Source organism: Camellia sinensis, chromosome 8 (assembly GCF_055761805.1).
Source record: "Camellia sinensis isolate YWXY chromosome 8, ASM5576180v1, whole genome shotgun sequence".
Lineage (NCBI taxonomy): Eukaryota > Viridiplantae > Streptophyta > Magnoliopsida > Ericales > Theaceae > Camellia > Camellia sinensis.
The window spans coordinates 140,676,619-140,748,707 of NC_138968.1; the positions used below are offsets into that span (position 1 = coordinate 140,676,619).

Consider the following 72,089-nt stretch of genomic DNA (forward strand, 5'->3'; position numbering starts at 1 on the left):
CTGAGACCGTATGAAAAGAACTACCTGACCCATGACTTGGAACTTGCTGCAGTAGTGTTTGCACTGAAAATTTGGCGTTACTACCTTTATGGGGCGACATGTGAGGTGTATACAGACCACAAGAGTTTGAAATACTTCTTCACATAGAAAGAACTGAACATGAGACAACGGAGATGGTTAGAACTAATAAAAGACTATGACTTGTAAATTTTGTACCATCCAGGAAAAGCTAACACCGTTACCGATGCACTGAGTCAGAAATTGATTGGAAATTTAGCCTGTTTACTCACCAGACAGAAAAAATTGCTAGGTGACCTTGAAAAATTTGAAGTTGAGATTGTTTTGCGTGAACAAGGTGGAACCTTAGCTGCTATTTTTACTCAACCGGCACTTATCGAAGAGATTAAAGACAGCAACAGGATGACTTCTTGAAGAAGATCATCGATGAACGAGAATCTAAACCGAGGCCAGATTTCAAATTTGAGAACAATGTATTGAAATTTCAGGGAAGGTTGTGTGTACTGAGTGATTCTGAACTGAAAAGAAGAATTCTGCAAAAGGGCCACAATTCAAAACTGTCTATCCATCCAGGAAATACGAAAATGTACCAAGACTTGAAACTGATCTTCTGGTGGCTAGGAATGAAGAAAGAAATTGCTGACTTTGTGTCGAAATGTCTTCATTGCCAACAAGTTAAAACCGAACATCAACGACCCGCAAGCTTACTGCAACCCTTTCCGATACCGGAGTGGAAATGGGAACATATCACTATGGATTTCATTGTTGGTTTACCTCGCTTCAGTAAAGGTATGGACTCAATTTGGGTTATTGTCGATAGACTGACTAAATCTGCTCATTTCTTACCTGTTAAAATAATTTATAATGCGGACAATTTGGCCATAATTTATATTGATGAGATTGTTAGATTGCATGAAGTGCCTGTGTCCATTGTTTCTGATAGGGACTCGAAGTTTACATCGAGATTTTGGCAAAGCCTACAGACAGCATTGGGTACTGAACTGAGACTGAGTAGTGCATTCCATCCTCAAGCAAACGGCCAGTCAGAAAGAACCATCCAGACTCTGGAAGATTTACTGCGAATGTGTGTCCTTGATTTCCAAGGAAATTGGGAAAGCCATTTACCTCTAGCTGAATTTTCCTACAACAACAGTTTTCACTTGAGCATTGGTATGGCGCCTTTCGAGGCTTTATATGGCAGAAAATGTCGATCTCCGATTTGCTAGGCAGAAGTTAGAGATGGGCCTTTGCTTGGGCCCGAAATTGTACATGAAACCACTGAAAAAGTGAAACTGATTCAACAAAGATTGAAAACCGCACAAAGCCGACAGAAAAGTTATGCGGATGTCCGAAGGCGAGACAGAGAGTACGAAGTAGGTGATCATGTCTTTGTTAAAGTGACACCGATGAAAGGGCAGACCCGTTTTGGGATTAAAGGCAAGTTAGCGCCGAGATATGTCGGACCGTACGAGATTATTGAAAAGATTAATCCAGTGGCGTATAAGTAGCGCTTCCTCCTGAAGTGGAGCATATGCATAACGTGTTCCATATTTTAATGTTAAGGGATTATCTTCAGGATCCCTTCTATGTGATTGAACCTACCCGTGTAGTGCTAAGTGATGACTACACTTATGAAGAATGGCCTATTCAGATTGTAAACCGACGGATCAAGAAGTTGAGGAACAAAGAGATTCCATTAGTGAAAGTTGATTGGCAAAACCATGGTGGCGTATATGCCACTTGGGAAAGGAAAGACGATATGATCAAGAGATATCCTGAACTATTCCCTCTGGATCTGGTATTCTTGCAAAATGAAGGTAATTCAAGTTTGGAGGACCAAACTCTTTGTAAGGAGGAGAGACTGTGACAACCCTCACCATTGTTTACTGATAATATCACTAATTACTGCTAAACTGTGACTGAACATGATTAAGTAACTGATTCGACTGACATTCTGAACTGATTGATTGAGTGTATTAGTTTAAACGCATTCCTATCTATTTGACTGTTAATTGATCTGTTCATGTTTTATGTTTTAAACTGCAAATTGAAGGCCTTATCGGCTGCCGAATCTGAAATTGATTAGTATTTCATGTTAATTAGAATTTATGTGATTTTATGGTATGTTTAATTGAAATTTGATTTGGTATGATTAAATTGGATTAAATTATGTTAAATTACATCAATTTGAGTTATTTACCAAATTGCCATTAGTGGACAATGCTAGGCCATCTATTAGTCTTGATTTAGCTATGCTTGGCATCATTTTGTTCATCTTCTTGAGATCAAACCGACTAGAGAGAGAGATAGGAGATAGTTTGATTCAACAAGATATTGGCTTGGAATTTGGAAGAAATTGTAGAAGATTTGCAAAATTAGACTCTCATACTTTGAATTCAAGAAACAAGGTAGAGAATTCATCTTCTTATTCGCATATTTAAGTTGTATCTTGCATGTCTCATGGAAGTTTGGTGATTAGAGTCTAGAATTGGTTCAAAATGTTGAATTGAAGCTTAGATCATGCATGCATGTACATGTTCTAGCATTTTGAGGTTGTTTTCATGGAAATTGCTACATGCATGTCCATATCTTGATTATAGTTCATGAATTCATCATGTTTTTGGAAGGATTGAGTTATTTGACCATGTATTTGAAGCTTTGAATTTAATTGAATACATGCATGTTGTGTTTGAGCTTTGTTCTTGAAGTTATTTGAAAATGGAGTTCAATTGACTCATCCTTGGGCATTAATTTCTCAAATTGATCTCCAAAAAATGTTATACTATGAGTTTACAAGAGTTTTCCAGAAAATGGGCCCAAAAGGTTGAGATTTGAAGTGTTGAAAGCTTGGTTTAAGCTTGGGAGGCAAATTTAGAAATTCCAGATTTTGGCTTCTACGCTCGAGCGAAGGATTCCATGCTCGAGCGAGCCCCTGTGTATTCAGAGACCACTCAAGCGACGGAATGTTGGCTCGAGCGTGAATTGCAGGCTCTCAGGTTTTTGGTGCACATAGACGCACGCTCGAGCGAGAGAACCTACGCTCGAGCGAGGACTGTGTCTTACGCTCGAGCGAGCGTCGAGCGAGCATCGAGCGGGAATTTTCAACATCCAGCACTTTTTGCATTTTTACAGATCGCTCGAGCGAGGAAGTCCACGCTCGAGTGACCCCACTATTTTGACAAGCTCGCTTGAGCGAGATAACCTACGCTCGAGCGAGACCCCTGTTTTTAGCAAATTTTGAAAAGTGTTTTAAAGTGCATCTTTGCATCCTCATTCCATCCTAGGCATTCCTAGGCCTAGTTTAAGGCATCTTAATGAGGTTATTGATGTAGAACCACACCGAGTCGAGATAGGGATTAAGTTGTTGATTCCCAAGTGTATAACTTAGTGTGTGTTCATTCTATAACTGTAGGGTTGGCATCCGAGGATGCGCACTAGCCTATTTGTAGCCCAGTGCTCTGTGAGTAATAATGTTGTAAAGATATGTTCAATCACGAATATTTTTTGAATGATCTACTGTACTATTTTCTACAATGATACTGTTTAACTGAATGAATGATTCCTACTCATGAATTGTATTCGTGGTATCCATAGCAACTCACTGTTACTGTACTGCTACTGTCACAGAGATCTCTGTCGGTTCCCATGTTTGGAACCATTATGATGGCCATCAACTGACTGTTCAGTCTGTTAAGACCTACTGTACTGCTTTGCTATTGGATGTACCACTTATGACTGCTATGATCGAATAACTGATATACTGTTCAAATGTCTGTTTTAAATACTGAAAGGACATTCATTCCTAACCTCTTTACGCATATGTTATTCACTGGGCTTTAGCTCACTTCTCATATATATATGTAGGTGTTCAGGCACCGAACCGTTGCTAGGAGCGTCAGGCTAAGCTCTTGTTTTGTTAAGCCAACCTTTGTGCCTCACTTCGAGGTTCCAGATCTGTTCAAGCTAAGGCTGCTTTTGGGGTGTCTCAGTTTCACCCTTATGTCTCTGTTTTGTAATACTGTATAGACTTGTATTGTACTATCATGATAGGGATTTAGTCCCTAACCTGAATGTCTGTAAATAATGTATGTATCTACTGTCTTGCTTTTGAATGCGAATATGTTCAGAAAAGTCTTTTTGCATACAGACTGTCACAGCTCATTGGACATTTTTTATTACTGTTTTGGCTTCTGCCAGCCCCTGTACTCTGTATTACTGTCTTTACTATTAAGCAGGCCTTCGGTAATCACGGATTACTGGCCGGTTACGGTGCTAAACCCATAGGGGCGGGTTTGGGTCGTGACACTTAAGCCTTGGAATTTGTAGCCTTTGGACATTTATTTTATTATTGTTTTTCCTTATTCTAGTTGCCACACATGCTATGGATTCATCCTTTTAGAAGATTGAATATGTATTGCATATGAACACTTTTATAAACCTCTTACATGGATGGAATACAAATATAGAGATTTTGACCTCTTGAGTTGAGAATATTATGTTTGAACAAAACAAAAGGGTTTTATCTTTATGTCAATTATTTGGGGGCATTACAATTGAAAAGTCCTTTTACTTTTTTTTTCTTATCTGTTGAAATTCAAATCTTTGTTATTGAAACACACAAAGCCACTAATTGTTCAAATTTTGAGCAGATCTTTCCTATCTGTCAATTTTTTTTAATATGTTTCATCACCAACACCACCACCACCAACAACAATACCAATAATTACAAACCAAAAAAAAAAAGAAGAAGAAAAAGAAGAGAAATCTGTTGAAAATCTAGATCTCATCTCACCAACTACTAAAAAAAATGTATAAAATAAAATTGAATCACTCGGATCTAAGGGAAGATCTATATCTATAGACTAGAAATACTTACTCCATACAGATAGTATACCAAGATGAGTACTGGAGATTTTTACATAGAATCAAAGTGATTACCATTTATCTTCAGAGAGATTGTTCCAAGAACTTGAAAATGAAGTGTAACGCCCAAAAAAAAAAATATACAATGAATATAACAATAACCATGGCTCTTAAGAGATACCTGTATAATCCCCAACACTTTTCATTACATGATCCCATTGTTTATACAAAATAATCCTACATGCGGTTATACATTCAAGGAATTCTAGCACATGAATCTATAGCATGTAGAATATTCAATCAAAAATAAATAAATGCCCATGAGGGCTTACAAGTTCCAAGGCTTAAGCCCGGTTACACAAAAGATGGTTTTTTGGACCCACACATATATAGCCCTTGGCTTACAAAATATAATCACCACAAAATAGAGCCTCGTGCTCTCAATACATACATCCATGCCCTAGTTTGGCAAGTTCACCACATCTTTTCTTGCACCAAAATCCCATAGGGTGAGCAAAGCCTAGTAGAGAGTTCTTAACAGAGTATATACATTTTATACAAGTCCAAAGGAATGAAATGCATATGCCATGTTATGCTCCTTTGAAAGAAAATCACATTCTTCTCATCTTTTGAAAACCATCATGCTCAATGAGATTATGATATCTTCAACAAATTTAAAGTGTATCAATTTAATTCAAGGGGTGGTAAATACGACTCAGGTAATCCTTAGGTTGGTGTCTGCAAGTAGGCATAACTAGCACTGCTAAAACCCCACTTTATTGGTTGCTAATCGGAAGGGAAGTGGTACCTCCTCTGCGCGTGTTTTTGGTCTTTCACTCCGGACACTCAGGCCAACTTAACCAATTTCATCTACACCTCCTATTTGGACTGACCAATGTATTTATCTCAAAGCAATTCCATAAAAAGATTCATTCACAAACTTCTTTTCTCAATGCAAAATTTTCCAAACTCAAGTCAAAATGTGTAATAACCAATTGAATGAGTATGCAATGCAATAATTTTTTTAATGCCATATAACATCTCTTCATTTTCAAATATTTCAATGATAAGTCCATGACAATCAAAATTCCCATTTCTTCCTTTCAACACTATTTCACAAAATAGCCACATATTCAATGAATTTTATCAATTAAGAACAACATTTCCATACCTCATATTTTTCTCAACAATTTAGTCTTTTCAAGACTATATTACCGTCCATGCACAACAACCTCCAAAATCACTACTTCTCATATTCCATGAAACTCATCATTTACATATATGTATAAACAAGAAATTTTCCCATCTTTTATTCAATTTGGCACACAAAATATTGTATCAACAATGTCAACCAAGTGTTATCAATATTCTTTTAAAACCCCTAATTTCTAGGTTTTTCCTAACCACACTACACACACACAAACTTTTGAAAGAATTTCTTAAAAAAAATTTATCCTTAGCCAATGTAATCTAAAACCCTCAAGAAAATCATTTCAAGAGAACCAAGGAACAATCTCTTCCTAAACCACCCACATTGTTGAGCTAATCATCAAGTTTCAACATTAATGAGAGAATTTTCGAAAAATCAACACAGATCTTGCATATATATATATATATATATATATAACTCTAAGAAAGTCCTTACCTCAAGTTTTGAATAAGAAAATGAAATGAAACCTTAGAAATCAACGGTGCCAAAACCCAATCTCCACCACACACAATGTAGCCCTCGAGAAGTTCCTCAACTTTGATGAAGGAACTTGGGTTAAAAATGCAATGGATCTAAAGAGATCAAGAGTTTTAAGAGGTTTGGTATAGGAAATACAGAGAGAAGGTGGAGGAAATAATTTTTAGAGAGAGAGAGATGTGTAAAAAGTGATATACCCACAGTCCAAAAAGAGAGAAAAGCTGAATTTTTCGAACTCAGCGTTTCCCGCACGTGCGACACTCATCCCCGTGTGTACGGAGCGTGCCTCCCATACGTGCGGCACTCACCCTTGCATGTGCAGCGCTTCCCTCTCACCTTTTCCTTCACGTGCCTTTTATGCAGTAGGCAACCTAAGACTCCCCTGCTTCCCGCACGTGCGGCCTCATTCCCTGCACGTGCGGCCCCTCTTCCGTACGTGTGGCTTAGCCCTCAGCCTAGAAAAATTCTCAGCCCGATTCCTGACACTCTGGGCCCGACCTCACACCCTCCAAAACAAGTGAAAATTAACACCGGAATAAACAAGAACAATAATTTTTTAGAAAACTTCCAAACACAACAAACCCAAACGATTAACAAGGGTCCAAGTTAAACCCGACACTCTAATATGGCAAACCCAAAATTAAATGAAGAAGAACAAGGCGAATAATACACCCGGTCACCACGTGAAGAGAGAGAGAGAGAGAGAGAGAGAGAGAGAGAGAGAGATAAGTTGAAGAGTTGGAAATGGGAAGAGATAGATAGTACGTAAATCTAAAGAATACTTTAGGTCTAGGGTTCAGATTACTCAGATCGCGGCGGTTGAGATACTGAAGTTGAGAAGATGTGAAGGCGACAGCTCAAATCTTCCCTCTGTCATCATCGTTAGTGGACTAGGGTTCACAATGACGTAGTAATGGTGGGTGTTTGGGGGAGAAATGTGGTACGGTAGGTGTTTAGAGGAGAGAAAAAAGAAAGCTGGCGAAGGCGAAGATGGTGGTCAATTGGCGAAGAGCAAAGCAGGGAGAGAGAGAAAGAGATAGAGAAATGTAACAGCGGATAAAGTAGTTGTGGTCAGTCAGCAGCGAGAAGATGAAAGAGAGAAGGAGGAGAGAGAGTGAGAGAAAGAGACAAAGACAGAGAGAGAGAAAAAAAAAGGTTTCTCTTAGGGATGACCGTTTTAATCCGATCCGCAGGGGCCCGCCCATACCCGTCCAAATGAGACAGATTTTACCCGATCCGATACTTATGTAGAGTGGGGATGGATTATATTTTGGTCACCCGCAACGGGGGTGGGGTGGGGGCGGATATCGTCTCCCCCAATCCAAACCCGACCCGATATAATTAATAATATATATGTATATATATAATATAATTAGATATAAGAAAAGAATACTAAAAGTCTATGGCTCTGTTTAACTATAAATAAATAATAATTCTAAAAGTCGCACTATTTATATATATTGAAACAAGAGAAATTATTTAAGGTGTTAAGGATTTAAATGTTTCTTAATTTTTTTGGCTATTTAAAATGTGGTCGAGTATCTACTGGTATCTGGTATTCGCGAGGGCGGGGATGGGGTTGAAAATTTTCACCCATAGTGGGGTTGAGGCATGAACGGGGGTGGGGTTTTAAAGTGGAGGCGAGGGGAGGAGGGATGACAAACCCGCCCCGTGGCCATCCTTAGTTCCTTTTTACTCCATCGCACACCCTAGAAACGCCGCCAACATCATTGGTCGCGTCGCCGCTGTAGAGTCCTAATGCAACCAGAGTGGAGGAGCCATAGTGGGCAGCTTAGTTGCTGCCGTAGATTTCTACACGAATTCTAAAGAGAGTGATAAGTGAGTGAGGTGAATAGAGATAATAGAAAGAAACGAAAAGAGAGAAAGTGAGTGGTATGGATATGTTTGGACCGTATATACCATGGATATTTTGGTCATTTCGCAGAATGATGTCCTTAAGGACATACTATTTTAGCGCCTAGATCTTTACGTAAAGAAAATTGATAATTGGATTTATCGCTCAAGTGCCCTTTATTTAATTGTGAGTCAATTAATTTTTTTTAATTCTATTTTTAATTTTTTAATTTTTTTAATCATGTAAGAAATATTAACCTGCATGTTTTTAAATATGTATTGACTAGAAGTTTAATGACACAAAGATAAAAATAAAAATATGAGAATAATATATTATTAAGAAAAGATAAAATATTAATTTTTTTACATATGAATAAATAAGTAATGCAAATTATTGAGAAAAAAAGTTAATTTGTTTATTTTAACTTTTAAAAAAATTCATATAATAAATGCATTACTTAAAATAATAAATTTTAGATTATTTATATAGTGTGAAATAAGTCTTATATTAAAATATTAGCATACACTAATTTTAGAGAGATTATTTATTTTTAAGTATTTTATCAATAAAAATTAATTTTTTTTGCATTAAATGATTTAATAATGTCTTAACAATTTATATATTTTATTTAATATTGAATGAAATTTAAGAATTTTATTAACTAATGGTAAAATATGTATGAATTTTTGATAATATATATGCAAAACTTTAGGGGAAGTAAGTGAAATTTCTCGTTTGAATAGATAAAATAGTTAATGGGTAATTTCGTCATTTTTGGTATGATATCAGCATGACATCAGTAAATTATGTTAAATAATCTAACAGTGGGAAAATCTTGATAATAGTTTCAAAAGTAAGAGAGGTTAGTATAATTATTAAAACTACAAAAAAAAAATCTTGTAATTATCAAAAATCTCAGGGAGGTAAATGTAATTTACTTTAAAAACTAGTATCTCTCCCTTTCTCTCTAGGTTTATTTATTTATTATTATTATTTATAATGCGACATTTGCGTTACTTGGGTATGCGTGGTGCGGTTTAAGAGTAAAATTACAAATTGAGTGGTGGATTAACGGATTAGCAAATTGCGATTTGGACGGTTTTGTATGGATTGGCGGATTAAAGAATAGTGTAACCAATTATCAAACATTTGCATAATATATAATACTAATTTGTGTAATATTTTTCATATATATAATACAAACTAATTTTACATAATATGTTGGGTGAATTACACTAATAGTCCTTATAGTTTGGAGCTTGTATCATTTTGGTCACTGACCTTTCAATTGTAATACCTTTGATTTTGAATTTTGAATCTTGTTCCAAATAAGGACAATCGAAGACATAATTACTCCATTTGAAAGACAAAGTTGTCATACAACTTATTTTGTGTTGGTCAACTTATATGTTATTTGAAATATAATGCCTTTTTTTTAATGAATAATGTTGAAACTTTTTTGGTTATAAAATTCTGTTTGATTTGATTTTCATAATCTATTTTTAGAAAAATTTCTAAGAAACTAAAAATTAAATTCGTGAAAAAAAATAAATTAAAAACACATCATTTTTACATAAGTTTATCCTTTGAGAGGGTAGAAATAATTTTTTTGATATTTATTTTCTTTAATTAGTTTTTATTTTTTCAAAAGTGAAACATGGTGATAACTTTCATGTCATTAGTAAATCAACCCGTTAAATCAAAAAATTCAAAACTAAAAACATTTAATTAATTAAACATATCGATTATACATTAAAAGCCTAATAACCATTCATTACATGATAACCATCCAGAAATACCTGTTAACAACAAATATAACCATCTATTATATGATAACCTTCAAGAAAATATCAACAAAACAACCACCCATTACATGATCATCATCCAAATACAAACTAAAAATTAATTTGATAAAAAAAATTTAAAAAAATGTAAAAAATTTATTATTTTTATATAATTTTATCTTTGGTGAGTAGAAATAATTTTTAAAAATTTAAAAATAATTCTTTGACAATTATTTTTGTCAAACTAGTTTTATATTTTATCAAATTAATGACTTTGCCTTTGAAATGAAGCAATAATGTTTTCAATTGTCCTTATTTAAAACGAAATTCATTATTCAATGTCAAATGTATCACAATTGAAAGGTCAAAGACCAAAATAACATAAGTCCCAAACTACAGGGAATGTTATTGTAATTCGTCCTAATATGTTTCATGAAAAGTGTTTGGGTGTGTAAGGTGCATTGCGATTTTATGAGGTAACTTGCATATATTTTCGACAACTTACACAAGTGCATATGGTATGCACTTGCACATTTAAGAATTGTCCATGTTTCATACATATAACTACTAATTTGTAACAAATTTCGCATCTTAAATTTCTCTCATACTCATTTTTACTTTGATATTTCACTAGAGATTAAAAAATATATATATATATTAACTATATCGAAGCAGAATAATTTTGAAAATAGATTATAAATTTTAAAATTTAATCCATAATTAACAGATAGAGGGATACAAATTAATGTGAACCGATATAATTCTAATAGATTAAGTGATTATTTGCACAATCTTCCTTTTTTTGGTAAAGCATAATATGCCCACCATTTTATTGGACGAATTATACTAACAGTTCCTGTACTTTGAGATTTGTGTCACTTTGATCCTTAACTTTTCAATTGTAATATACTTGAATTTTGAATCTCGTTTCAAATAAGGACAATTGAAGACATTGTTGCTCCATTTCAAGGGCAAAGTTGTCAATTTGATAAAATGTAAACTAGTTTGATAAAAATAAATGTCAAATTTTTTTTAAAAAAAATTAAAAAGTATATCTACTCACCAAAGGTAAAGTTATATAAAAATGATAGATTTTTTATATTTTTATTTTTTTTACCAAATTAATTTTTAGTATGTGTTTAGATGATGATCATGTAATGTAAAGGATGTTTGTTTTAGTTGATATTTTTAGAAGAGTTATCATGTATTAGATAGTAGTATTTGTTATTAACAGATATTTTTAGATGGTTATCATGTAATGGATGGTTATTAAACTCATAATGTATAATCGATATGTTTAATATATAAAATAGTTTTAGTTTTGAATTTTTTAATTTAATGGATTAGTTTAATAATGATATCAAAAGTTGTCGCCATATTTGATTTTTGAAAAAATAAAAAGTAATTTAACAAAAATAAATATAAAAAAATTATTTCTACCCTCCCAAAAGGTAATATTATATAAAAATGATGTGTTTTTTTTTTTAATTTTTTTTCACCAATTTAATTTTTAGTTTCTTAGAAAAAAAAAATTGAAAATAGATTCTGAAAATCAAACCAAACAGAACTTTATAACCAAAGAAGTATCAACATTATTCATTAAAAAAAAAGTCATTATATTTCAAATAACATATAAGTTAAATTACATAAAATAAATTGTATGATGACTTTACCCTTTAAATAGAGTAACAATATTTTCAATTATCTTTATTTAAAATAAAATTCAAAATTTATGATCAAATATATCAAAATTAAAAAATTAAAGACTAAAATAATACAGACTCTAAATTATAACGACTATTAATATAATCCACCAAATTTTCTTTGCAACTTGCACGACTTTGTTATTCAAAGAAAGCAAGAGGTCACTCCAACTACTTTCCTATCCTATTTCCTTCCCGTGACGTTGTCATTCAAAGAAAGCTAGAGGTCACTGTGACTACTTTCCTATCCTATTTCCTTCCCGTGTGGAGTGCAAAACGTGCGGTGTCTTATTTTCTTGGTAGGGTATTATTCCTATACTTCTTTGCTCTTCTTGGTTACTGCAATTACGCGTTTCCTTTCTCAGAAGGAATGGGGCTTAAAAAGCTGCAGCAGTAAACAAAGCAAAAGCCTGTTCAAAAAAAAATAAAAATAAATAAACGGTGATGCTTCCGACTTCCAGTGGGGGTGACTCTAGTGGCACCCCAGTGACGTGGCGCGCTGCCATTGGCCAAAAATTAAAAAAAAAAAAAATTTAGCCAATAGGAAGAGACCCCTAGCACCCCACTGGGAGTTCTCATGCATTTTCCATAAATAAAACAAACCAAAAGCAAAAGCAAAAGCAAGGACAAAAAATTTCATCATGTCAGCAAATAATCAGCCAAACACAACCCAGGAATCAAGGTTGTTAGAATCAAAATTTTAGATGAGATCGTTGTGATTCATAAATCAAATCATAGAATGAATTGAAAGTCATCAAATTTTACTTTTAATGTAAAATAAAATTAAAAAAGTTATAAATTCGTATACCAAGTTAAGTGATCGAATTTCACATGACAAGATAAGCTTTATAGGACAAGATTAGACTTGAATCCGACCTATGCCCACCTCTACTCGATGATGTTCGATGGTAATGTCCTAGTGATTAAGGGTTAACCCTCAAGTAATTTGATAAAGGAAAAATGTTTAAGACATCTAATTTATCATTTCTAAAAATTATTTCTAATGATGTATCTAATTTTGATGTCACATCATTAAAGATTATTTAGCGATAATAAATTAGAGAATGTAGCAGTGTTGCTCGATAAACAAGATGTCGTATTCATATCAATTAATAACCTTGACTAGAGATGTGTGTCGGTTAGTTTGGTTAAAATTAATACTAAATTTATAATTAAATTTAATATTATTAAGTCTATTAATAATTTTTAATAATGTCATAAATATATTTTAATTAATAATTCTAATAATTTTATTGTTGCATAGGAGAGTTGTTATAAATTTTATTTTTTCTATTAATTCTGTGAAATAAAAAATTTTATTAATTAGGAAATTCGTATTTTGAATCAACCTTAGAAGTGTATTCGTAATTTATCATTAAATTTAGGAAAATGATATGGTGCGCACCCCTTTAGGGGTGCATACCATATGCACTCTACCATAACAGGTATAACTTTATCACAAAATTTCGTAACATTAATTACAAAATACGTAATATCGCTACACATTTGCGTAACAAAATGTCCACAATTTTGTGATTGGTGTTACAAAAGTTTGTAATTGGTTACGATATTCTCAATTACGCTGTGGCGAGGTTTTACGCCTTTTGTAGTTGATATCATAAAATTTTGTGAAAATTACACCTTTTGCAATAGAAGTGTATGTGTTATGCACCCCAAAAGGGATGCACACCATAGAAAAACCCTTAAATTTATCATGATCGGTTCATAATTTTCGAACATATATATTTGTCTCATTTTTCTCATTTAATTTTCATATTCAACAAAATCTTAGTGTTTGTTTAGTTTGATTTTTCAAAAATTATTTTTAGATGACTTTTTGTTATTTTTAATGAAATTTTTTAATATTTTCATCAAATTTTTATACTTTTTAAATACACTTAATCAAGATAAATCTAAAAAATAAAATAAATTAATTAAAATATTTAAAAAATCATTAAAAATAAATAAAAATTCAAATAAAAATCTGTGTGCTATATGTTTCCATTATCACTTCTTTGCTATTTCCATTATCATTTCTTGCCGACTGCAATACGGCTAAATTATTTCAATGTGAACTGGAACAGTTTTCAAAAGTTGCCAGATCTATTTCTTGCGTTATTTGCAAGCAATTTGTAAAAAGAAGACCATTTGCATGATAACTTCATCGAATTTCCCTGCTTTCAAATAAAGCAATTATTATAAAAATAAAAAACAAAAAATTTATTACTGTTACCTCTCTTAAGATTTCTCATAAATATAGATTATAGCCTTTTGTTTTTAGATATTACAATTATTCCTTTATCAATGTGCAACTAAAAATGTAAAATTACATATATCTATTTTATTATATAAGGTCTACACATGAATTTTTATACACTGTCACTCTTTTTCTTTTTCTTTTTCTTTTTTTAGTAATGCCCCCTCGTATTCAAAAACTATGAATTTTTATATACTGTCACTTTTTAAAAAAAAAAAAGTAATGTCCCTCGTATTAAAAAACTATCACATTCCAAAAACGTTTCATTAAACTCTCACATTTAGGTTGTGTTCAAAAATTTGAAAAAATATTTATGGATAGGAAATAACGAAAAAAAAATTTAAAAAAAAAAATAATTAGTTTTTCCTTTTCCTTTTCTTTTCTCTTCACAAATCATTATTTAAATCTTTCACGAGAAAGGTATAAAGAGATGAAGTATAAAAAGGAGTTTATCCCTTTCAGCGTATACCATAGTCAGCTGAACTCCAATAAATACAAACGAACAACTTTAGTTCATATAAAAATAAGGCTATGTTTGGTACTTAGATTTCAATAAAAATTTGAAAAGAAAAAGAGAAAAGTTGAGTAAATTGTGATAATATAATTATATTTCACCCACCTTTTTCTTTTTTCTTTTTAAATTTCTACACAAATTTATAATCCAAACACAACCTAAATATTGTTGCAACTAACAAAGTAATAATACATGTGAGATTTGATTATAACTAATGCAGAAGTGAAAATAAATTTGAAAGAACAAACAAGTCATATAATATATGCATATGGCTGTATTTTTTGTCACTCGCAAATAATAATCATATGGGGGTGTTTGTTTGGAGGGATTGAGCCATGAGATAGAATTTATATCTTGTGGATGGAATAGTCTGTTATTTGGTTCAAAAATTTTGTACCGGACTAATAGTCCTGACTATTAATCCCAAATATATGAGATTGTTCTATCCCATGAGGGGGTGGGACACAAATCCTAAAATAACTCATCCCATGGAATTAGGTAGTAAAATTACATTTTTGACCCTCTACTATTTAATATCTTTTTAAAAATAAAATTTATTTACTAAATTATTTATTTTAATAATTATTTATTAGAGCCATGTTGTTAGTTGGAATTATTTATTTTAATAATCATATGGTATTAATTATACTTAGTAAAGTAAAATAAAATTTAAAAATCTCAACTACAAATTAAAATAAATTTATGTAATTTTTATTAATATTCGATTTATTTAATTTTTTAAAAGTTCTAGTAAAAAAATTAAATAAAATTTATAATTCAGATTTAATATTCTCATTATTTGTAAACAATTCAAAAGAGTAAAATAGTTTTTTGAGCATTTATCATTCTCCATAATATCCTAAACAAACATAAGATTCAATAAAATAGTCCAATTCAAACACCAATTCAACCAAATAGTCTAAGAACAATATATCCTAGGACTAACAGTCCGATAGATTATAATCTCCCTTATCCAATTACTCTCATTGATGCAACAGCACAAGCCATACAGTAGGAAACTAGTTCTATAAATCATATTTTTTCTTGTTTATTAATTGAGGAAATTTCATTTTCCCCCCAAACTATACAGATCAATTTCATATCCAAACTTTTAATATTGTCAATTTGCCCCTTACCTATTTAAATCATCATCAATAGCCGCCTACTGTCACATTTAAACGGAAATTTTTTTAAAAAAAATTATATTTTGGCCCCAAATTACAAATTGTAGATTCAAACTCAACCATTCTCTTCTCATCTATCTCCCAAACAACCCTCTCTCCTCTATTAAACAAACAACCATCACCACCACCATCACCACAGCCACGCCAGTGTACCACCCCCGCCACCACCAACCATCCTACAAACTAAGAAAATTCATCAAAGAGAAGATATACTTCGATTTACAAACAATCATATTATGAAACCCACTTAAATTCAATAATCCAACCAAACTAATTCAATCATCGACGATAGCATCATTGTTATTGCAACACCGATGATATTGCATAATCATTGGGAGTTCCGGATGAAATTTGAGCTGAACCCATGTTCAAACCATGAAGAAGATTGAGCTCTGGATTGCATACATCATTGGAGTCCTTGCAAGAGAGCTCAAGATCAATCTTGGGATCGGTAATCCTCTCTAATTCTTGATCTTCTTGCTGTTCTTCTTCTTTCCTCTTGTGTGTCCTCCTTTAGGTTCTCCATTGAAGTAGCCTCTGGTAAGTTGATGAAGCTTGAAGCCTCAAAAAGACATGGTTTCTTTGTTAGTGGTTCCATTGGATATGATATTTTGTGACCAACCTCTATCGTATATGAAATTTGTGATGATCGCAAGTGATAAAATATTTGTTGATGGGAAGTAAATGATTTATGCTACGTAGAGAAGGATACTATTTAACAACATTTGAGAGAGAGAGAGAGAGAGAGAGAGAGGAGGTAGGTATTCAATTTGATTGGAACTCCACTATATATAAATATATCTAATCAACTAGTCTGATTGTGTATATAGTAGAATTAGTTTGTTTGGATTTATTGAATGTAAATTACTGAATTTCAGTATTATGTATGACTGTTTGTGAATCGAAATATATTTTCTTTGATAAATTTTCTTAGTTTTTAGGATGGTTGGTGGTAGCTAGGGCAGTACACCGACGTGACAATGGTGGAGGTGGTTGTTTGGTTGACACAGGAGAGAAGGTAGTTTGGGTGAGAGGAGAAGAGAATGGGTGAATTTGGATCTATAATTTAAAATTTAAAGCCAAAATGTAATTTTTTAACTTTTTATGTTTAAATGTGACGGTAGGGGGTAAACTGATAACGATTTAAATAGGTGAGAGGGTAAATTAACAATATAAAAAATTCAAGTGTGAAATTGATCAGATGAAGGAAAAATGAAATTTCCTGTAATTAATTTTATTGCACTTATACTAATAATAGTTACATAGTCGTGAGATCAAATATGAATTTTACATATATAGTACAAAACATCTAAACATTTATCATACATGTTTTCAGTAAAGAAATTTTGCATACATTAATGATATATAACAATGGACAATCAAGGGGTATCAGAATTTACTGCTCATTTTTCTTTGTTTGACACGGACTCTGGAAGTTTAAAGGTGGGAGGTTTATCAACACCCCTTCTCGAGTGCTCTCTCCATCTTCAAGATGCTGCAGCTGCTCTTCGTGCTCTCTCCTTCGCTTCCTCCTGTACAACCACTATTATATAAAGCTTTAGTTAAAATTTTAAACTAAAAAGTGTCGGCTACATTTTGAGACAATTTCTGCCGTGTATATGATTTATACTGATGCAGAAACCATTCAACCATTACAGAAGCCAACAAAGTAATGAGCCACCAAGGAGCGAAAATTTATATATATTCTACTGAATGTACTAGGGTAGCACGTATAAAATTTCAATTTTGTTTTAGTATTTGCAATGAACACTATAGATTCAAGTGCTTTGAGTTCTAGCCTCTTTGGATCTTTACAAATGCTAAAACTGGACAATACTATGTATGGCATCATACAAAATTTTCCAGTGCTTCTCCAAATAAATTAAGCAGCATGGACATGGGACACAGATTCTCAAAAAATTATAATACGGATGCGGCAAGACACTTATTTTTATTTACTATTTATATTAATAGACATTAAGAATACATAGATATGAAAGGCATCGATGCATATATGGATATATTTTATTTCGACAACAAATCAGCTTTCTAAAAAAAAAAAAAAAAAAAAAAACACAACCCTATAAGAGTGTTTGGCCTGGCCTGTCCATGAAGTGTCCTTAACACGTTCTACAAAAATAATAGTAATAATAATAATTTTAAAAATTGAACACCACAAGGCATGTCGAACACATGGACTCGTGTGTTCCCGCACAACATCCATCTTGGTGTGGTGCTTCTCAGCAAATATACCATACACTTGAAAGCATTAACCTTGTGTTCCTTGCTACTATATAGACTAAACTTGGCCAAATTCAGGTCTAAACCCTTTAAACCTCAGCTCCTACCTTTTCACTCAAAACACCCTAACAAGTAAACCCTTTCCCACGATTTTATAGGGGGGCTTTCATTAGGCTCCATCCTTCAACAAGTAGGGCTGCTTCCCAAAGTACACACAACGTTATTTTGGACAGCATTTTACCAAATGGAAAGAAATAATAAATTTCCGTGGAAAGGTCAATGCAAGTGTGCATATGCCGGATTATTTTACCACATTCTACAACTTTAGGAACAAACACATGCCAACAATGTATGTTCAATCGAGCTAAAGAATTCTTGGAAACATATGAGAGAAACAATAGAGCAGATATTTGCACTTGACAAAATATTTGTATCAGAATAATAGAAGTAGACTGCTTTCCATGATTTTAAACATCAAAATCAGCAATTTTCTTTATTGAATCCTTGTTACCTGTATTTTGATAGTCTCTGGGCTTACCCCAGAGGTTGCTCCAATATGATTCAGTTTGATCAGAACCTTTCTGCTTCATCATCCTCACTTTAGCTTTTGCCTGGACAAAATATATCTAAGCCGTTCGTCAAACCTAACACTGATTTGATTTATAATAACAAAATCAATGAACATAACAAATATACCTGCCCGGTGAAAACAAATATGAGCAGCATTAAAAGATGAAACTTGATGCAGACAATATCCAAGGTCAAAACATAAAGAAAATCATAGGTTTAATGTATATCTCCACTGGAATGCCATCATTCTCTTGCCATTCCATGTTTGTGGCTTATTTAGGAAACATTTGCTTCATTAATACAAATAATAATTGCCAGGTGAAATTGTAAGCAATGCAGTTTAAAAATGCATTGCTAATAATGAATAAATAAGATTACAAGAAACGCTTTTATAAAATCAAAAAAAGTATAGAGATGAAAAATATTGAGACACCAAATAATAGCTGAAATCCAATACAGAAGAACCCACAAAAACACACAAAGAAAATGCAGAAAAAGGAAAAAATATCAGAGTTCTTACCAACATTTTAGCTTGTCTCTTTTCCCATCGAGAGGTTGCCTGCCACATTGGAGTAATTTGATGAAAAATAATAATCAAATACATTAATACTGAAAAGATTAAAGTACGCTAGCAGTTTAATTATCTCTATCAGAGATCTTCCTAAGAGACAAGGTCTGCTGCTAGAAAACTTTTCAAGGTTTTCCATGATTTTGCCTATTGATGACAGCAATAAGTATTAAATGCGGCACCGCCATAAAATAACTACTGACTAAAGAGCTGCAAATATCAAACTATCCATTCCTTGTACCACAACCTCTTTGAAATGCCACCTGAAGAACTTCGTAACCGATTAAAGAACCAGCGTTTGTAAATAGATGAAGGAATTTGTGGGCATAATTTGACACTTTATTCAATAAAAGAAAGTTGCCAACAGGAAAATAATTAAATTCCATCCAATCCTATCAAAATCTCAAAAGGTGTTAATAACACAAGACATTGTGCCTGAATACCTGCAATCAAGTTCACTAAACCACACAAGGCACAAAAGCAGCATAAATATTTTAGGTTCTTTAAATAGATATCAACTTTGTTTTTACAAAGTAATTCAATTTCATAAATGAATCAAAAGTTTGAGCACTACTACATTTCAGGAGATTTTCAGGGACAATGAGGCATGGTCAAACCATTCAACTAAACTATGTTCTGATCAATTAAATGAATAATAGTCTCCAAGATGGCAACATTAATTCCCACACAAAAGTCCCATATCGCCCGATTACTATTAAGCATATAAGCGTGAAGGCACCCTCACCCCAATAGCTAGCTTTTGAGTTGAGTTCTACCCATGACCGTGTAACATGGTATCAAAGCTAGAGTACTCAGGTATGGGTAGGGTGTGTGTCCCTGGTCTGCACATCGCAAGTGCTACCGAGTGAGCATGCTGGGTGTGAGGGAGGGTGTGAAGCAAAGTCCCACATTACTAAAGTAACATTAAACATATAAGCGTGAGCGCACCCTTACCTCAATAGCTAGCTTTGGAGTTGAGTTTTACGCAAGACAGTGTAACAGGCAGGCCATCACTCAGTTTATCCCTAGAGGAATTGTACAATGAACAATTAAGAATTGAGGTCTTACCATTCTAAAAACATCCATCGAAGAAGATCCCATTCCTGAAAGCATCAGTGCAACCTGATTGTCATTAATGAAAACCGTCAATTTTTAACTATTTTAGTTTTTACTTTTAATGAACTTGACAAATGAACAAAGTTATCACACACAATACTAAGGCATACTTTTAATGTGAGATGAAGATTTTCTTCCCTTTTTTTTTAAAAGTAACTGACAATGTCATATATTAGAAGATAAGTTTTGAAAGATTATTTGGTCTCTTCAAGGTGTCCTGATGAATTCATCTCTACAGTAGAATATCAAGCAAGAAAAACTAGTCTCTAATATCAAAAGATGTAACTCATAAAAGAAATTATGAATTCTATGTTAAGAAACCAGTAAAACCCAAATAATATCATGTCTAAAATGCAAGTCATACCCAGATATTCGGATTTTGGGGTGAGCCTGAGCCCATTTTGAAAATGATATTAAATCCCTTGGATCTGCAATAAATATAATATTTAAACTTGAAAATAGACAACAGCGAGCCACAAAGTCACAAATTCTGTAAACTATAAAGAGATTCAACATTGTGATATCAGACACACATAAATTATTGTAAAATAAACTGCGAAGCAATGAAACTTTAAGCCTGTGCCTTACATTTACTCTTTCTACCCTCCGCATTTCATCTTCAAGCAAAGATAGTCGTGCAGCAAAAGTCCAATGGATGCAACCAACTGGGCTGAAATGAAAAAGAAGTAACTATCTAAAGACATCCACTGCACTAACTTTTTAACATGTGGCAAAAATTCTATGATTACTGATTATTCAGATCTCATCAAGAAACCATAAACCAGCTAATGTACTAGGTTTCAGGAGCTAAAATATCAAGAGGTCTTGCCAAAACCAAAGTCCAGGTAGGTTCATCTGGCACCTCCTTCACATTAGTTCGAAACTTAGTTAGAGTTGTCCAAAAGTGACACCATCCATTAAAATATTCACATAAAGTGTTAACGACAAAGATCACTGGGTTTTCCCTTACCTTAAATTAGCTAATATATGTACTATAAATACAAGGAGGTTGATCATTCTTACAAGTTAATGTAAATTCTATAGAACAATTACACAACAATTGCAAATCATGAAGAGCAGACTCAAAAAAAGATAACCACCAACTCTCCAAGATTCTTTGGTCTATTTGTTAAAGGGTGTTTGAATGTTAAGAGAAATGTGTAAAAGAAAAATAAGTATATTACCTAAAGATAATTGGCAAAATACAGAGAAAAAAGTAAGATAGAAATATCAGATTCATTCCTCGAACACTAAAAAAATAAAAAATAAAAATGCTTCAAAAATGACATCTTGTTAAAATAACAATGCTTTGTGTCTCTAATCTGTGTCACTAAATGACAAATAAAAGTAACAACTTAAGAGCTATACAATAGTGCAAAAAGGGTTTGATTCATTTTTTGTCAGACTAGATAAAGTTGATACTCGATGATTGAAGTAAAATGCCTGCAACTTTTTCACTTTCTGACAGTACGCCTGAGCAAACCATAATTAGTGCATCACAGCCATAACCATTGATCAGGAACTTACCAACTATCTATTGCTTGTTGAACTAATTCAGGTTTCCCACACTGACTATATGCTCTGGCTCTTCCAAAATCTTCCTCAATGCCAAATACATCTGGGGCTACATTGGCACAATTTTCACTACCTGTGGACAAAAAATTGTTATATTGTACTTCCAAAGGTATCATAACTCATAGATTGCTACAGAGGATGACACTAACACGGCTATATATCAAGAGTAAGTAGAATCCCTCCAGCCTTGTTTCTACACTCCAACAAAATTAAATAAAGATCTGAAAATAGCATTCACCAGACGAGGAATAATGTCTTAACCACTCCCAAATGAAAAATTAAGTAATAGAAATCTCATAAGCATTAAGGAAAAGGCTTTTGTGTTAGTTACAGTGTCATTTATCTTCACAGAGGAGATCATTTTCAAACAATTTTCATATTAGGTAGTTAAATAATGCTGAAACCAGAAACGCTAATGTCAGATTTCAAATGTTACAGGGGAATCTGTGTTAAACATAAACGTCAAGGGGTGTCAGTGTAATTTACCCATATATATATATATATATATAAGCAATGCGTAATTAGGTAAAGAACTACATTTACTTTTTGGCATAATTGTATAAAGTGGTTGCCTTCAATGTTCAAACCCATAACCTCAATAAGAGTAAAATAAATAAATGGGCCCATAATAATTAAAATTTCATAATCTTCTCGTAGAGAATTCCTATTCAAACAAAACACTTGAATAACATCGACATGTGATTTCATTGTTAGTAATGTTATCCAAACATAACCTAAAGTTTAGCATTGAAGAAAAATTGTTGGTTGAGAAATGGGAAATTCTCATTAACAATGAGACAAATAAAAAGGACAAATATATATTGTAGTCCTTAAAGTATGTTTACTATGTTACTTTAGTCCTTCAAATTTCAATTTTGCCTTCATTTATAAAATTTTCAATCTAAGTCAAATTGGTCTAATTTCAAACGGTCCTCTAAATAATTAACCGAATAATTATAAAACACACATATTTCCCCTAAAGTATGCATTATGTGTCATTTTGGTCCCAAATTTCAATTTTATTAGTTTCACCGCTAAACACTATAAGACCATGCTTCATCTTCATCATATATATTATATGCTTAGGGACCAAAGGGACAAAACTAAAAATTGAAGAAAAAGCTGATACGGAGTGCACATATTTTAGAAAACAACAAGTATAGTTTACTACTATTGTGTAAACGAATTAGACAGTACATTTGAAATTAGACCAATTTTGACTCATTTGAAATGGGTCATGTCTATTCTAATTTTATTTTCTAATTTGCAGTGGGAGTGTGAGTTGATGACATTTTTATTTGGAGTAAACTGTAACTGAGTTATAAGAGATACTTACCTAAGCCTTTTGCTGTTGAGGTTAAGGAGGTCCTCTTGATCATCAATTCCAGGACTTCCACTGGATCCTGCTGCTGCGTCGTAGTCATTGTCATTAAGGTCGTCTCGTCTTCTCTTTGATGTAGTAGCACTACTAGCACCTTGTACTCCTGCAGATCTGTCCAAGTCTCCATGGAACACACCCATGTTGTTATCTTCAGAGTTGTGTATGCTCAATGCTTGTTGTTTGGCTTCCTTGTATACTAAACGGACACCGAACTTTTCAACCTCAACAAAATTCTTCCCTGCCCATCCATTTTCCCCAAAGCAATATCTTTCAGCTGCTTTCAAAGCCAGTTGATATTCTCCTGATGAAGAATTCCGACAGACTCCAAATAAACAAGCTTGAAATTCAATTCCATCCTCATTTAATTGCTCCATATCAGCTTCCACGTTTCTCAGAAATTCACTGCGTGAGACATACCTAACTGGCAAATTTCCAAAATCCACAGCTGGAAGACTTGTGATTTGACGTTTAGAACATTTTGTGATTATCCTCTGAGTACCAAGCCTCTTAAACCTCATAGCAATAAGCAAAGGCTTATATTTATTGCTGATTCCAACAGCAGCGAAAGCAAATCCCAAGAAGCTGCTGTTAAACCAATGTGGAGGCAACTGAAAAGATATCCAACACCCCCTACTTTGATGGCTGAACCACTTTGGAATCTCTCTCCCAGGTAAAACAATGCTAAAACAATTCCTTCCACAAGAATTTCTCTGAACAATAGAGATTGGTCACAACACAATCAGTGGCTGGTGGCTCCAAATTTTAGTTAAAGTAAACTTCCAAAATCTTAAATTATAATTCGTATAAAAAAAAAATCACATTTATCTATATCTATCATTCACTCTCCTAAATCTCTTATTTTAAAATTGTGTTTGGCTTTTCTCATGTTCACATCATAATATGATAGAACTTGAGAGGTCATGGGACCCACCACAGGTCTCATTTCGATAACACGAACCGTTCATTTTGTAGAGCCTTCAATGTATATTATCTATGAAAAAATTTAGTTCGATCCGATAATTGTAACATTTTCATTTTATCATCTTTGTCTCCGAAAAAATGGACGATATCTTCACTTTCTTCGCACTTTCTTTTTTAAGTCCATATCTTGAGTATTCAAAATATACAAACTCTCTCTTTTTTTATTGCAAATCGCAATACGTAATACATTGTAAATCCAATAATAAGTCATCAAATAAAGTATATCAGAGTACAAAATAAATCTCAAAAGGGATAAAAAGAGCCATCCCACAAGGAGGATAAGAATCTCCACGTAGGGAAAAAAAAAAACTTCCACGTAGGAAGGATAAAGTCTCCATGAAGGGAGGAAATCTCTACGTAGAGATATTATTGTAATTTAAAATATTAAAATACTAACATCAAAATAAAGTAACTTTTTTATGATATGTTTGGTATAATTTTTTTTTTTTATTTTATTATTAACTTTAACAAATAAATAAGTTACAAAATTGTTTGGTATAACTTTTGATAATTTGTGAAAAAAATGAATATGTTTTATTAAATAAGTTGTCACATGTTTTTTTGTTGTGCAAATATTCAGAATATGTTTAAAAGTTATCATTACAACAAAAAGATGAGCCTCTCTTGTCGGTATGCATTTATTGGTTTTAAATAAACTTAAAAAGTTTCAAATTGTAACTAAAAAAAAAACATTATTAATCTGGCCAAATGAATTGAAAAAATCAAATAGGTCATAATCTAAAATTGCAACCAAACACCTTTAATTATTTATTTATTTTTAAGCAAATAAGTTATATCAAATGTTTATTGTGATTGGCCTAAATAGTGAGATCTAAATATTCATATAGTGTCCAGGAGGTAACAATGGATAATTACTCGGTAGTTTTGAAATACCATGTGATATGTAATGTGGCAAATCAATCACGTGGTCAAAAGTTTTTATGAGTGAGACATACTAACTCAACTTTATTAGGTAATTAAAAAAGAAAAGATGACTAAATTTATATGTTATAATTTCTCATATATTAAAAATATCACATAAATAAAATCACATAATATTACATGAGTATAAAAAGAACATTGAAAAAATTACAAATTAGTGGCATTTTTTCATAATAATTATAGATTCCTCATGAAAAAATTTATGACTTTAATTATTAAAATTTGTAAAATTTATTATGAATCTATAATTATTTTTTAAAAGTACGACTGATTTCTTATTTTTCCAAAACAATTCAAAAAAAAAAAAAAACAGAGAGAGACAACTATTTGTGATTGGTGCAAGATTTTTTTTTTAATTATAAAATAACTGAAGTAGTACTCTGTTGTCTCTAGCCATGAGCCAGCAGAACACTTGTCTACAAAAAATCTTAAATAGGACTTGAACTATCATAACATTTGCAAATAGGATTTTTAGGTAATTAACTCTAAAAAAAAATCTGGGTTTTAATTAGCTAAAGAGTACACAGTGCCAGAGAGAGAGAACCTGAAATTGATTTAAAAGAAAATTTTCTATCCGGATGTTGTTTTGCTTATTCTCAATCAGTTTGAAGCAATTCTTGAAGGAAAGTATGGCAAACTTATTGCATTTGGATGAACTCCGTATTGTTCTTAATGATGGGCAATCATTAGCACGTAGGTCCCTTATTTCAGATGAAATCTCTGGCAATTCTTGAAGCTTCTTGCAACCATTCAAATACAAGCCTGACAGCCTTGAGAGTTGATTCATGCTTGCAGGTAAACTTTCCATATTGTTTCCACTTAGATATAAATGTCTCAATGAGTAGATGTGACAAATGGCTGTGGGGATAGATTTTAAATTACAGTAACTGAGATCCAGTTTCCATAAAGACTCTAACCCTGACAAAGCTACTAGTTCCAAAGCACTGGAATTCTCTCTCTCTCTTCGTAAAATGGAAGGCAAGAATAAAGAACTCCATGAATTAGATGCCATTCCTTTACACCCTTGTAAGGATAGTATTCTAAGCTTCTTCAGAAGTCCAATGGAGGATGGGAGTTGCCTAATTGCAGTCCAATCTGCACGAAGCACTTTCAAACAGTCCAGATCACCCACATCTTGCGGTAGTTTGTCAAGTTTGGAGCAACCAGAGAGGTTTAAATCTTCAAGAGCTTTCAACTGACAAATGCTGTCCGGAATACTTCTCAAGTTTTTACAATTTCTCAGACTAATAAAACCAAGGTTGGTAAGATGTCTAACTGAAGGTGGAAGTTCACTGATACCAGTCCCATCTAAACGAAGCTTTGATAAACATCTCATATATCCCATGCTGACTGAAATGTTGTCAAGCTTTGAGCACCCAGAGACAATAAAAACTTCAAGATATTCCAATTGAATGCCACATGGAAGACTCTTGAGATTTTTGCAGTCCTTCAAGTTCAAACAAATAAGCCTTCTGACCACTACAATGGATGGATGAAGATTAACCAAACTTGTACAGCCTTCAAGAATCAGTCTTTCAAGATTTGGGACCCCTGTGAAGTCTGGGCTCTTCGTTAGGTATGTCGAGTGACTAAGATTCATGATTCTTAACTTGTCTAAATGCTGTTGAACAAAAATAAAAATAAAAATTACGGAAATTATATTGTGTCAAGGACTTTACACCTTATTCAAAGTAATTAAAGAAAATGCATATCCATACCATTGTTCCCTCCCAAAGTTGTTCAATGCTGCTATAGGTTAAGTGAAGTTCAACAAGATGCTTTGGTTGAAATGTTGAAGGCATGAATTTCATAGGGTACCCTAACCAATCAATATATCTTAACTTGTTAGAAAGATATTTGAGGTCTCCTGAGAGATGCATACAACAAATTTTGAGAATCCTCAAGTTCGACATCTTTGCAAAAGCTTTAGGCCTCAACTTCAATTGTTTTAGAAACCGAAAGTCCTTTGAATCTAGACCACTTGGGTCAGGATATTGTACAACTATGCCTTCCACTTTTTTTGTTCCCTAATAACCACAAGAAAACAAGAAGGAAAAAATATTAAAAGGCTGAAAAATCATGCAGAGCTAGCTTTTATTAATTAAACAAGTTCTGAGTGTTCATGCTTTTTCTATAAGACCTCTTACCGTATTGTCCATCAGTACATGTTTTATATCTTCATCACGCCATAACCTAGTGCGCTTTCCAGGCTCTTTAGGTGATTGTTGGAAAATAATATACCACCCTAGTTCTTGTATCAAATCATGCATCAACAGCTTATTTCCGGAGATAGTTATAAGAGAATTTTTAACAAGAACATCTATTCCAATAATTGGGTGGAAGCCACAACTTTCTAGTATTTTGGTTATGTCATTTTTGTCCATCCCTTTGAAAAAACATGCAATATCTAAGAATATTTCCTGCTCTTGCCAATCCAATGCATCGTAACTTATTCTAAGTACTTCCTGAACTTCCTTCATAGGGCTTTCTTTTAGTCTTTTTAATGAACTTTCCCATTCATCTTTGTTTCGACCACAAAGAAAAGAACCTAAAACTTTGAGAGCTAAAGGAACTCCTTTAGCATACTTTACTGCACGACATACAAGCTCTCTATAGCCTCCCATTTGCTGGTGTTTTTGGAAGGCTTTCAATTCGAAGAGTTCTGTAGCTTCATCTTCTCTTAATTCCTCAACCTTATAAATATGTGTTATGCCATATCTAGTTAACGCACGTTGATTTCGAGTCGTTATAATGATTCTACTTCCAAAACCGAACCAATCGTGCTCTCCTACCAATTTTTCGAGTTTGGTTAATTCATCCACATCATCAAGCACAATAAGAACTTTTTTACGGCATACCATGTTCCTTATCATATGTACTGCACGACCTTCACTTCCTACTTTCAAATCCTTTTCCATTAAGATTTCAGAAATGAGTTGTTCTTGCAAAGTTTTTAAACCACATTTTTTTGAAACTTCTCTAACATTCTCAATAAAGCTGTAACCTTCAAATTGGCAAGAGATACGATCATAAACAGCTCTAGAAATAGTAGTCTTACCTATTCCACCCATTCCCCAAATCCCTACAACACGAGCATCATCCACCCCTAAACCTAGCAATTTAATCACTTTCTCCATACGAGAATCCATCCCAACTAAATCTTCGCCAATGCTTGAATATGTATGACTTAATTTTCTAAAAAGTAACCCGACAACTTCTTGGATGAGCATTGATTCAGACCTGCAAATATAGGGGAATAGTAATAAATTTATTCATCAGAACTCAAAAGAGCTGTAAGAAGGAAAAATGTCATTAGTTTGGTCAAATGTGATTGATTTTACTCATTGCAATTGAAATCTATATATTATATAAAGAAAATGGTGTTTCTAGTGAGGAATCTTGTGAGAGCTTCAATATCTCATACTAATTTTCTTGATTTTCTTAATTTTAGACAATTTAAAAAAATCTCCATTGGTTAGCTTTCATTTAACCATATAAAAATAAAACTCTAATTAGGTTATGATTTATTTGACAATTCCACATCAAGAAAAGAAGGAAAAAGTGAGAATTTTTACTCATATAAAGTGAATCTTATACTCCCATTTAATATTGCAGTGATGTTCATGTTTCAATTCAATATAGTTTAAATTTTAAAATAAATTTAAAAAATTTAATTAATTAATTTTTTTGTAAGTTGGTTGGTCTTTTGACCTAGCCGGTTAGGCTGCATCATTTTTTATTTGACTAATTCGTTAGTTTAACTGTAATTTTAGCGATTTTTTCAAAATATATTGACTAAATTTGTTTGATTTGAAATAAACTAAAGATTAATCTAATTAAAGATTGAACGACTGAGATTGCTTGATTAGAAATAAACTTCCCGCCTAAATAATTGTTAACTTTTATTTCATAAACCCACATCGAAAAAGAAGGAAAAAAAAATGAGTTTTTTACTTATATAAAGTGAACCTTAATATTGTAGTATTGTGCATTCTTCAATTCAAGACAGTTTAAATTTTAAAATAAAATTAAAATAATATTTAAAAGTTTTAATTGATTAATTTTTGTGTAAGTTGCTCAGTCTTTTGACTTAACTGATTAGGCTGAATCATTTTCGGTTTGATTGATTCACTAATTTAACCGCAATTTTAGCGGTTTTATCAAAATATATTGGTTAGATGTTTGATTCGAAATAAACTAAAGATTGACATGATTAAAGATTGAACGACTAATTGCTAGATTAGAAATAAACTTCCTGCCCAAATAATTGTTAACTTTTAAAGAATCCCACATCGGGAAAAGAAGAAAAAAGTGCGGTGTTTCACTTATATAAAATGAACCTTATGCTCCTATTTAATATTGTAGTGTTGTACATGCTTCAATTTAAGACAGTTTAAATTTTAAAATTAAAATAAAATTTAAAAATTTTAATTAATTAATTTTTGTATAAGTTGATTGGTCTTTTGACCTAACTAATTAGGCTGAACCGTTTTTTGTTTGACTGATTTTGTTTGACTGATTCGTTGGTTTAAAAGCTATCTTAGCAGTTTTATCAAAATATATTGATTAGATTTGTTTGATTCGAAATAAACTAAAGATTAACCAAATTAAAGATTAAATGATTGATATTGTTTGATTCGAAATAGATTTTCCACCCGAACAATTGTTAATTTTTATTTTATACAATCCCACATCAGGAAAAAAAGAAAAAGTGCATTGTTTCAGTTATATAAAGTAAACATATGCTCCCATTTAATATTGTAGTGTTGTGCATGTTTCAGTTGAAAATAGTTTAAATTTTAAAATAAAATAAAATTTAAAAGTTTTAATTAATTTTTTTTGTATAAGTTGGCAAGTCTTTTAACCGATTTTACTAACAATGGGGGATTGACCTATAAATCCCATTTGGCTGACTTGTGAACCTTCTAGTCCCAAATGTGTTGTAATACTCTTAAAAGTCCCAATATGATGTGATTTACGTTTTTGCCCATAAGGTATGATTTTTTTAAGTTAACCTATGAGGATTGCACATGTTGCGGGCCTACCACATTTGGGAAAACGCATTACAGTACTTTATTGGTTGGTACATTAGTTTCGGACTACCCACATCACCCACATCCTAGGTTGGGCCAAAACATATCCAATGTAAAAGCCCTCGGATCCACATCGATTTCGGAAGAAGCCCACATTGGTAATCAAGACATATAGACCATCAAACCACACTGGAACAGGTCATGAGCAACGGTCAAAAGGTCTTCTTGCCGTCGGATGATTGGTGAACACATTCCACATCGATTGCCAAGCGACAACCCCCCACACCCCCCATCGACGTGTCCATTGTCAAACATTCAATCTAGTTGTGGAAAACACAAAATTAAACAGTAAATTTCATTCCGATTCGAAAAATGCAAATTTTAGGGTTTTGCAGAAAATATATCGTATTTGATTTGGTCTGAAATCCCATATGTGAGTATTGGCATGGCAACCACATAATCGATCCACATTTGCAAATTTGTTTGCAATTTGTTTCCGGATTTGTAGGGATTCAATTGTCGGTGAATGGCGATGTAAGCGGTTTCGTAACCCACAGTGATTAGAAAGGAAACGTAGCCCTCAAATCCCACGAAATCAACGTCTATTTTGGAAAAAGCCCTACCGTAAGACGGGGTTTTGGTATTTGGAGGGTGGGTAACATTTGCGGGATGTCACAAACATTTGCTTTAATCCCACAACGAAATAGTTCTGCTAGAGTTGCTGTGTGAAGGTGTGAACCACCCTTATCCCAATGACGATGCCGAGGAACAGTGAGTATATGTAAAAGGTCTTTTATGTGTTTGGTGTCGTGTTTTTGAAATGTGGTTTGGTGGGTGTGTAGTTACTATATCCATGTTTTGCATTTAGGTGGAATGTACATGATGTAGTTCGAGGGTGGGAGGGGTTTGGTGTAGTTAATGTTAATGTTGTTAGGGGTGCTGCTGTGTGGTTAGGGGGGGTGGTGTATGGTATGTAGGATTGAATGTGGTGGGGTAAGGAGTGATGTTCCTTCCCAAATCAGAATCGTAATCAATGGGATTGCCATACCAAACAAGTAAGTTACCACACAGAAACAAGGGCAAAACAGTCACATAATCCACCCAAATAGGATCTTCTGGGTAACATTACCAACAAAATGGGACTTCCAAGAGTATTAAAAATAAAGAAGGATCTCTTGGTCCAAAACCCATTTGGGGATTTTCCAATAATTTTTCCTTGTTTTATTTCTAAAATGTATGTTTAAGTTTTATAAGAAACTTTAACAAAGAATAAACTAAAACTAAAAAATTTATAAAATGAAATTCATCAATATATATATATATTTTAATTTATTCTATTTTTTTCGTATTTACTAATTAAATTATGACATATATTTCTTATTGTAAACTTAAAATATACAATTAATAACATAACAGCTGCAATATATATTCTAATACAATTGTTAAAATTTAATTCATTCTAAATTATTTTTCTATAATTTTTAAATAAAATTTTTATTGTTACTTAATTTTAAAATTATTTTAATTATTTATTTAGCCCGTGGGGGTTCATATGCTAGTATTTCTTAATAGAAAGTATATGAGATAAAGATAATAATAGATTAGCACATAAACATATATATATATATATAAATAACTTAATTTAAAATTTATGATACATTATTTTTGTTTGGGATGTTAGTTAGCTTTTTGATTTTTTGGAATGAATTTTTTGACTTTTTTAATTTTTTGTGAAAAAAAAAAAAGAAATAATTATGGATGCATGTAACAACTTTTAACTTAAAAACTAAAAAACTTATTTTATTTATTTTATTTATTTTTAAATTTTTTTTTTTTTTTTTAACACTAAAATAGCCCATCCTCTTCAAAACTAACATACCAAACGGCTACAATATTTTATTGGGAAAAAAAAAATGCAAGTTACCTAATGATATTGGGATAAGGCCATCCTGACAAATTGGCAACTTGCTGCAAAGCATTCCTCCACCTTTGAACATTCTCCATTCCCAGAACTCCCTGTTTGGAAACCAATTCGTCAAATACCTCCCCAAAACTCCCTCTTTGCCTTCTCACTTCCGATGGATCCACATGATAGAATATCGGATAAACAGTTGTGTTGCTGCATTCAAGTGCCTCCACAAGTTCATCCAAACACCATCTCGAAGAAGCATAATTCTTCGATAAAACTATAATTGAAAACCTCGATTCTCGAATCGCACTCCGGAGCTCCGGCGAAATCGATTTTCCTCTCTGGAGCTTTTCATCGTCTTTGAAGGTGTGAATCCCCTTGTGAGCCAACGCAGTGTAGAGATGACTGACGAAGTTGTCGCGAGTGTCTTCGCCTCTAAAGCTCAAGAACACATCGTATGTGTATCGAGGTCGAGATGAAGCCATTGTTTAACTGATTGGTGTAAGAAATTACTAGAGATAATTGGGAATTTGATAACAGAGACAGAAACTAGGATCTCACTCTCTCTCTCGTTTTTTTTTTTTTTTAATGTGACTATCCTATTTACTGCAATACGCGTGTTGTCTTGCTTTCTTGGTAGGTGTTTATTGTTCCTCCGCTTCTTTGCTCTTTCCTGTTTACTGCAATTACGCGTTTTCTTTTCAACTTGGCATTGAGCCTATTATTTTATTGTTACTATATGGACTAATTGATATATTAATTAGTATATTAATATATCTTATATTATTATTATTGATCATATCCGTTACATAAATTATAAATATTTTAAAAAATTTAAATTATATCATATTATCTATTAATACACTAATTAATATATCAATTGGTGTATATAATATTATTCTAATTTTATTAAATTTATAATTATTTTATTTAAGTTATATTCTTTTTATTTATGTTATATTATTTTTTTATTATATTATTTTAATTTTAACTTATATTTCATTTTATAAATATCAAAAAATATATGAAAAATGAGTGAAACTCTCAATTATGGGAATTTCCATGACCCCCAATAATATGTGGGCCAATAATGTGTTTATGTAATTTTTTTTTTTTTAGATCAATCACAGTTGAATAGAGGTTGTGAAATTATATTTTTTTTTTGAGTGGATAACATTATTGAAAATATACTAGTTTGATACTTTTTACACAATCGAAAGGATTTAAAAAGATGAATGATTAAAAGAGAAAAAGCAAGAATTAAAAAAAATTCGTCGCATATCTATCTATACTCGTATATATTGAACAGTGTTTTTTCGTCCCCTATGAAATTACTTATTTACCCTTTCGTTCAACTTCCAAATTCAGCTACTTAGGAGATGGTATAAACAAAATAATATGAGGATATAAGAGTAATTTTGTTGTCTGCTGAATTCAGGGCAAAATTAGACAAAATGACTTTTTACCCTTATTTTTCCAATCTTCATCTGTTCGTGGCTGATTCTGGTTCACATAATGCGGGGTAATTTCGGAAGGAAATATTACACGGAATCATCTCTTCATTCCATTGAATCAGCCATAGAAGAAATTATTCATTGCCCCAGGAGCATTGCTCCATTCCATTCATATTTAAGACAAGTATTAGTTGTCTCCACCAAAAGAGATAAACAAACAGTGGAACCCACTGTTTTCACGAATAACAGCTAGGTGGGAACACCACCTAGATTTGCCCGTGGGACAATGAATAATTTCTCCAGCCACACCTCTTAATAGTCTGTCTTTCCTTTGCTTTCTCTATTCTCCCTCTCAAAACGGGTAAATTACATTGGTTTCGAGATTTATGTTTATTACCATTCCTCTCCTCTTTTAAAAATTATATCTCTTTCCTCATATTTAAAATTTCATTATAAATTGTTTCCTTCAGTAATTTAATTTTTTTAAATATCAATTTTGTCCTTACTGGATAAATTACATTGACAACCCTCACATTTTAGAAATTATAATCCCTTCGCTAAGGTTTAAAATAACATTACCAATTGTCCCCTCAGTTAGTTTTAGTTGAAAAAAAATTCATTGAAAAAAAAAATAATTGGAAAAAAAATTAATTGAAAAAAAAATTAACTGAAAAAAAATTTTGTTAGTCAAATTTTTAAATTTCTATTTAAAAACCAACATAAGATAAAAATTATATATTATTTTTTATTTTTTATTTCTTAACCAAATTAGTTTTTAATTTTTAAAAAAAATTCTAAAAATCAAACCATACATAGCCTAAAAATCTTTTGATAAGTCATTTACGTTGGTAACTTATTTAATTATTTGTTAATTTTACGATATTTTTACCATCTAAGGCCTGTTTGGTAACAATTTCGTTTTCAGTTTTCAATTTATATTTACAAAAATTTTAAAAATGTCATAAAAACTTATTTGATAATTTTTTTAGTTTATAAATGGTTGTCTCAGTTTATAAATTTGAAGAAAAACATAAATTCAAAAAATGAGTTTATGTTGGTTTTTAGACAAAAATTTAAAAATTTGACTAACAAAAAAAAATTTCAATTATTTTTTTTTTCAATTAATTTTTTTTTCCAATTAATTTTTTTTTCAATGAATTTTTTTTCAACTAATACTAACCAAGGGGGCAATTGGTAATACTACTTTAAACCTTGGGAAGGGGATTGTAATTTCTAAAATGTGAGGGGTGTCAACGTAATTTACCCAGTGAGAGCAAAATTGGTATTTAAAAAAATTAAATTGCTGGAGGGAGCAATCTGTAATAAAATTTTAAACCTCGAAGAAGAGAATGAAATTTTCAAAAGGTAAGGGGAAAACTGTAATAAATGCAAACCTCAGAAGGTGTCAATATAATTTACTCTCTCAAAACCCGTCAGAATTTTTCGATCTTCAACCGAAGCGATGACAGAATGCTAACTCAACCCCATTCAGCTTCCTATTGAAAACATTAAGTCTCAAACGGAGTTACGATTTTTGGATCTGAAACGGAATCGCGATTGATGGCTACTTAGTTAATTTGCCTTTCTTAATTTTTTTTGGGTTTGTTTTTGGCTTTCTTTTTTCAAGATTGTGGCGTTGCTTTTGAAAGTTTAGATAATAGGCAACATAATTTTTGGATAAGTATATCAGCTACTCTCTGTTTCTCTCTGATAATCTAAAATTTCTAAATTTAAAAAAAAAATAAGTTATTTAAATATATATATATATATATATGAAGTGAAAATTTTATGCACCCAGAAAAATGGGCACATCATGAATGCATGTTGGCCTTTCATTTTAGGTTATGGGTAATTTCTCTCTCTTTTTTTTTTTTTTTTTATTATGGTGTTTTGGAGAGGGGAGAGTTGGAGGGTTTATATTGTTGTTGAAAATGAAGAGGAGCCTCGCTAACCATCCATTATTCTGTGTTCGGTTGTTATTTTTCTAATCCAAAGTTGGCCATGAACATTTTAGAGCTAATTAATCGTTAATTTTTTTGAATAATAACTCACAATCTATGAACATCTTATCTTAACAGATACTCATCTTAACCATTATTTAATCATTCAAAAACTAGCGAATCAAAGGGATGTTAATTTGTTGTTGATTCTCGAAGGGAAAAAATTACTTCTAATATCAGTAGTAATATCATACCAATTTCAAGTTCAATTTAAACACATGTTTTTCTTTTTATTCCTAAACTATTTTACAATTTGCCATTTTTCTCTATATATAATCTTCCTCCCAAATCTTTTGTGCATCTGCTATATAGTCAAGTTCATTGCATTACTAATTTCCACTTTTGAATGGTTGAAAATTGGAATTTTCTATACCAATATTGGTTGACGCTTTCTATTTTCATTTCTTTTGGCTCACTTTTTGAATTAGTGAGCTTAGAGAGTTTTTTATTTTTTTGTTTTTAATCTCGTGTTTGGTTAAAGCATTTGCTTATTGGCTTCAATGTCCCCAGGTACAACTTTTTGGATGTTACATTGTTTTTTATACATTGCATACACTCTTACTCCTGAGAAACACAACATTTAAAATTGATTTTCGAAAAATGTTAGAACTATGACCAATTTTTTATTGGTTGCAATTGTATAATCCCCAAGTACAGGTTTTTGGGTGGTATAAGGTTTGAGAGCTTGCGAAAGCAAGGACTTGGAATCTATAAGTCTTCATGCAATTCTAAACAAAACAACTTATCATATGGTAAATAAAGAAAGACTCTCAACAGTTAAGATGATGAATATTAATGGACATTTTTTTTATTATTATTCTTAATGATCTCATTAAGAAGATAAATTCAAGTGCCTCTTATTTAAAATATCCAATTTTCATTTGTATGAAGAAATTCTTATAAACTGCAATAAAGGGCCCGCGATTCATGATGTTGGGGATCGGGGATCCCGTCCAAGACCTTCCAGAAATTATACCAAGCAGAAAAACACACCCATACTCAAGGAGACACCATATTTAACGTGGTTAGGCCTCAATGCCTACGTCCACGGGAGAGTAACCGGTTATCACTATAACAATTGAGAGATTACAGAAAGATTACAATATAAGAGGAGCTCACACTATCCTCACTTAGCCACTCTCCCGTCTCCCTCGCTCACACCGAGAGAGACAGTCTCTCTACCTCACATCTCTCACTCTCTTGGTTTGTTCTCTCTCTCGGTTTTTCTCACAATTCAACCCCTCCTCCTCACCTCAATTTATACATAATTGAGGGATGTTCTGATTGGTCACCACCTACCTCCTTCCATTAGCTCTATCCACTAACTAGTGGGGTAGGTGGAGTGGGAGAACCACCTTTGGTTGATATCTAACAAATCACCCCCTTAACCCATGTGAGGTGATCCACAATAGCACCCACTGCTGCTAATCTTGTCACGTCCAAATTTCAGCATAGTCTGTATCTTCTCACTGAGACATTTGCATCCCTTGAAGCTAGAGATAACACACAAGAGATACAAGAGGAGAAGGGAATCCTACATCCTCAACTCAACTCACACCACTCTCTGATTTGGAGAAAGCCTCTGCTTCTATCTCCCACATCTCTTCCATGCTTCCTGTCTCGGATGTCTTCACTTGCTACGCTTGAACTTGCGTAACCAAGATATCCTGCACCACCTAATTGGATGTCCTGCACCCCCTGCCAAGGATGCCCTTGACTGACATGCATCACCTCGTACGACCAGTCATTGGAGCAACAGAAAACTCGTCATTTGTCCCGTCAATGTCCTCAATTTTCTTTTGCTCAGAGCTTTTCCTCTGAACTATCAACATTTTCCCTCTACACATCTGAACAACCTTCTAGCGTTCCCATAAGCTTGTCGTCTATGCCTTTCACTATAAGAAAAAGCATCTTTGGCGACTAAAAAAGCAACTTTGGTTGCTGAAAGTATAGGTTTTGACAACTAAAAAAGCATTAGTAACCAAAAGTAAAGATTTTTGGCGACTAAAAAAATTTAGTAGCCAAAGTATAGGTTTTGGCGACTAAAAATCTATTTGGTCGCCGATATATGAATTTTACCAACTAAAAAAATTTTAGTAGCCAAAAGTAAGTCCCTTTGGCGACTAAAAAAAAATTAGTAGCCAAAAGTGAGGCATTCGGCGACTAAAAACATGTTTGGTTGCCAAAAGTAAGGCTTTTACCGGCTAAAAAAATTTTAGTAGCCAAAAGTGAGACCCTTTGGCGACTAAAAAAAATTTAGTAGCCAAAAGTGAGGCATTCGCCGACTAAAAAGATGTTTGGTCACCAAAAGTGAGGCTTTTACCAACTAAAAAAAAATTAGTAACCAAAAGTGAGGCATTGGGCAACTAAAAAGATGTTTAGTAGCCAAAAGTGAGGCTTTTTGGTGACTAAAAGGAAGTTTATCGCCAAAAGTGGTAATTTTAACGCGGGAATTTTATTTTTTATCGACTAAAAAATAATTAGTAGTCAAAAGTATAGAATTGGCAACTAAAATTATGTTTAGTCGCCAAAAGTGGTCTCTTTTTTTTCTAGTAAATAATTTATTTTTACATAAATTATGTTCAATAAAAAATAATTATCTTTATATATATACTTTTATATTAATACGGGTCTATGTACTATATAAATAATATATGTTACATATATAATCATATGGTGTTATGGAGGCGTAGTGGAAAGAGTGTGTTGTATAAGGTTTAAGGTATGGGAGGTTGATGGTTTGAATCTCCACAAGAGCAGAGTGTAATTTTTTTTATTTTCACGAATGTGCTTTTGGCGACTAAAAGGTTTGGTCGTGGATTCCTTGAGTATTGGCGACTAAAACATTGGTTGGTAAATGTATAATTTAAAAATATATAATTGACTATTAGCGACCAATAATTTAGTAGCCAAACATTTAGTTTTGTCGACCAACTAAAATTTAGTAGCTAAAAGGTAACATTGCCGACTAAAAAAAATATTAGCCAAATGTTTCACTTTTAGCGACCAAACACACGTTTAGTCGGTAAAACAATCGCCGACAGGGTTTAAGCGGCTAACTTGGCGACAAAAAAATTTAGTCACTAAATGGTATCAGCAACTAAAAAAGGGACCTTTGGCGACTAATATTTTGGTCGGCAAAACTGTTATTTCTTGTAGTGTTTGCAATCCCAAATTTGTTGTTCAGTAGATTGATGGTTGACAGTAGCTCCATCTGTCAAAGCATCGTCAACTATGCAATTCCTTGCATAGTGCTCGCATCCATGGCTTCTGGTCTACTTGCGTCGAGCTTGCCTGAGAGATCCGCATCAACTCTATCCTCTGCTGTCATGGAACTAAAGAAACCACCATAGAGAAAAGAGACTTGCCACTCTTTGGCGCGCACTCTTGCGTTTTACTCATCTCAATTTCTCTGTTTGGAAGTTCCTGTGAACTGTCAATAACCCGTTGCTACACACTCTCCTCACGCCTCTATACGACACTTTAGCGTACCCTTGCACTGTTGCACGTCAGCTGTAACGCCCTCAAAATAATAACATTAAACCCATCAATATAGACATGCATGGATATATAAAAGTTCCACATTCTTCTATTCATCAGAGTTCCATTACCAAAAGTATTACATGTTAACGACAAAAGCAAATGCCCTAAAGGCTTACAGCTTTCCAAGTTAACACTTGGTTACAACAAAAGAGTACTAACTCATTTACACATTAAGCCCTTGGCTTGAATATACATGTAATATATCAAGAAACTAACAACAAAAGTCTGCCCGCCTCTAGCCTCTCAAGCTACGTCCTTGGAGGTGGCATGCTACCTGTACCTGAAAATGATATTCCCATATAGGGTGAGCCACGACCCAGTAGAGATATGATAAACACAGTATGAGCAATAACTAAGACATTAGCAATTGATAAATGTTCAATTTCTATAAATCAATTCATAACCCATTTCCATTTTATAATCACTGCGATTATGTTTCATTCCACTCTCCATTTCTTAACAGTTTCACAATTTATATCAATGGCTCAGAACCTGGCCAACCATTCTATGAGACAGTAACTCATATTAAACATTTTCCATTTCTCAATAGATAAACATATTAGTTGTATCATCATCTCAACAGATAAGCATACAAGCTGTATCCGCATTTTAACAGATAAGCATACTAGCTATATCAACACTTCTAATGATAAGCATATGAGCTGTATCAACACATTATCTGACAAGCATATGAGCTGTATCAGTGGGGTCCATCCCCTATCTCCTCCCAAACAATATCCGGTTTAGAGGTCCATCCTCTATCTTCCCCTAAACTGTAGAGTACATCCCCTATCTCCTCCCCCACACACACAATGTATATCCACATAGGTCATATGCATAATCAATCAATACATAATGTTAATGTATTCTACCAACCGTCATATTCTATGACATAACCAATTGATTAGTTTTAGTTTGCCTAATCATCATGCATTGTCTACAACAATCAAAACTACCCTCCACCAGTAGCCCAAGCAATTATTTCTAAACAGATAATAAAAGCTCCAACAGATAAAATATCAATGTTTTCAAAAGTGAGCGATTAACAAATCCAACTCCACTATTCTACCATATACTGAGTCAATTTCATTATTTCCAACTCGATTCCAAATACCAACACTTTTCCCAAATTAATTACACCAATTAATTTACACAACGAATTAGGGCTTTCTCCCCCATTTTTCAATATTGACCCAATGGTCCATATATCAACGACCAACATCAATACCACTATTTTGAAATCCAAAATACTCATTTTAGAATCAAAATAATAAAACCCTCTTTGACATTTTGAAACCCTAAGTCCCAAAATTCCCCAACTTCAACACTTTATCAAAATCACCAGAAGAAAATCTATGTTAAAGACCATAAGAGTGAGTAGGAATCCATACCTCAAATTCGGAGCCCAAGAGGAGAAAATGTAGAAAACCAAGATGCTCCAAACTCCAAGATTCACGGATCAAAATGGAGCCCTCGACGATCAACACAACCTTTACAAAGGGCAAAGGGAAAGGAAAAACTCTAACTAGATCAAACCCTAGAGAGAAGGGAGTTTCTAGAGAAAGAGGCTCTCAAAATATCTTTTTAGAAAGTAAGAGAGAGAGAGGAAGTGTAGAAAGTGATTCAAAAATGCCCAGCTGCCCTCTGTTATACGACATTCCTGCTCGAGCGGAAAACACAATGCTCAAGCGTCAAGAACAAAATCTGGACACGCTCGAGCGCAATAAGGCCCGCTCGAGCGCCAAGACACAGGAATAAAGTACATCCGCTCGAGTGAGAAAACCAGTCTGCTCGAGCGCAAATCTCTCTCTCCCAGAACCCTCACTAAGACAGTACTACCCGCTCGAGCGCCAACAATCCCGCTCGAGCTCTACCCGCTCGAGCGCATAAAACCCGCTCGAGTCTAGAAAACACATCTGCAGAAGTTTTGCAGGGACACGAAATACTGGGAGTGTGCAATCTTCGCTCGAGCTCCAGAACACCCGCTCGAGCGCTAAACTAGAAACCAAACTCCGCTCGAGCGTAACACCAAAAACCTGGGCAACAAAGATATAGACCAAGGCTTAACCCATCTGTTCAACACAAGCCCATAAACATCCTAAAACTCAAACAATGGATTTAAAGGATAGCAACAAGATAGATACAACTACCAACTCCACGGAATCGAGTCCGGAATACAACAGAACAGTAAAGGGACAACCGGGATCGCTATATCAGCATTTGTGCTTCTGCGCTTAGTATGCTCCTCTGCAACTATTGTTTTACACATCCACATACCACCAGCACCTACTCGTATACAGTAGCTCCAACAGCCACAACATTTCCCTGAGCATGTACTTGTTGCCAAATCATCTGTACGTTAATGAATGGTCTTTTCTTCTAATTGAACCAGATCTTCTGATGAACTTCGGAGATAATCATCTCTGTAATCCTCTGATCGCCCCTAACCAATCCTGATCTCCCTCGATCTGCCATTTGATCAAGCCTGATCTCCTTTGGTCTCCAATGATCTATCTTGATTTGTATCTAGTTGTCCAATCTGGTCAGAATTTGCCCATTCTAACATCTTCAATGAATCCGCAGCGTTCCACAATATCCGACAACCTTCCTTTGACTATTGAAGATGACAAACTCCCATGATTTGACAAACTTTAAAAATCGTTCAGAATTTCACTATTCTGACCTCGCGGTTGCGTTCGGAATGGTCCATTTAGCTAGGACCAACCTTTGTTGCACTTCTGGGGACCTCACTGAAAACTTTTCCCAAAAGTTGGGCCACACCACAATTTTTTGAAAATTTTGGGCCAAATTGTAATTTTTAGAAAGAAAGAAAATATTTCGTGTTCCAACAGAATATTCCATCTACTACACCTGACGCCGTCTGCCATTTTGATCTTCTTTTTACAGAAAACTCTGATTCAAAAATCGGACCGTACGGATGTATCTGAAATACTCCAAATAGTTGGAAAACACTATTGGATTGTCAAAAATGGACTCCAAATGGGTCACAGCGAGCCAAAATAGTTTCGACGCCTCACATCTACGGCTGCACTTTAGCCGCAAAGCACTGGATCCCTCTTCTGCGTGCTGACGTGACAGATAATATGGCACTAACTGTGTTGACATGGCGCTGACGTGGCACACTAACGTGTCAGTGACGTCACTCGCATGCGCGCCATGCTCTCCTTCTTCCTCCGCCGTGCGTCTGGCTCGTGGCCGCGACTAGGATGATGTGCCGATTCTGTTAACGGCGTGTGTGGCACATGTTTGAGAGTGGGACTCACGCGCCTACTTCAAGTGGCACGTGGAGGCTCCTTTTGGGCTCTGCTTTGTAGTTCGGGACTCCTCTCGTCGAGGCCTTGCTCCTGGTATGCTTAAAACCTGATTTCGAGCAATTTGATTTCTGGATAGTTTCGAAAAACACTCTATTTTTGTTCCGAAAATGACAGACGAGGCTCTGATACCACTTGTTGGGGATCGGGGATCCTGCCCAAGACCTTCCAGAAATTATACCAAGCAGAAAAACACACCCCCACTCAAGGAAACACCATATTTAACGTGGTTCAGCCTCAATGCCTATGTCCACGAGAGAGTAACCGGTTATCACTATAACAATGGAGAGATTACAGAAGGATTACAATAGAGGAGGAGCTCACACTATCCTCACTCAGCCACTCTCCCGTCTCTCTCGCTCACACCGAGAGAGACGATCTCTCTGCCTCACATTTCTCACTCTCTTGGTTTGTTCTCTCTCTCAGTTTTCTCACAATTCAACCTGTAGAGACCCTAAATTTTTTTTTATTACACTTGAAAACCCTGAGCCTTAGGTTAATAGCATTTTAACCCTAGTCCCGTAAAAATCTGTGTAAGGGCCCAAGTAAAGAATAATTTCTCCGTGTGTTACCATAATTAAATCATAGAACACCACTTTATGATTGGAACTATCCTAAAACTTGGTTTTATTTATTTACCTCATAATTTCTAAATTAATTCACACATTTATTCTTATTTCTAATTTTTTATTATTATTGTTCTTTCATTAATTATTTATTTGAATGGAATATTATTGTGTACTTGAATATATACATAGTTTATATATATATAATATTGGTGGAAGAGTGGGTTGATAACAACAAAGAAGTAAATAAAATACATAAATAAATAAATAAATAAATAAATATCTAGATATTTAGTCCCTTAGCCATTAAGCTACCCATATTATATAAATTGAGAGTTGGTCCCAATCCACACCCACGTTTTTCATCAGCTCAAGGAGAGGGTGAGAGAGGGAGAGTTTGCTCAAGGGAAGTCAAGGGGAGTAGAGAAGTGAGAAGGAAAAAAAAAAAGACTTCTTGAAGGTAAAAATACACCTCTCCCTTGTCTTCTCATATTTTTTTTTCTTTACCCATCTCATCCTATTGTCCAGATGCTCCCTTGGGTTATGTATTAATGGTAAATTGAGTTTTTGGTGTATATGCATGTGTGGGTGTGAATTGGTGACATTGTCTTACAATTTTATTCAAAATATGCACTGCTGCAATTTCTAATATTTAAAAGAAATATCAAACCTGTCTATTTCTCAAATCTGAATTTATTGTAAGATAATTGGTGTGTTTAGAGCTTGTGACAATTTTATTAGCCCCTAATTGTGTGTTTTTAGGGCTTGGATAATTTGTTGAAAAATCTGGTCCTGAATCTCTGAAAAATAGTCCACTTTTAGTAATTTTATAAAATTCTAGAAAAATCATCTCGTGTTGGTTCTTTTGTCAAAATTTTGAAATCTGAGTCCTCTTTCCAACAAATTTTATTTGAGTGAAAACCATCGGGTAGATTGAGAGAAACGCTAGTTTTCCCAATGGGTGACAAATCTGGACAGGTTTTTTAATATAGCTTGTGGATGAATTTCTGGAGGTGCTATGCACATTCTGTGAATTGGAATTGAAACTAGACAGGTTAATTATTATTTCTGTGCAATTTCAGCCCCTAATTCGACCTAGAAGTATTTTTACCAAAGCGTTCTTGTTAGCCCTGCAGAACCGACCGGTGCTGGAAATTGTGTTCTACTATGTGATTTGTCTCTAAGTGTTTCAGGCCTTTTTAATGTTATTTCTTGCTTAACTATACTTCTGTACTTACGTATGATGATCATGGACTATATTTCCTCTAGTATGTTTTTCCCATACTCGTTTAATTGACCAAATTACCGAATGTGACTAAATCACCTAGCAAAAGATCTAATAAACGGGAAATGATAAGGGGTTGGCAATGGGTGACGTTTATCTTAGTGTTTTAGAACAATTTTATACATATGCATGACATGAATTATGATGGGGTTAATACCAAATGAGTTAAGTCTTGCGTAAGCAGTTTAAGCGAGCCCCTAGGTTGACCTGGATGTATTCAGACTCTATACGGTGGTTTCAGGGTGTAAGCGAGCCCTTTGGTATGGTATGTGCAGGGTGTAAGCAAGCCCTTTGGTATGGTATGTACAGGGTGTAAGCAAGCCCGAGGCACGATTTGGGTGTAAGCGAGCCCACTTGTTGGCCGTCCCTTTTGAGGTCCATCAATGCCACTGACAGGTAAATAATCGGAAGGTGGGCATAGGTGGTAAGGTCTGCAAAGCAGCAAAAGGGGGAGTTCTGAATAGTCTGGTGTTCAATCCTTGTGGTTGGGTGGAAGGATCTCTTTGGGGGGTCCTAAATGCCTAGTCTAACTACTGATTTATAAAACCTTAATGTAAGTATGTTATGTTACTTGATTTGTTTTGTGTATGATTGATTGATAGAAGATATGGGGGTGTGTGTGTTTTTACTGGGCATTCCAAGCTCATGGCGTGTCATGCCAGGTGAAGAAGCAGCTTACGACGGGGAAGGTTATCCCAAAGACAATCAAGATGAAGTTTTAGAGCCGTGGTTCACTTGAAAATTAGACTAGTAGTTGTTTTTGTGTCCTCTCTTCTTTTACCTTTTGGTTTGACAATATTTGTAAACCTCTAGTGGAACTCAAATCAGTTATCCATGTTATAACTCCGCTTGTATGTGTATATTAACGTATTGTGGTTATCTATTTTGTTTGAGTTGTACTTCATATATTTCTCTTGCGGTCTCAAATTTTGGGGCGTGACAAAACCCCTCCTCCTCACCTCAATTTATACATAATTGAGGGATGTTCTGATTGGTCACCTACCCCCTTCCATTAGCTCCATCCACTAGCTAGTATGGTAGGTGGAGTGGGAGAACCACATTGGGTTGATATCTAACACATGAAGCAACTCTTGGGAAGCATTTCGAAGAGAATCTTATTTTTAATTATATTTCTTTTCAGCAAAAGCTATGCACATGATAGATTATATTTGTTTTCAGATTATATTTGTCTGTCTAAACTGAACTTAAATTACACTTTGAACTTTTGTATATGTAATGTAGCAGACACTACAGTTCATGATGTTCACATATTGACAATTGTTATTTTGGTTGAGCATGTTACCATTCACATTTTTCTATCATCTTCTTTTATTAAATATAAAGAAAGGTCTAAAAATTCTGAATTTTCTTTTATTGGTAACAGTATTTATCAAATCAAACAACCAATTACAATTAACAACAATTTTACATCTTATAATGGTCTTTCATTACGAGCATTAGACTGTCTCACTAGTTAGCAAATAATCAGCCAAACACGACCCAGTGGTAAGAATGGTCCCTGACCACCATTTTGTGCAATTTATCTAAACTGTAATTTGACTAAACATGTAACTACTTTGATTAAGATGCTCTTATAGTTTTTTATTTTAAGAGTTTGTGTGTTAGACTATTTGTTGCAGATTTTACTTATAATTTATTAGACATAAATCAACTATCTATCTGCTATTATTTTAAAAGTTTGAATAAAACTGAGTGTTTTCTACTTTTTACGTATTCCAAAAATATCCTCCCAAAGGTATTGATTTAAATTAAACCACTACATCATGTACAAAAGTCATGAAGAGTCCTATATAAACTAATTTTCTTTTCTTTTCTTTTCTTTTTTCTTCTTAACATTAACATTAACATTTATTTACTTATTTAACACTAAAAAACGAGCAATTTTCTATTCATCTCCTTCCAAAAGTTCTATAGCAAACATGTCTCCCTATTTTTTGAATTCATTATTGAACTATAAAATCTTTCAGACCGATGTGAATATTTTGGGTTGAATCTTAGAGTTACTCATTTGTTCGAATCTACACAAAAATACTGTGAATGTTTTGGATTAAATCTTAGAGTTGTATACATCTATTCAAATCTACGTAGACGGAGATGCATCCGGTTTCGTACTGTATCTCAGGAATTCACAGGCTATTTTTATATATTATCTCTTTGTTTAAATTTATAGAATTGTATTATTTTGCATTGCACTTTAAATAACAATCACTTTCTTTTTTAAAATTCTAAATAACAGTCACTTTCTTCGGTTTAATTTTTGAAAACTACTTTTCAATTTTGGATTTTTCATATTTTTGATTGATTGATTTTCATATTTTTTTCATTCTTATTGATTAGTGATAGTGAAATTTCTTCATATTTTATATATAATAATACTTTTTAGATGTATATACAATCTAAATATAATTAAAAAGCATAATATTTGTAAAAAAATTACTAAATACAAATAAATATGAACATATACTGATTTTTCGTATTTTATACATATTTTCTTGTATTTAAAATATAATAATATTTAACATTAAAAAAAATTTAAAAATAAAAAAATAAATTAGTTTCTAAATGTATTTAGATTAAAAATTATATTATATTGATAGCAATAGCGATGGGAAGAAAAGAGTCCTAATAGAGCCATTAAAGGATAGGATTTGACGATATCTGAAAGTTATTCTTTGTAAACTTTTTCCTATTGATATAAATCAATAAGATATCCAGAATAGTATTTAGAATTTTACATAAATACTAGTTTAAATTTATTCTATATGTGAATCCACCATACACCAATTGAATCTCAACCACACCTCTTCATCCATGACAATTTTCTTGCTTTGAATTCATTCTACATGTATATTTCATAATACGCTAATTAAATCTCAACAATACTTCTTGATTCATGACAATTTTTTTCACAAATTTTCATAGTAACTAAACTTTTTTATATATAGAATTTGTATAGCGATTCCGGTTTTTGACCCGGCTTTGGTTGTATTCCGGACTCGGGTCTCGTGGTTTAATATTGGTATTTATACCTTTTCCTCTTTTCACCCTTTGAATTTGAGTATTGGAACGTCTTGGACGCGTTTGGATCAAGTTGGTTGTTAGTTGGTCTAGAGTGAAGTTGCCCAGATTTTGGTTTCCTCACTCGAGTGATGCCTCGCTCAAGCTTGGTGATCTCTCAGTATTTATTTCAGTCTTGTAGAGTTTCTGGGAGGGTGTTGTTGTTCACTCGAGTGAGAACTCTTGCGCTCGGGCGAAGGCCTTTGGGGTTGTTGTTCGCTCGAGTGACGGTCTTCTGTCTACAAAACTTCTGGGGATTTGTATTCTACGCTCGAGCGACTCTTCTTGCGCTCGAGCGAGGACACTTTTTGTGTTTAGTCGCTCGAGCGACAACTCCTTCGCTCGAGCGAGTCTCGCATACAGTGGCGGAGGCAACAAGGGACGAGGAGGGTCACGTGCCTCTCCTGAATTTTGGGAAATTTTTTTTTTTTTTTTTATAAAGAAAGAGAGTGATTATTGATTTAATGGTTAAGACTTTGCCTAATAACTTTAAGGTTATGGGTTCAAGACTTGGGACCACCACTTTGTGTATTTTGTCAAAGGTTAGGTGTGTACTCAATTTTTCTTCTCCCAAACACACATTAATGTGTACTAATTGGGCGTTGTTGTTGTTATTTTGTTGCAAATATAAAGAAAATATTTTAAATAAAAAAAATTACAAAAATATTATTAGAGTGAAATGTCAATGACATTTTAAAAATTATGAGAACAATAATGGTGTTTTGGAATGAAAATGAAGAGACTATTATAAACCATATCATCTATGAAAATTTTATAAAAAATTTTGAATGTAACGGTGATGTCATTATTATTGACATGCAAGTATAACTAATCTCACTATAAAGATATGAAATTTATTGGATTGTTAGTTACATCTAACATGTGAGGTTCACTCTCTATGTGTTTATTTATTATTAGTTAGTGATATCACATACTAATGATGACGTGGTATTACCATTATATTGAATTTTTAATCAAATTCTGTATAAATTTTTTTTTATCATTATATAATTTATTTTAAGACTTATATCCATATTTTTTTATATTGTCCATGATATATTGGTTATAAATAACATTATTTTTTTTTATGTTCCTCGAAGTCAATCGTAAAAACTTACGTTAAATATTTTTGTAAAATTTATCAATAATATAATTAATAAGTGCCTCCTCTAATTTGATTTTCTGGCTCCGCCACTGCTCGCGTATATCAGTTCGCAGCAACATATTTTTACATCACTTTTTATGATCTTTTCACTCAGAAACCCTAATCCGGCTCACTCTCTCTCTAAAATCCACTCTCTCTCTACATGTGGAGCAAGATTCTTTGATCTCTCAACCCTAGTTCTTTTGTTGAAAAGATAGAGCATCTTGTGGGCTTCCATTTAATCCGAACAAAGTCGAGTGTTGGTGTCTTTGAAGTTCTTCCTTTTCTCCTTTAGACTTCTACTCTTGAGATAGGGATATTCTACACCTTAATATAGTTTTTAACCTAGATATTATGTAACGGCCCGTATTTTATTACTCGGATAACTTTACCAATATTCATTATTTAAGTCCATTTACAAATAACATTTTAACCTTGGATGAAATGATGAATAATTAAATATACATATTCCCTCTCGTTATACAACAATGACATTTACATACAAATAAAAGAAATGCTCCGAGGCTTACAATAAAAGAGAGGACACTACTCTTTACAAAAAAAAAAAAATAGCACTCAGCCAAACAATAAATGAAGTACTATAATCCATCACTACATTACACTTATGAAATGGTAAAACCCATTGTTTGATCTTCAAATCCGAAAAGCATTCCATGTATACATGTACAGGCAGAGGGTGAGCAACCACTAGCTCACCAAGCAATCTCATATTAAAACATTAGAAGATATACAGGTACCAAAATACTTGTACATATACGTGAAATCATATCATGTCAAAACCATATGATTTTATTACATAACCTCTTAAATCTAATTTATTTAATTAACCACAACAAGTTAACCTTAAATAAATAAACATGTTTCAATAGCAACAGGACATCATTTTCAATTCATTCAATTATCTCATTATCAATTGAATCAAATAATTAAACAATTTATCAAATCCATTTTATACAGTCTTATGAGATGAATGCATATATAGTTCCCGATCTCAGAAAATTATGAAATTTTTATATGTTGTTCTTGTATGAGTCTGGCACGTTAGATAAAAATTTCAGAATTAAACGATGAGTATTTATTTTATGAAAATTCACGGACTGATTGGTGTTCAGTTTAATTTATAACAGAATTTGAAATTGAGTTTGGGTGTTCGGACCAGGATTTGAGATAAATTTGTTGGGACTATTTTGGTATATAATTGGACCATGTTTGACTTATGGGTGAGACCCATGATTTAGATTTAATTTAATTTGAGTTTATTTAATGACTCGTGTTTAACTGTTTGGTCCTTTTTAATTAAGTGATTAGTAGTTAATTTGAGTTTATTTAATGACTCGTGTTTAACTGTTTAGTCCTTTTTAATTAAGTGATTAGTAGTAACCACCTTAGGAGTTGTTATTATTTATTATATAGGATTATAATAAATATTTGATATTTGATTTTATGGTGTGTACCATATGGCGAAAAATTATATATTTTATAAAGAATGAAAATGTATATATTTCGTAGTGCTTAAAATATTATATTTTGTGGTGAGAAAAATTATGTCATTTTATAATTTATATTATAAAATTTTTAGGTATTATTACAAAAATTATATTTTTTGGGAAAAATAAAGCTTTGGGAAACAAACCCATGTAGGTGGCCCCCATTTTTGTCCTTGCCATCATTTCCCCTCCTTTGATTTCCCTCATTTCTTTTCCTTTTCATTTCTTGTGGCAAAGAGCTCAACTCTCTTTGCTTCATCTCTTTCTCACCATGGATGCTCAACCTTTGAGCTTTGATTGGAGTGCTTAGAGTGAGATTTTGTAAAACTTTTGTAAATAAAAATCGAAGAGCTCGTCGTGATCTTCGCAATGGTAGTCTCGGATTCATGATTGGGCAAGATTTGTGTTCCAGATTTGCTCTTCTTCATTATCTGAGGTAGGGACTTTCTTCATATTTTTACGTTAAAGCTATGTTAGGGTTATTTTGAGAAAATATATCATTATAAGAGGTATTGCATATAGATATATTTTCAAATTTTTGTTTGGTAATTTTTGGAAGAAAAAGTATGTTAAAATGTTAAGAATGTTGGTATTTTGAAATTGATTTTGGAAAAATTATTTTGTGTTGTTAATTTTGTTAAAGAAATTTGAAAATAGAATTTAATAGTTGTATGGATTGTATCTACATCATATTATGATTAGATGATTTATTTTGAGAAATATAAAGTAGAATTTTTTTTATCTTTGATTTGGAATTTATTTTTTGAGAAAAATAAATTAATGTTGAGGAATATGGAGTAAATGCTTAAATAGGAATTATAGAGTTATTTTGGGATTAAAAACTCTAAAAGTGTTATATTTATGATATTTTATAAAAGATGAAATGTTGATAATTAAGTTGTTTTCATTTTTATAAAAATAAAAATGTAAAATGTGGACTTTCGAACTCATAATCTTGAAAATGTTACTATTAGGCATATTTCATAATTTTTTATGTAAATATCATGTTGGTTAAGTAATTTTAGAAAAAGTTGTGAAATTGTTATTGGTAGAGAATTTGGTAAAAATATTACCTCTTTAAATAGCTTGGCATGAAAAATGGTTATGTTGAAATATAGTTATGTTTGAGGGATAAGTTAGGTTTATTATTATTAATTTGAAATTTTTTTAATACAACAAACTTAATAATTTAGTAGATTAAATTAGTTTTGGTTAAAAGGTTATACCCATTATGGTTAAAAGTGTTTTATTAAGATTATACCATAACTTTTGACATAGTAGGATGGAAATGGTAATATTTAGTAAGTAGAGATTTCTTTTGAGTTATATACATATATGGTTTTGCAAGACCTGGATGATTTTCGAAATCATCCTTTGATTTGTTTTGAAAATTGATTGTTAATTCAAGAAGATGAGAGATTTTTTTTGAAAGTGGGTTTACTTTCTTGTTCCTTTTAAAATAGAAATTGAGGGTTTTGAACTGTAAGGAGTGAAAAGAGATGTTTTTGGTTACTTTCTTTCAATAAATGAAGATGAGTGGTTTTGGTGAGAAAATCTAGAAATTGGGGGTTTTTAAGAAAGATGTTGACAATCTTTGAAGATATTTTTGTGTGCCAAAATAAATGATATTTGAAAAATTGTTTATTTTGTTTACATATAAATGATGGTTTTTATGGAATATAAGAATTGTTAAAGTTTTGGAAATTGTTGTTCAAAAATGTTGATATAGTCTTGAAGTGAGTAATGATTGAGATTACTCTAAGTGTGGGGATTTTGTTATCCCATGGATGAATTGAAATAAAAGTATTTATATTCATCTTGAGAAATTATATTGAAATGAGAAATGAGAATTTTGATCACAATAGGAATATTGTGTGGAAGTATTGAAAGTAGAAGAAATATTGCATCGTATTATTAATCATTACATTGGCATATCAATTCATTTGATAATGATGAGCTTTGAAATTTGATTTGAAAACTTTGCATTGAGAAAGGAATGTTAGGAAACAAGTTTTCATGAAATGATTTTGGGGTAAATACGGTGGTAAGTCTTGAAAAGTGGTGTAGATGATAGGTGTCAAGCCTTCCAGTTAATACTGGTAAAAATGATAGATTACAGGTGTCGAGCCTTCCAGTTAATACTGATAAAAATAAAAAATTAGTAGTATTTGTATAGTCTACTTGCAGACACCAGCTGTAACGCCCTCAAAATAAACCCATAATAACCATAACATTAACATGCATTTATAAAAGAAAATGAATCATTTGAGTTATTCATCAGAGTATTCTTATTGAAAAACATCACATGTAACATCCTGCAACATCAAAATAAATGCCCTAAGGGCTTACATCTTTCCAAGCTAACACTTGGACACAAAAAGGATGAGTACTAACTCATTTACAAGTTAAGCCCTAGGCTTGAATGTTTACATGAAATCTCAAAAATAACAAAATAAAACATATAACTAAAGACAAGTCTTCAAAATCCCAAACATCAAATCCTTCCAGGCTAAGTCCGTGGAGGTAGCTTATCACCTGAACCTGAAAATGATGTTCCCATAAAGGGTGAGCCACAGCCCAGTAGAAAAAATACTAAACCAAATATAAGCATTGAATAAAGCTATAGCATTCAATAGATGGTTAACCAAGATAATCAATTTTATCATTAAACAGTCTCATGACACTAATGTCTAAGACATATTTCCCTTTCTATTATTATCAACATGGCTCAGAACCTGGCCAAACTTACAACAGTGAATTATATATCACATTCACATTACTTCCAATATCAACAAAACAAATGAGACTCATGCTCATATCAGAACACTTCATACTTCCCATTTGATACACATTTTAGTGCTGTATCAATAATCATGTAAAAACACTTCAATATAATAAGCACACATAAAAATGGTGCTAATGGAGTCCATCCCCTATCTCCTCCCAAACAAAAATCCGGTTTAGAGGTCCATCCCCTATCTTCCCCTAAACCGTGGAGTACATCCCCTATCTCCTCCCACACAAAACAATGTATGCAAATGCAATGCTCAATCAATACACGTATTTTCTGTATTAATGCAATAGTTAAATTAATGACTTACCCAATGTGATTAGTTTCAGTTATTCCTAATCCACATGCAATGTCTACAACAATCACGACTATCCTCCACCGATAGCCCAAAACAATTATTTCTAGACTGGAAATAAATATAACAACAATTCAATAGGCGAGTGATTTATATTAACCAACTACACCATTTAATCAATAAATTCCCCAATTTCATGGATTTAACCAAATTCCCCAATTTCCTTAAATTAATTACTCAAATCAATTTAGCAATTCAACTAGGTTTTGTTCCCAAAATTTTCAAAGTGTCCCCAACCTATCAAAATACCAAACTTAGAACAAAACATATAAATTGGAGTAGGAAAATCCCTACCTCGAAGAAAATAATCCGTATAGAGAAGATGGAGATGAAGACCAAAGACCAACGTGCTCCAAATCCCAAGTTTCTCAGATTAAAACGAAGCCCTCAACTTACTCTAACTTTTTAATAAAGGATCTAAGGTAGAAACTCACTCTAAGTAGATCAATCGAAGGAGAGAAGGTGTGTAGAGGGAGAGAAAGAGATAAAAACACTCCAGGGGCGGTTTTTAAAAAGTTATGAAGGAAAAGTAGGTCAAAAAGTGATCCAAAAAGTGAAATCACGGACTGATATAATCGACTCTACGCTCGAGCGTAGAAAGCCCCGCTCGAGCGTAAGACACAGAATCATGCTCGAGCGTGAAGAAAGCCGCTCGAGCGTCGATTGCCCCCTTCCAGAAGTTTTGCAGGCGCTGGCACCCGCTCGAGCGTCAAACTCACCGCTCGAGCGGAGGAGCAAAAACAAGGGATCACGCTCGAGCGTAAAAACTACCGCTCGAGCGGAAGAACTGCAGAGCAAAATACTGGGAGATGGAAAATCACGCTCGAGCGTCAAAATTACCGCTCGAGCGGAGAAGCAACAACGAAGGGACCGCTCGAGCGTTAAAACTTCCGCTCGAGCGTAAAAGCCAAAATCTGGGCATCACCTATTGGCATCTAAAATCAACCAACCTGTAACAGACCCGCCCAACCCAACCTATACTTCAAATACAAAGAGATTAAAGGACAACAACAACCAATAAGTAATGACAGGATCCACGGAACCTAAGTCCGGATACAATAATTTAAAGAGAAAAGACCGGGGTCACTATAATCTCCCCTCCTTAAAAGAATTTCGTCCCCGAAATTAAGCACAAGGTTTCGAAAACAAGTTTTTCTCAAATTCCAACAATATGATAACTCACTAATAAACAACTTGACCCAACATCGGCCATTCCATCTCTTAACAAAGAGGCATGCCACAATATGAAAAACAACCATATATTTCAACCTGCATTATCACTATGCAATTTTCTTTCAATTTCAACAATTTTCAATATATTCAATATATACAATGTTCCCTTAAACTTCCATTTCGAGGCAAGTTCCAAAATATTTCCATTAACCAAAACATTCTAAATGTTTTACAGCTTAAGACATATATAAAAAGCTTTAAAGTTCGACAATATGACAAAATCTAACTACAAGATTACAAATCAATAAACATGTCCGGATATTTCTCGCGGACTTCCAACTCACGTTCCCATGTGGCTTCCTCCACCCCGTGATGTTTCCACAAAACTTTCACCAAAGGAATGGTCTTGCCTCGCAAGACTTGATCCCGCTTATCCAAGACCCTAACCGGTCTCTCCTCATACGAGACATCCTCATCAACTACTAAATCGGTCCAATCCAATACATGTGATGGATCCGGCTCATACTTCCGAAGCATACTCACATGAAACACGTCATGTACTCCGGACAACTGCGGCGGCAAAGCTAAACGATAAGCAGTCTCGCCAATCCTCTCAAGGATCTCAAAAGGACCAATGAATCGAGGGGACAACTTCCCGCTCTTCCCAAACCTCATCAATCCCCGTCTTGGTGATATCTTCAAAAAGACATGATCACTCACCTCGAACACCAAAGGTCTCCTCCTACGGTCGGCATAAGATTTCTGACGACTCTGGGCTGTAACAAGCCTCTTACGGATAAGCTCAACCTTCTCCGTCGTTTCCCTCACTAACTCCGGACCCAACAGAGGTGCATCACCCACCTCGGCCCAACAAACAGGAGACCTACACGGTCGGCCGTATAAGGCCTCAAACGGTGCCATACCGATACTAGACTGGAAGCTGTTATTGTAGGCAAACTCCACTAATGGCAAGTGCCTCTCCCACGACCCGCTAAAGTCAAGAACACAACCCCGAAGCATATCTTCAAGGATCTGAATAGTACGCTCGGACTGCCCATCAGTCTGAGGATGATAAGCTGTGCTAAAGGTCAACTTAGTACCTAAGGCGCTCTGCAAGCTCTGCCATAATCTGGCAGTAAAACGAGGGTCCCTATCGGAGACGATCGTCACTGGAACCCCGTGCAACCTCACTATGTCCCGAATATACAAGTTGGCAAGATGATCTACTGAATCTCTAACGCGCATAGGAATGAAGTGCGCCGACTTAGTCAACCGGTCTACAACCACCCAAATAGCATCACTGCCCCGCTGAGTCCTCGGAAGACCTACAACGAAGTCCATAGTGACATGCTCCCACTTCCACTCGGCAATAGGCAAGGGTTGCAACAAACCCGCTGGCCTCTGATGTTCGGCCTTCACTTCCTGACAAGTAAGGCACTTAGATACGAAAGCTGCCACATCTCTCTTCATACCCCGCCACCAAAACTGGCGACCCAAATCCCGATACATCTTAGTACCTCCCGGATGCACCGCAAGGCGTGAATGATGAAACTCTCGGAGTACCTCCTCTCGATGAGACTCCGGTACAAACAGACGGTCTCGGTATCTCACACTCAGGTCGGGATACACCGTCAAACCTTTCTCAACCTTCCCACCAGAAATCTTCTCACGGAGGGATTCTACCTCAAGGTCGCCCCTCTGAGCCTCTAACACTCGAGTCACAAGTGTAGGTTGCGCAACAACAGAAAACAAGGCCGCAGCCTCAACGGATTCGCCCAGAAGCAAATCAAACTCTCCAAGTGCACCTAACATCTCCCACTCTCGGATGGCTATACTAGCTATGTCACCAACAGGTTTCCTGCTAAGGGCGTCGGCCACCACATTGGCCTTTCCCGGATGATAATGCAATTCAAAGTCATAATCCTCAATAAATTCCATCCACCTCCTCTGCCTCAAGTTCAAGTCTTTCTGTGTGAACAGATATTTCAGACTCTTATGATCCGAGAATACCTCGAACCTCTCACCGTAAAGATAATGTCTCCAAATCTTCAAGGCAAATATCACAGCTGCTAACTCTAAATCATGCGTAGGGTAATTCTTCTCGTGAACTTTCAACTGACGTGAGCCATAGGCAACCACTTTCCCCTCTTGCATCAACACACAACCAAGACCCTCTCGTGAGGCGTCACAATAGACTGCATAACCCAACCCTCTCTCCGGAATAATCAAGACTGGAGCAGTGGTCAGTCTAACTTTCAACTCCTGGAACGACTTTTCACAAGTCTCACTCCAAGCAAACTTGACTCCCTTCCGAGTCAATCTAGTCAAAGGCGAAGCTAATCTGGAGAAATCTCTTACAAACCGGCGATAATACCCAGCTAATCCCAGAAAACTGCGGATCTCAAACACACTCTTAGGCTGTACCCAATCTTGCACTGCCTCTGTCTTGGATGTATCAACAGACACCCCTTCCCTAGAAACTACATGGCCTAAGAACTTCACCTCCTCTAGCCAGAACTCACACTTCCCAAACTTAGCATAAAGCTGATGGGCTCTAAGTAAATCAAGCACCACCCTCAAGTGTTCCTCGTGCTCTTCCTCTGAAGGTGAATAGATAAGGATGTCGTCCACGAAGACGACTACAAAACGATCTAGAAATTCCCGGAATATCCGGTTCATCAAATCCATAAATACTGCCGGTGCATTGGTGAGCCCAAATGGCATCACCAAAAACTCATAGTGGCCATACCGCGTACGGAATGCCGTCTTTGGAATATCCTCCTCCCTGACTCTCAACTGATGATAACCTGATCTCAAGTCTATCTTCGAGAAACAACGGGAACCTTTCAACTGATCGAACAGATCATCTATACGGGGCATAGGGTACTTATTCTTAACCGTAGCCCGATTCAATTTCCGGTAATCTATACAAAGTCTCAAAGCACCACCTTTCTTTTTAACAAAGAGGGCCGGTGCTCCCCAAGGCGAAACACTAGGACGTATAAAGCCTTTATCTAGCAACTCCTGGAGTTGGATCTTCAACTCAACTAACTCAGCTGGGGCAAAACGATAGGGTGCCATAGAAATCGGCGCCGTGCCGGGCACTAAGTCAATAGAGAATTCAATCTCTCGATGCGGTGGCAAACCAACAAGATCCTCGGGAAAAAACGTCCGAGTACTCACACACCACCCTTGGCAACACAATCTGAGTCTCACCGTCCTCACTAATCGAAAGGTTAGCAAGTAGACCACTAAGCTCACTCCGTCCTCGCGGAACATACCCCGGTGGCAAAACACTACCAACACGGTCCCCCAGAAAATGAAAACACTCACCATTCACGGTACAACAAGTGACTCTCTGGCGGTAGCAATCAATAACTGCCCGGTATGACGATAACCAGTCCATACCCAAAATAACATCGAAACCGCTCATAGGCATAACTACAAAGGAAAATGGGATTCTATGATAATCAACCTCTATATCACAACCCCTAACACCGTGTTTCAAAATCATTTCACCCCCAAGAGGCGACACTACACAAATAGGAGATGCTAACTGTGCTAACTCCAACTCCAAAACAGATGCAAATGCAGCAGACACAAAGGAATGAGATGCACCCGTATCAATCAAAACATTAGCAACCGAGTTGCAAAACAAGAAAGTACCTCTCACAACAGATGGAGCCGGTACAAGATCCTGCGCGGTAACAGCATACACGCGCCCAGATGACCTCTGATCAACCTGCTCACCCCTAGGAGCATAAGATTGTTGCACCGACTGAGACGATGAAGCCCCCTGATTGGCCCTCGAGGCCTGACCCGACTGAGCTGGCTGTTGACCCTGAATCTGCCTCAAACCAGGTGCACCAGGTGTGCCACCCAACTGCGGGCAATACCTCTTCATATGCCCTGGCTGACCACACTGATAACACGATAGTGGCTGGCCTCTACCCTGACTCTGGCTCTGTGATCGAGCCGAAGATGATGCTGCTCTCTGCACTCCTCCCCTCTGAGGACAAACTGGAGACTTGTGGCCCAGCTGGCCACATTTGAAGCAGGTAATGTCTCCTTGACTGCCTTTCCCCGAACTAGCACTCGGCACAGGAAAAGTTGATCTAGAAAAGCTACTCTGAGACTGTTGGGGATTAAAACCCTTCTGTCTCCTACCATCACTCTGACCATCCTGACTCCTCTTGGAGCCCTTCTGTCCTTCCTCCTCCTCCTGCATCATGATTTCCATGTGGGCTGCAGCATCAACCAAACGCCCATAATCCCGAATCATAGTTCCCCCAACTCTCAGCTTGAGGCCACGCCTCAACTTCCTCTCAAACTCAATACAACGGCGTTCCTCAGACGCCACCAATTCAGGTGCAAACCTGGATAAACTAGTAAATGCAGCCTCAAACTCGGCCACTGAAGAACTCGACTGCTTAAGCTGGCAGAACTGGTCTCTCAGCTTCTCCCTAACTGCTGGAGATAAGAACTTCTCCTGGAAAGCATTCACAAAAGCCTCCCATGTACCTCCTATACGCCCCTTAGTGAACTTCCACCACTGACCCGCATCCCCCTTCAACTGGAATGATGCCAAGGTCACCTTCAACCCCTCGTCTTCGATGCCAAGCATCTCAAACGTCTTCGTTGTCTGTTCGAGCCATTCGTCTGCCTTAAGCGGCTCTTTAGGATCACCCACAAATCCATCCGGATTAGACCGGAAGAACTCCCTCTTCAGAAAGGAAGGTCCTGCATCCGCAACAACAACGTGGGCTTGATTCTCAGCCCTAAGAATGCCTACTGACTCCCTGAATGCCCCTGCTATCTCTCGGGCTAAAGCGCCCATAGCCTGCTGGCCTACTGGCTCGGCCACATTGGCCTGGCCAATTCCCTCATGAACTGCCGGAATCTCCTCTGGCACCGGTACCTCCTGCCTACCCGGCCTACCACGCCTACCGCGTCCTCGTCCTCGCCCTGACATCCTAATAAAGGAAACAAACAAAGACGTTAGCACATTAATAAATGTGCCGAAACTAAACACTCGCGTCCTAATGCATTGGACGAAAATAATTCATTCCACGTAAGCACATAATCACATAAGCACCTACGAATTTCATTCCTGGATAATAATAGTCCCAAAGCGTTACTATAGTTCCGGTTGGAAACAGCATTGATCAAGTGCCTTTCCAACAAGACTACTAGAAACTCAAGGGTCCAATTAACATCCTAGAAACTACGTTCCATACCCACATAATCACATAAACATGCTATCATATAAGCACATAACAGTACATCTAAGTCTCTATCAAGCGAGACGAACCCATTGTGATACTAATCACTTCCCACGTACCCAAAGTATTCGAACCCGGTACGCTCTGATACCAAGTTGTAACGCCCTCAAAATAAACCCATAATAACCATAACATTAACATGCATTTATAAAAGAAAATGAATCATTTGAGTTATTCATCAGAGTATTCTTATTGAAAGACATCACATGTAACATCCTGCAACATCAAAATAAATGCCCTAAGGGCTTACATCTTTCCAAGCTAACACTTGGACACAAAAAGGATGAGTACTAACTCATTTACAAGTTAAGCCCTAGGCTTGAATGTTTATATGAAATCTCAAAAATAACAAAATAAAACATATAACTAAAGACAAGTCTTCAAAATCCCAAACATCAAATCCTTCCAGGCTAAGTCCGTGGAGGTAGCTTATCACCTGAACCTGAAAATGATGTTCCCATAAAGGGTGAGCCACAGCCCAGTAGAAAAAATACTAAACCAAATATAAGCATTGAATAAAGCTATAGCATTCAATAGATGGTTAACCAAGATAATCAATTTTATCATTAAACAGTCTCATGACACTAATGTCTAAGACATATTTCCCTTTCTATTATTATCAACATGGCTCAGAACCTGGCCAAACTTACAACAGTGAATTATATATCACATTCACATTACTTCCAATATCAACAAAACAAATGAGACTCATGCTCATATCAGAACACTTCATACTTCCCATTTGATACACATTTTAGTGTTGTATCAATAATCATGTAAAAACACTTCAATATAATAAGCACACATAAAAATGGTGCTAATGGAGTCCATCCCCTATCTCCTCCCAAACAAAAATCCGGTTTAGAGGTCCATCCCCTATCTTCCCCTAAACCGTGGAGTACATCCCCTATCTCCTCCCACACAAAACAATGTATGCAAATGCAATGCTCAATCAATACACGTATTTTCTGTATTAATGCAATAGTTAAATTAATGACTTACCCAATGTGATTAGTTTCAGTTATTCCTAATCCACATGCAATGTCTACAACAATCACGACTATCCTCCACCGATAGCCCAAAACAATTATTTCTAGACTGGAAATAAATATAACAACAATTCAATAGGCGAGTGATTTATATTAACCAACTACACCATTTAATCAATAAATTCCCCAATTTCATGGATTTAACCAAATTCCCCAATTTCCTTAAATTAATTACTCAAATCAATTTAGCAATTCAACTAGGTTTTGTTCCCAAAATTTTCAAAGTGTCCCCAACCTATCAAAATACCAAACTTAGAACAAAACATATAAATTGGAGTAGGAAAATCCCTACCTCGAAGAAAATAATCCGTATAGAGAAGATGGAGATGAAGACCAAAGACCAACGTGCTCCAAATCCCAAGTTTCTCAGATTAAAACGAAGCCCTCAACTTACTCTAACTTTTTAATAAAGGATCTAAGGTAGAAACTCACTCTAAGTAGATCAATCGAAGGAGAGAAGGTGTGTAGAGGGAGAGAAAGAGATAAAAACACTCCAGGGGCGGTTTTTAAAAAGTTATGAAGGAAAAGTAGGTCAAAAAGTGATCCAAAAAGTGAAATCACGGACTGATATAATCGACTCTACGCTCGAGCGTAGAAAGCCCCGCTCGAGCGTAAGACACAGAATCATGCTCGAGCGTGAAGAAAGCCGCTCGAGCGTCGATTGCCCCCTTCCAGAAGTTTTGCAGGCGCTGGCACCCGCTCGAGCGTCAAACTCACCGCTCGAGCGGAGGAGCAAAAACAAGGGATCACGCTCGAGCGTAAAAACTACCGCTCGAGCGGAAGAACTGCAGAGCAAAATACTGGGAGATGGAAAATCACGCTCGAGCGTCAAAATTACCGCTCGAGCGGAGAAGCAACAACGAAGGGACCGCTCGAGCGTTAAAACTTCCGCTCGAGCGTAAAAGCCAAAATCTGGGCATCACCTATTGGCATCTAAAATCAACCAACCTGTAACAGACCCGCCCAACCCAACCTATACTTCAAATACAAAGAGATTAAAGGACAACAACAACCAATAAGTAATGACAGGATCCACGGAACCTAAGTCCGGATACAATAATTTAAAGAGAAAAGACCGGGGTCACTATACCAGCCTAGGAATTACCTGAGTCGTATTTACCATCTTGAAATTTTATTAAATTTTTTGAATTAATGTGCTTTCGAAATGGCATTATGCGTAAGATTTTCAAAAGATGAGAAAAATATTTTAAGCATGATATGGCATATGCATTCATCTCATGAGACCGTATAAAATGGATTTGATAAATTATTTAATTATTTGATTCAATTGATAATGAGATAATTGAATGAATTGAAAAGGATGTCCTGTTGCTATTGAAACATGTTTATTTGTTTAAGTTAACTTGTTGTGGTTAATTAAATAAATTGGATTTAAGAGATTATGTAATAAAATTATATGGTTTTGACATGATATGATTTCACGTATATGTACGAGTATTTTGGTACCCGCGTATCTTCTAATATTTTAATATGAGATTGCTTGGTGAGCTAGTGGTTGCTCACCCCCTGCCTGTACATGTGTACAGGAAATGTTTTTGGGATTTGAAGATCAAACAATGATTTTTTACCATTTCATAAGTGTAACGTAGTGATGGATTATACTACTTCATTTGTTATTTGGCTGAGTGCTATTTTTTTTTGTAAAGAGTAGTGTCCTCTCTTTAGTGATGGATTATACTACTTCATTTGTTATTTGGCAGTGTGAGACAGAGTGGTCGCTCGAGCGTGGAATCCGTCACTCGAGCATGGAAGCAAAATTCTGAATTTCCAGAATTGCGTCCAAGCTTCAAAACTCAATCTTAAGGCATCAAAGCTCGATTCTTCTGGACCAAAACTTGAGGAAACATTGAGAAACTCATAACACATCATGAATTACAGATCATTTCAAGAAATCATGGCCCAATAGCTTGCTACTTGTGCAAAAATTCAATTTAAAATTTATAAATGTTCCATGAACATGACATGCATGAATTCCTTTTAACTTAATCTTCTCAAAACATAATCAAATGCTACAAAACAACATGAAACTTGATGATTTCCCAAAATTAAGGTGAATTCAAGACATGTGTAGAAATTTAATGTATAAAGAGAAATAGAGAATTGTATTATTGATTGATGTTTGTTGTTGTATTTTACAAATGGTGAGGGGCTCCTTATATAGGAGATGTAGTGGAGTAGGTGGTAGTAGGTGGTAGTGGTAGGTTTGTAGTAGGTGGTAGTAGGTGGTGGTAGGTGTAGTAGGTGATGGTAGGTTTTAACAGCCCCCCGCAAACTCAAGGGGGATAGGAACTAACCAACTTGAGTTTGGAGAGAGTAACAAAACAAGAAAATAATCTAAAAAATAAAAAATGGATAGGAGACACTGTATGGTCGTGTCAGACCGTTGTAGAAGACTGTATGGTTATGGCAGACCGATGTAGAAGACAATTTATGGGGTCATGTCGGACCGTTGTAGCAGACAATGTTGTGACAGTTGTTGTGACAGTTTACGGAGTCTTGCTGGACCCTTGTAGAAACTAACCGGAATCAATGTCGGGACAGTTTACAGAGTCTTGTCGGACCCATGAAGGAGCTAACCGGAATCAATGTCGGGACAGTTTACAGAGTCTTGTCGGACCCTTAAAAAGTCGCACCCTCAAAAGGTGTGCCCAATCTATAAAAAGGCGTGCCATCAAAAGGCGTGCCTATCAAAAGGAGCGCCCATGTTGTCGGCGAGCGCCGAGAGGCGCATGATGCGCGTGTCTGCCTCGGCTATTTAATCAAGGTTGAGGCGGAGGCTGTGCAAACCAGTCTGAAACCGCCGAAAATCCTTTGAAAAAACTCTTCCGTTTCTGAGAAAGAGATTCTGGAACACTCTGTTGCCATTCTGTAACCAATCCTTCTCTGAAACACTCAGCAACCCATAACATGGCCTCGTCCTCCCGTTCAGCTACCCAGAATATGGCCTCTTCGTCCCGTGGTCTGCTCACTCTCTTTCCCGACCTCAACGAGTCAACAAGAGAGATAACTGGTGCGGTGGCCAGTGAACCTCAACCAAGCGCCTCTGGTTTTGCTCCGTTGAACTTTCCGATGCGGTCGGTGGAGCAAAAAATGGCGGTGCAAACTGATATTGAGGCCAATCAGTATACTTTGAAGTCATGTGTTGAAACCATGACTGCAGTCACAAACTTGTCGCACCGGCTTCAGAGTAGGACAAATGAGGTGCAGCAGTTAAACGCCCAACTGGCTCTGCTCCAACGCATGTATAAGGATGCGCGAGCAGAGATAAGTGTGCTAAAGGCGGAAAATAAGGAGCTAAAGCGGAAGGCCACCGTTATGTTCCGATTTGGAGGTCCGCCATATGCTGCAGTGGAGGAGCAGGGGGGAGTGAATGTGCTCGGTGGCGTGGGAAACACGGAGGCAACACCGGCAAGGGCCGTCCAGGACGGAGGCAAGAAGAAGAGACCTGCAGCAGAGTAGAGAAGAAAAATCCCACTGTGGGTGTTGGGTGTGTTGTGGTGGTTGTTTTTTTTTTTTTTTTTTTTTTGGTGTAAAATTGTGATCGGGGTTGATCCTGACATGAATAAAATAAGTGTGTTTGGCAAACTCGAATGGTAGGTGTGGTAATGTAGAAAAATCAACTGGAATGAATTTTTAATTTTTTTTATTTTATTTTTATTTTTTTTTTTGTGAAAATAATAATAATAATAATAATAATAATAATAATAATAATAATAATATTAATATGGGTATCATGGAGTGGGCGGTGGTACAAAAATATTGTGTAGAAAAAGAGGGAGATGATGGAAAAGGAAGGCCACTCATGTTATTAAAATAAATTAAGGAATTAAAAAAGTGGTATTGGTTGGCGAAATAAATATATATATGAAAAAAGGAAAAGGATGAGAGCATTGGCGGAGGGACAGGCCCATGTGGCTGGCATGAAGTTGGGTCCATTGTGTTTTCATCATAAGAAGTGAGTGGGTGATAAAATAAAAGAAAATAAAATAAAATAAAAAGAAAGTTGGGTGGTGGAAAATTATTGTTTAGACAGAGAGAAGGCATGTGAGGTGTAAAGTGGAGGACAAAATAAAAGAAAAAGGTTGAAAAGCATCAGTGCCGATCATGCGCCTGGGAACTTGACCAGTGATGGCCACTTGCAATTGGGAGGTTGACAAAGCTAGAGATCCTCAATCTGAGCAGTAATTTCACTGACCTAACAGAACTTCCCGAAACAATCGGTGATTTGACCAATTGGAAAGAACTCGACCTCAGCAATAACCAGATCCGGGCCCTTCCCGATACATTTGGCCGGCTTGACAATCTGACCAAGCTCAACTTGGAATCAAACCCTCTTGTAATTCCACCGAAGGAGGTTGTCAATCTAGGGGCTGTTAAAGGTTTTCATGGCTAAGAGATGGCTCGACATATTGGTGGAGGAAGAGCGGAAGAGCATGCTTGAAGTGAAAGAGCAGACACCGACTGGTAGGCGAACTCGCAGCACGTCCTGGCTGAATAATGTCGTGTCAGGTGTTTCTGGATCTGTTTCAGGATATTTGGGAACTGTTTAGAAAATCCCCTGTGGATCCTTCTCTTAATCATCAGCTTGTTCTCCTCCAAGAAGCTGTAAGTAGGTACCTCCAGATTGTAGGGTGCTGGTCCCTTGCGGATCCTACCAGAAATGTCATAGTGTGAGCCATGGCAAGAACAAAACCAACCACCAAAGTCACCAGCGTTTGGCAAGGGGATGCATCCCAGGTGGGTACAGACCCCAACAACAATAAGCCATTCTGGGTCCTTAACTCTGACAGAATCCTCTTGAGGATCTCGAAGGGAGGCAAGATCAACACTGTTAGCCAACTTGATGTCATCCTCAGTTCGACGCCTGATGAAAACAGGCTTACCACGCCACTTGACTGTAACAGTCGTCCCAGGTTCGATGCTAGAAAGGTCTACCTCAAGGGAGGCAAGGGCAAGAACGTCTTTAGTGGCAGACATGCTCAAGACAAACTTGAGTACCAGGAGACGCATCAAATGCACATACCAGGGAGTGAAGGCATGTGTAGAGGTCCGGCGGACTAGGTTGAGGTCCGGCGGGCGGCTAAGGTGAGGTTGCCGCCCGCCGGGGAAGCGAAAATACTAGGTTCTAAACCTGCTCTGATACCATATAGAAATTTAATGTATAAAGAGAAATAGAGAATTGTATTATTGATTGATGTTTGTTGTTGTATTTTACAAATGGTGAGGGGCTCCTTATATAGGAGATGTAGTGGAGTAGGTGGTAGTAGGTGGTAGTGGTAGGTTTGTAGTAGGTGGTAGTAGGTGGTGGTAGGTGTAGTAGGTGGAGTAGGTGATGGTAGGTTTTAACAACATGCATGAGGGAATTCTTGGAAATTAAACTCAAAATATGGGAAAATATGCATGCATGCATGGTATGGCTCAATACTCTTCATTTCTAACTCAATTCAACATAATTCTCTTGTGTTCATGCATTATAGTCTAGATTTCAAGGCTTAAGGATGAAATTCTTACCTAGAGGCTTGCGTTCACAAGTGTTGAAGTTGTAACTCTCAAATTGTCTTCAATCTCTCAACAATTCTTGCAAGTTTCCATTTTCTAACTTGATCCCAAACCCTTTCTTAGTCTCTCACTTCTCTCTCATGTTTGAGTCAAAAAATGAGGGGTTGAAATTGTATTCTTAGTAGTCTTGAATCAATAATTTGCCTTATATGGACTTGGGCAAAAGTGTAATTATTGTTAATCAAGTAGACATAAAATTATTTTAATTTAATCGTTCTAAACCGAATTTTAATTAAACTTACCATAATGTTCTAAAAATTCCAAATAACACATAAATCAAGTCAATTTCTGAATCAGATGTCGATAAGGCCTTCAATTCGCAAATCGAATAAAAACATAAACAGATCTTTCTACGTTAAACAGATATAAACATAAAGCAATGCAATGCACATGTAATTAACTCAAGATTTCTTCTTAATTACTTGTTAGGCATACTTAAGCATGAATTAGCGCTAATCATGGGTCGGGGTTGTTGCATATAACTTGTGTTATATGCAAGATTTTCACTGTGCCATGTCTTTCGGGGTTGTTGCCTTTGAAGGAGTTGACATTTTTAGAACTCAGCGCCATGCAATATGAGATCGACACTTTTATGAAAAACACTTAGAAAAAGTGTTCTAAGGTGTTCCAAAATATCTCGAACATGAAATTAATCCAAATAGAGGTCGAATGACATTATCTTATCATCTAAGGAATTTAAAGCATGTAGGATAAAGCTATGTCATCAACCTATGAAATGTAAAACTTAAAATGGAAATATAAGAAACTAACATGTTTTTCGAAATCAGATATATATGTGCATATATTTTTTTTAAATGAATTTTAGGTAATCTAACAAATCTAAACTCTAAAGTTAGATAGTGATTCCAAATTTTACTAAACCTAGAGGCCTGAGTTCTAGTTGAATCCTAAGCCAGCTAAGAATAGATTTACAAGAATTATTTTTCTAGCATTTTAAAGGTCCAAATTTTAGAGCCACATTCATTCTAAACCTGTTAACCTACTCAATTACATCCATTTGAAAACTGTTCAAATCTATAAACAAGTCTAAATATATTAGACATAAGTACTCGTTTAAACTACCAACTATACCACCACCATCTGCCTTTTCAAAAGATTTCCTACATCAAAATTGATTTAAAAACCCCTCTATCATTAGAAAAATTAATAGTCCAATAAAATAAATGTGTTTGTCAAGTTTATTTGCTCAACCCGTACTCAATTTTATTAAATGGACGGGTTTGGGTTGAATTACTTTATTACACAACTCATTAACTGACACCAAAGTTCCATAAACTAAACCAAATGCAACTATTTGCATACATCATTTAGATATGACATACAAAAATTTAAGTCTTAGACAGTTGGTTTAAACATAACCATCAATAATAAAGGCGGGAGAAGGAGCATCATTACTTCTTCTTCATCTTCTTTTTTTATCAGCAAACAAAGAATTTTTTTTTATTAATCATCAAAAACAAAAGCATACAAAAAGCAAAGACTACAACAGAAAATAGCATCATTATCAAAACACAAAGAACAGAGTTGAAGAGATTCCAACTCCAAACACAACCCAAAAAAAAAACTGCATTATTACCAATTTAGGCTAAAAACACCAAATAAACCTGCTCGAAACCCCCAAACATCACCTACCACCGTTAACACAAAATGTAACCTGCTCCAAATACAAGGTAAAAACATTCACCGAGAAGAACATACCAGATGAATGACGCTTTACCCATAAAACTACTCTTACTTTTACAAGCTCACACAGTTCACCCAGACTCAGTTGATGGCTATTAAAGATGCAATCATTTTTATGCTTCCAAATAGACCAAAGCACCACTATAGGAACAGCAATCCAAATCTACAATTCAAACTTTCTAAACTTAAACTTTAGCCACCATTGTAGTACGCCTTCCATTGACCCTGGTATTACCCATTGAAAGCCCCCACCAACTCATCATTTAATACCAAACTTTCCAAACAAAAGGTAAAAATAGCACAATATGATTCAGAGTTTCAGCATCAGAATTACTAAACACACAAGCAGTGTTAGCATTCAAAATCAGCACCCCAATTCTTTACAAACACGTTGAAGTCTTAATTCTTCCTTTCTAGGCTAATCAAGCAAAAAAAAATTGAGCTTTATGAGGAGTGACATTATGCAACAACATCCCAGGACAAGTGACATTCAACCCAAGGGCAGACTCACACCACATAAAGACTGAATGCACCATAAACTGACCTGAGGATGAGGCAGCCTATCTAATGTGATCAGCAAAACCAACTCTAAGGATTGGAAAAAGCAATAGAAATAATACTACTTGAAATTCTTGAAAAAACAGAAGGTCCATAAGATGGGAACCATCTACCTCCCTCAACTTTGTAAATGATACAAATCAAATGTTTCCATAAAGCATTGTCTTCAAATCCAAATCTCCACCACCACTTCACCAGCAAACAATCATTTACATTAACACGTGACATCACATCACTATTTAATAGTGTAATTATTTTTATCTCTCCAACTCATTCCATTAACATAACACATTTATATTGTGGAATTTATCATGCTTACAATGGAGATTATGATTGAATGATAATACGAAGCTGTTAGGTCCCTGTGTGTTGCCAATTCCGCGAACAAACTTGGTTTATAGAGTAGCAATTTTTTTTGGATTTTTGGCTTGACTGCTCGAGCGGTGAAAGCATCGCTCGAGCAAAGATGTAAGCCTTTCAGAAGTCTTACAGGCCTACAAATTTACTAAGAGTTGAGATTTCATGCTCAAGCGAACTTTCCATCGCTCGAGCGAAGGCACTTATACAAAAACACACGTTTAAGTTACACCGCTCGAGCGACCATTCCATGGCTCGAGCAGTGATTGTGATTCTAACTACTATAAAGCTACGATTAAGACAGTTTTTAGGGTACGACTTCCAGATCTTCTTATTGGATATTAGGGTTTTCTTCTGGAGGTTTTTTTTTCTAATTTCCTTTGATATCTGTGAGATTTTATATCATGAATTGAGTGGATTATATCAAAGGGTTTTGTGTGTGGTCTTTCAATACAAAAGAGTTCTTCTTCGGTGGATTCCGAGGATTCGAGTGTGAAGTCTTTGAAGGAGTTCGAAGCTGCTCGTGGTCGTGTATTCGACATGGATGTTGTGGATTCAACATCAAACTAATCAATTCTGGACGAATGCGTTGGTAAAAGAGGTATGAGTTGTTGAAGACAATTTTACAAAGTGTTTAATAAGTTGTTTGGTAAACTTCTGTAATTTCATTCTTCATAGTGGATTGATTAGTAGAATCTCACCCGTGATTTTTTAATCCTAATTGAAGGTGCTCCAACTGTGGTTTTTCCACGTAAAAACCAGTTGTGTCGATTTATTAATTGTGAAACACCAAGTCACTTTCGTACGTACTAGATGACTTAGATTGTTAGTTTTAATTGTTTGGGATTTGGTGCAATTAAATTTGTTATGAATCACAAATCGCTTAGGTTTTTTAATTGGTATCAAAGCGGGTCACTCTTTGTTTTTAATAAAACTATATGAGTGTGATTTTGTGTGATTCGTGTCATGGATTCAATTCACGAAGCTAACTCGACCCATAGACCTCCTTTACTTAATGGGACAAACTATTCTTATTGGAAAGCTCGTATGAGGGTATTTTTAAAATCTATTAATGAGAAAGTTTGGCACTCAGTCATCTATGGGTGGAGTGAACCTATGGTTACTGTTGATGGTATTGATATCCCCAAACCAATTGATTATCAAAACTCGAGTTGGAATAATAAAGCGCTCAATTCTCTCTTTTGCTCCGTCACACCAAAAGAGTTTCATCATATTTATACATGTGAGGTAGCAAAAGAGGCTTGGGACATTCTTGAAACTATTCACGAAGGCACTATTGCTGTTAAAAGATCAAAACTTCAACGTCTCGCCTCTTCTTTTGAAACACTTTTTATGCAAGACGATGAGACGTTTGATGATTTTTATGCTTGTAGACGCGCCCGTGTGGGGGGCCTCACTACAGTTCGGACTCAATTTGTGTCACAGTTCTTAATCTGAACCAAAGAGTCCAAATCCGGCAAATCGTTTTGAGAAATTGATTTTTGAAAAGAAGTGCCAAACATGGACTGCTTTGCCAGATACAGAGTCGCCACCTAAATATTTTATTTTGGGGGAATTTAGGAAACCCTGACTCGGTGCCAAAGGCCACGTGTCCGTCATCACCAAAGTTGCCTCGGCTCGGGAACTTGGGTACGATTGGGGAAGGTCAGCTATGAGCACCCCCTCTCGCCCGATCCGAAGATCGGCCTCTACTAACCATGATATCCAATTTTGAAAACGTTATGTGTTCTTATTCCAGTTATTAGCCTAGAATTACTATGTTATGCGCACAGCAAACAAGTATAGACTAGATTGCCTAATTTGGAAATAAGCATTGCATATCCGTTTGTCTTGAAAAACACTTTGGAATTTGCTACTCGCAAGTAGGCTAAAATACGGATTTCAATGAGTTTTTTCAACTCAGACAATCCAACCTTCACCCACAGGCAACCAAACAGTTTATCATATAAGCATCTAGCCACATGGTAAGCATGCTGTCATGATAGCATTCACACACATGCAAGGATGCTAAAACATAAATACTTACGTCGTACTCCGTGCCAAAACAATAAACTAGTTAGCCAACATGCATAGTCCTGGTTCATGTCAAATTGACTAATGCAACACATACAGGATGCAATCAGAGCAGGCTCGGCTAACCTAAACATGGCATGTGAAATGCAATCAATTGATACACGTATTCAGTTTGGAATTGAAGTACAAATGCAGTTAGCATGATGTACCGAGCCCGGTGCGTGCGAAACAAATGTATGGATGCACGCATGCATAGCATAAGGTATGCTAATTTAAACATGACCTATTACTAACCATCAAAGCAGGTAAGTAAAAAGGAGAAAGAAGTGGGGGTTGGAAGTCATGCACACACTCACCCACACTTATTACAAATTCGCCCTCGCTCGGAGGGACCGAAAGAATAATACAAATTAACTAGCTCGCAAGCTAATTAATTATTACAAATCACCTAATTAATTAACAAATTAACTAAGCTAGGGAAAACAGATAAACCGCCTCGGGAAGAGAGCCTAATGCAATGCGTGCTCGGTCCTGCTCGGAAGTACACTGCCATGCACAAGCTGCCTCTGTTTTCCTTGCTATACTCCTCTGGAGACTGCCAAAGTCTCAGGATTGCTTCTCTGGATACTGGGGAGTGCCACCGGCCGGAGGGAATCATCATCGGCTGTGATTTGGTGTCCATCGGCACACAATGAATCCATCGGCTGCCGATTTATTGCCGGTCGGCACTCTATGCAGTCGATCGGCAAGAAGTTCCTACAGAACCTGTTTGACAGCAGCAGATGACAGAACTTTGCATGGCAATGCAATTCAAGCCATATATGCACCAATCATGTCCCTTATCATGTAAGTGAGTCAAAGGGACATACTCCTTGGTTCTCGGACCATCAATCGCGCATTTCCATGCGTGATGGCCCAAGGGACCAAGTGTGAACATTTTGATGTCAAATGCAATGCAAACCAACAAACCAAAGTCCAATTCCTATCACTAGATCAAGGAACAAGACATGCATGCTAGATGCAATGCAACCTAGGCATGCAAGCTAAGGATGCAACATGGGAATGCAAGATGTACATGCAAGCATGCAAACAAACATGCAAGGTAAGCATGCAAG

At 35.2% G+C, this 72,089-nt stretch overlaps 1 protein-coding gene and 1 long non-coding RNA gene across 10 annotated transcripts; one reads left to right on the top strand and one right to left on the bottom strand.

Annotated features, from left to right (window-relative positions):
- Positions 1 to 15,847: 15,847 nt before the first annotated feature.
- Positions 15,848 to 32,880, bottom strand: LOC114271072 (TMV resistance protein N-like). 9 transcript variants are annotated; one of them, XM_082883631.1, is made up of 13 exons: positions 32,197 to 32,880; positions 27,387 to 28,479; positions 26,958 to 27,266; positions 25,784 to 26,860; positions 23,272 to 24,026; positions 21,888 to 22,008; positions 20,949 to 21,030; positions 20,725 to 20,788; positions 20,313 to 20,366; positions 19,197 to 19,235; positions 18,618 to 18,717; positions 17,266 to 17,397; positions 15,848 to 16,427 (listed from the first exon to the last, which is right to left on the bottom strand). In XM_082883631.1, exons 1-6 carry the CDS (start codon positions 32,664 to 32,666, stop codon positions 22,005 to 22,007), a joined length of 3,708 nt encoding a protein of 1,235 aa, XP_082739757.1. In that variant the 5' UTR covers positions 32,667 to 32,880; the 3' UTR covers positions 15,848 to 16,427; positions 17,266 to 17,397; positions 18,618 to 18,717; positions 19,197 to 19,235; positions 20,313 to 20,366; positions 20,725 to 20,788; positions 20,949 to 21,030; positions 21,888 to 22,004. The 9 variants fall into 9 exon arrangements, with proteins under 9 accessions (XP_082739757.1, XP_082739756.1, XP_082739755.1 ...); XM_082883630.1 differs by lacking the exon at positions 15,848 to 16,427 and having other exon boundaries at positions 17,068 to 17,397; XM_082883629.1 differs by lacking the exon at positions 15,848 to 16,427 and having other exon boundaries at positions 17,068 to 17,408.
- Positions 32,881 to 43,430: 10,550 nt separating this feature from the next.
- Positions 43,431 to 45,263, top strand: LOC114319293 (uncharacterized). The gene is made up of 2 exons (XR_014338338.1): positions 43,431 to 43,536; positions 45,024 to 45,263. It is a non-coding gene; the product is annotated as an uncharacterized LOC114319293 (long non-coding RNA).
- The last annotated feature ends 26,826 nt before the right edge of the window (positions 45,264 to 72,089 follow it).

Bases quoted from the DNA above. Each gene is read 5' to 3' on its own strand.
- LOC114271072 (XM_082883631.1), bottom strand. From the start codon at position 32,666: ATGGCTTCATCTCGACCTCGATACACATACGATGTGTTCTTGAGCTTT. The intron at 28,480-32,196 runs GTAACTTGCATT...CTATATTTGCAG, and splicing joins CCTTATCCCAATATCATTAG to GTCTGAATCAATGCTCATCC. The intron at 26,861-26,957 runs GTATGGATATGC...TTTGTTCAACAG, and splicing joins AACTTTGGGAGGGAACAATG to CATTTAGACAAGTTAAGAAT.